This window comes from Helianthus annuus, chromosome 10 (genome assembly GCF_002127325.2).
Source record: "Helianthus annuus cultivar XRQ/B chromosome 10, HanXRQr2.0-SUNRISE, whole genome shotgun sequence".
NCBI lineage: Eukaryota > Viridiplantae > Streptophyta > Magnoliopsida > Asterales > Asteraceae > Helianthus > Helianthus annuus.
Window position 1 is genome coordinate 167,694,149 of NC_035442.2, and position 72,089 is coordinate 167,766,237.

The following is a 72,089-nucleotide window of genomic DNA, read 5'->3' on the forward strand; positions in this document are numbered from 1 at the left end:
ACAAAAGATCCCCATCCTACAACCTAAACATGAAGAAGATGAGGAAAAACCTATAATCTCAGTCAAGAATTTTGGAAGGAAGTAGCAATCTAGCCAGCTCCTGCTATGATCATCATGTTTATGTTGTTTGTTTTAGTTTTCTAATGTTATCAATGCTGTTATGTATTATGATCATGTTTTTCTGAACCTTATGTAACAATGATGTTTTGAATTATAAAAATCATGGTTTATTATGTATTAAATGATCAAAATGGTACTGGTTATTGTTTTTTTAATATATAGTACACTTTATAACTTGTGTTGGTTACTATGTTTCTTCTGAAATTACTTGCAGGCTCATCAGACAGTGACTTCGAACAACCGGAAAAGAAACAAAAAACAGCACTAAAAGTTGTTGCCACAAACGTTGAACCTATACGATCAACACTTTTCAAGGAATTTGATAAGAAAAAAAGAATTAGAATCAGGAACAGCCCAAAAAACCTTGCTGAATTCATGCAAGTGTTATCTGACGAACAGAAAGCAGAAGTAGATAACATGGGATTTGAAAGCATGAAGAACTTTGATATAACAAAAATACCAACTGATCTGGGATACTGGCTCACTAACAATTATGAACCTACAATCAACACACTGAATCTAGGTACACATAATGTAGTGATAACACCTAACCTAGTACAAGAAGTTCTTGGCATACCAATGGGTAAAGTGAAGGTTAAGGAGTTGAGTAAACCATCAATGAGTGATCCAGTTGTTGCAGAGTTTAGAAATCAATTTGAAATTGATGATGAACTGCCAAAAATGCATCATATTATTCATGTTGTGAAAGAACAGAAGGAGAGTGGAAGGCTATTTCAACTGAACTTTCTTGTAATGTTCAACTCAATAATGGCAGAGCTCACACACGGTGGCAACGTCAACATGAAATTCCTTACAACATTGCAACCTGATGTAGATATTAAGGATGTTGACTGGTGCAGCTACGTGATCGACTGCTTGAACAGAAAGACAACAAGCTGGTTCCAATCTAAAGCAGCACATTACATCGGACCGATAACATTTCTAGTGGTATGTTGTAGTTATCTAAAAATGATTTATATTTATTGTTTTTTATCAAACATAATAACAAAAACTAACTTGTAAATCAATCAGTTGGTTTATGCGCATGATACATACCAAAGAACAAATCCAACACAGAAGATGATACCAGCTGTAATGTATCATAAAAATGATACAATTAAAAAGCTTGGTCCGGTGGTGAAAAGCAATAAAAGAAAGAGAAGTGAAAAAGATGGGAAACCAGCACAGAAACTCACCTTGACAACACAAACACCTACTCAAAAGGTGGTGAAGAGTAAGAAGAAAACAAGTTTGAAAGCAGCAACAACTGGTGAAAAACGAAAGAATTTGAAGGTAAAACTGAAGATAAAGAAAAAAGCACCAGCTGAACAACCTCTATCCACATATCAACAAATCTCAAAGGAAACTGATGAAGCTAGAAATCATTACTTTAGTGACTTCCCAGAATCTCTAGACATTACACAAAGTTTGGACATTCCACAATCCCAGGAAAAACTCTCACAAATTCCACCTACAAATCCAACAAGTGGAGTGGTAATTTCTATTTTATTGTGTTTATCTGTAGTATTACTGAAAAAAGTGCTGGTTTAGATGGTTATTGAAAAAATGTGCTACTTTTATGACATTTGTTAAAAAATGTGTTACTTTTATGACATTTAGTGTTTGGAATGTTAAATTGTGCTAGTTTATACCTAGTATATGTTAGTTTAATGTTAGAATTTGGAATGTGAAATTGTGCTGATTTATGTGCTAAAGTGTGCTGGTTTAAATGGATTATAAAACTGTGCTAGTTTGAAATGTGCTACTTTTATTGTAAACTTTTATCATGTGTATGTAAAAATAAAAATGGAAAATGTGCTACTTTTACAATTTGTGCTACTTTATAAAAAGAATGTGCTACTTTTACAATTTGTGCTACTTTATAAAAAGAATGTGCTGGTTATCTTTTTAGGAATGGATTTGTCTGATAAAATCCAAAACAAAAGAGCTGGACATGCATGTCAAAGAAACACACGAAATGATTGCAGAATGTTTAACAAAGTACAAAGGTGAGGAGGTTGTGGATGCTGTGGATGAGTGGAGAAAAAGATTGGTAGTATATGGTGAAAAGTACAATTTCGAGAAGCAAGAATCAGAAGCAGGGAATGAAGAAAAGAAAAAAGGAGGAAGTGGAGAGAAGACAGAAGGAGGGAATGAAAAGGAAGAAGGGAATGAAGTTAAACTTACCCAATCACAAAAAAAAATGGTGGTCTCACAATTTGATTCAACTCCTTTCAGAATCACCAGTTCAATGTGGCCAGAGATTATAAAAGAAATAGAAAAGGCAGAACACGTAGCAAGCAGCAAAAAAAATGGTGCTGATCATGGAGTTGGTGGTGAAGAAGAAAAGGATGCAGGTGGAGAAAAGGTTAAAGATGGTAAACCTGATGGGGAAACAACAAAGAAAGGAGGTGAAGATGCTAATGAACCACCAAAGGGAGAAAGTGACACTGCTGGTCAACCAGCAAAGAAAGAAGGAAATGAGGCTGCTGGTCAACCAGCACAGCAAGGAGAGGTTTTTAAAACACCAGAAAATGAAACCAAAAAAGACAGTGAAAAACAAGAATTCATAGGTGAAGAAGAAAAGGATGCAGGTGGAGAAAAGGTTAAAGATGGTAAACCTGATGGGGAAACAACAAAGAAAGGAGGTGAAGATGCTAATGAACCACCAAAGGGAGAAAGTGACACTGCTGGCCAACCAGCAAAGAAAGAAGGAAATGAGGCTGCTGGTCAACCAACACAGCAAGGAGAGGTTTTTAAAACACCAGAAAAGGAACCCAAAAAAGACAGTGAAAAACAAGAATTCATAGGTGAAGACCTAAACGCCGGAGACCAGAAGAAAAGCAAACGTACAACTCACCCTGCCGAACCTTTATGTTCACCATATATGCAGCGAGTTGTACAAATAAAAACAAAAACTGAAAAAATTGAAGTAAGGATAGCCGAATGGATGTTCTCGACAGTTGACGACCCCTGGTAAGTATAAAAACCAACAAAATCTTAATTGGATAAAAATAAGTATTTAAACTAATGTGTATTACAACAATGCAGGGTGTTTATATTTGAGACAACATTTAACACAAACCTTTCAAGGGTATGTCTGGAGTCGCTTCACCCGAACTTATACATACATGTCCAAGTCCTAACAGCTTGGTCATTGGTACTAAACAGTGAAGAGGTCTACAGAAGCAAAGGTTCGCCGGCAAGAGTTTTCTGCCCATGCAACATGCTGGTATGTTTTCTAATATGTGCTGGTTTTAATAACAGATTAGAAAAAGCACATTTAACAAAATGTGCTGGATTATTACACATTGTGCTGGTTTTGAAATATTAATGTTTTATTAATAGCTGGTTAGTCTAATATATGAAATGCTATTATTGTGCTGGTTCATAACACATTGTGCTGGTGCTGGTTTATAACACATTGTGCTGGTTTCTGTGCAGGGAGAAAACAACTTCAAACCAAAACTGAACAAAAAGACCTGCACACAAAATTTCAGAGAAAACATTGCCGCGACATTGATGACTACCGAGTTTGGAACTATTAGGAAAGTGGACATGTTGTTCATTCCAATACTACAACACAAGCACTACTACATTGTATGTTTTGATTTCAAGGGAGAAGCCATCAAGATTATAGACAACATGAAAGGGAAAGCAAAAGCACAAAAAATGGCACGTGCTAAAAGAGTGGTAATATATTGATGCCCATTAATTCTGTGCTGTTTATTTTAATTATATTTGTGATGCTTAGGGATTTTGATTTTGAAAATTTTCAAATTACAGAAAGAAATTGTATGTGATTACCTTGAAGTTGAATACCCAACAATGCACACAAAGATGTCGCCCTTGGAACCAGAAATAATGAAAATGTCGTGGCAAACGGAAAAGAACTTTGTAGATTGTGGTGTCTTTGCAATGAGACACATGGAGACATACACAGGGAATCATGTGAGCAAGAAGGAATGGGATAGTGGGCTGTCGAAAGAGTCACCGGAACAAGACAAAGAGTTGGTTGAACTGATATACAAGTATTTAAGCAAAATACTTTTATCCGACATCAACTTAGCGAAAGGTGAAATGATGGAACTGTTAGAGAAGTATGAGAAGATGGAGCCTGAAAAGAAAGAGGAATGCAAGAAAAATGCGGAAACGAAAATCAATGACAGATTGAACCAGAAATATTGATTGTGTTGGTTGAACAATATAACATTAGTTTGGTAGTTGTCTGTAATATTTTGTGCTGGTTTAACAATTAATATGGTGCTGGTTTAACAATTACATTGTACTGCTTTAACAGTTATATTAGGAAAGTTAATTTTATGCTGGTTTTACAATTAATATTGTGCTGGTTTCACTATGACAATATGTGATGGTTTCATAGAAGAAGTTTAAAATTGTGCTGGTTTTATAATTGTGCTGGTTTTAAAGAACAAAGTTTAAAATTGTGCTGGTTTTAAAGAACAAAGTTTAAAATTGTGCTGGTTTTAAACAGTATATTGAATGTTGAAAAATCAAATTCTTGACAATTGCATTTACAAAATCAACAAAAACTAATAATGTGCTGGTTGAATGTTGTAAACATAATAAGAATACAAGAAATCCAAACTGAAATGAAAAAATAACAAATCCAAATATCATGATTTCCAAGACACACGACTAACTGCTCTTCTGGGAATCAGCAACAGTAGTCTTCATCTTACAAGTCCGACTATTATGTCCATGACCTCCACATATCAAACAACCTCTAGTTTTAGTTTCTTTGATATTCTTGAAGATGATACCTCACGAAAAGACTTTAAGCGTTTGTTTGAACCACACCCCTTGTTTCTAATACCACTAGGTGGAAGAATGGTAGCAGAAGACGATGAACATGGCTGATCAGCATGAAGAATATTAGCTAATCTTGCATTCTTGTCAAGTGATTCTGCAGGAAGGTCAGCAGAATCAACCTTCAACTTCGACTCGATCACTTGGTCTCTATACAACGATAACAGGTCAATATTTGTAACAAGACGGTTAACAATATGTTCAGTTGCAGTCATTATCTCACGCACAATGCTGGAAGCACGTTCAACTTGATTACCAGCAGCATTTTGATCAAAACTCGAAACTTTTGTCTTTTTTGGAACAACATCTCTTGTCCAACGCCCCATAACATATTTTTTAGGGAACTCCTTTATACCACAAAGACGAAGAACACAAAAGGCATGCCTACATAGCAAACCATACTGCTCATATCGGTTGCAGCTGCATTTAATTACCATATCATTAGGAGTAAAAAGAACCTACACAAATAACAAATGCTTATATTGTGCTAGTTTATAACAAAAGTGTGCTGGTTTATAAATGTAAAATTCTAATTGTAAATATAAATCATTGTGCTACTTAAAATGTATTGTAAAAAGCAGAACATGTTTGTGCTACTAAAGGTATAAATAAATACCTCATGAAGGCCAGGAAGATTGACCTGTAGAATATAAAACTTAATTGAATCACCAACTTCTTCTTCACGCCTGCACATACAATTCTTGCAAGCAAGTCGAATTTCTTCTTGAACATCAAAAAATATCCCCCGAGTATAAATCTTTGCAGCTTCCAGTTCCAATTCATAATTGGTTTTCATGCGAGGTTGTGTGTATCTGGTATCATGATCACGTTTGCTGCGCTTAAACCTCTGAGATTCCATTGCAGTATCAAAATGGCTCAAAAACTCAACTAATGACAATTTTGTGTTGGTTAATTGACCAAAAAAATGATTTTCACTCTCAGACCTAGATGTTGTACGCATAAGACCGGACATATGTTCATGACGATAGTATGCAGGAATCCAATCTGATCTGAGGTTGTACATATCAGACAGCCAGCTGTTACTAGTAAGGTTGTACTTAATCATTAAATCACACCATTGTGTCTCAAACTGTGCTGGTTCAAGAGCATCAGTCCATACAACATCACATATATCTTCTTTAAAAACCTCATCTTGTGATAGCTCAGTACCAACCTATAACAAAAAAAAATAATTAGTATATTAAAACAGCAAACAAATCCTAAAATGTGCTGGTTTATATGTTAAAGTGTGCTAGTTGATGTATAAACTTAAACTATGATGCTTAAACTGTGATGGTTTAAAGAAAGTGTGCTGGTTTAAAAGTGTGCTGAGTTATATGCCAAAGTGTGCTGGTTTAAAAGTGTGCTGGTTTATATGCTAAAGTGTGCTGGTTTAAATGGATTGTTTAAAGTGTGCTGGTTTATATGCTAAAAGTGTGCTGGTTTAAGAAAGTTACCTTTTCAGAAACTTTGATCATTATATGCCACATACACAAACGATGTCTGGTATCTGGGAAAACATCTCGGATGGCAATTTTCATTGCAGCGTCCTGATCAGTCACAACCACCTTAGGTGCAACACCAAAAGCCTTCAAAAAACTTTGAAGAAGCCATTTATATGATTCAGCAGTTTCAGATGCTAACAAAGAACCAGCAAACTTGACATTGTGATGATGATTATCGATTCCAGTGAACGGAACAAATACCAAGTCATACCTAAAAATTGAATTGATTATATTACAACTGCTTGCTGAATTGTGCTAGTTTAATAAAAATATGAATAAATGATCTACAAAAAGTGAATAAAATACCTGTTCGTACGGAACGTAGCATCAAAAGACATAACATCCCCAAAGACCTCATAATTCAGTTTCATTTCTTCATCAGCCCAAAATAATCCAGCAAGAGCACCTTTTTCATCACAATAAAATTCACAAGAAAAATTCGGCCAATACAGCTTCTTCTTCATAAGACGTTGGACAGCCATATCCACATCAAACTCTCCAATGAACAAATTAATATCTCTTTTAAAATTTTTACAATCAGTAGACGTCACTCCAACCTTATCAAATCCACCACGAATCTTTCTCATAAGGTTGAATGCCCTAACTGGACCAATATTCATCTCAGAAAAATCAGAAAGCAGTTGCTCTTCAGTGAATGTCAACTTTCTAGACGAAGCTAAAAGATGATAATCCTCTTCATCAACAAAAGAATGATTATGCTCCTCAAATACATGAGAAATTCTATAAGTATTTTTTGGAGTTAAAGACAAACGGATGTGTGCCTTACATCCGGTACGTTTAGAAGGTCTCCTCCTTCGGTCATTTAACTTTTTATCAGCACCAACACTATCATTTACCGTGTCAACAGCACAGGATGTCGCTGAACCCTCTTTCGCACAAACAAAGTACTTTCTAATCACAACACCATTTTTTGAAGATTGAGTATGCTTTCGACCCTCAAACCCAGATAACTTAGCATACTTCTTATAGAAATTAAAGGCAGAATCAATTGACTGGAAATGCATACCAACTACAGGTTTGGAAGAATCTGGAACAATAGGAGTATAATACTGATTACCAGTAGTTGGACAGATACGAACTCCTGAACAAATCAAAAAACCAGAACAAATAAAAGATATCAGCACAAACTTTACAATAAACCAGCACAAAAAACAAGCACAACTTTACCAGACAAACTAGCACAAAATAAAGATATCAGCACAACTTTACAAACCTACACTTTAAAATATGATGTAATATAAAAAAACCAGCACAACTTCAGAACTACACTTTTAAATAAAAACCAGCACAACTTAGATCAAAACTAAAAACCTAAAAAGTAGATGAAATTAAAACTAGAAGGTATTTTACCATCGACAGTAGTAGACATCATTAAAATAGAGGAGGATAAATCAGCAAATCAATGAATGAACAGAGGAGCTAGGGTTCCAGCAAATCGATGAAAACGATGAACGATTCAGCAGGATTGAGATTGAGATTTGCGATTGATTTAGATGAAAACGATCTCGATGAAATTGGTAAGCTCAATGAATGAATGAATGAAAAATATGAAAGAAGGAATGAAAATCGTGTGATTAAAACTAAGTACAGATCTGTTTGAAATTTGCATTTTCCAATATTACCCTTTCATCTAAATTAATGAGATTGCCACATGTAAGCTCAAGATTGCTTCTTAGGAAACTTAGGGAAGATTAAATTCTTAGTTGAACCTCTACCGTCTTTCTAGTAATATATAAAGAGGTAAGAAGCTCACATCATCTAAACATATGTGGGATAATCTATTAAAACAAAACAAAAAATGTTAAGACGACAATTGAAAATAATAGGATAAATCATTTCTTCTGTTACGAAACATAATTTAGTCACACAGTATTTAACTAAAAGTAATTGAGTATATGTGAGGAATTCAATTAAAAATATAATCCATTCGTATTGTAATATCTAACTAAAAATAATTGAATATATGTTAGAAATTCAATTACATGGCATCTGTTTATAATAGGGTAGTAATCATGCCTCGACTTTAAACAAGGAATCTTCGGCTAAACTTGTGTATTTTATTAAGCTAAAAAGTCAAGCGTGAGTTCAGCTCATAAAATAATCGAGCCAACTCATGGCTTGTTGAGCGGCTTGCAAAAAAAAAAAAAAAAAAAAAAAAAACTCTAATTATGATCTTTGGGTCTATGTGAGACTTGGGAGTGTGGGGCATTAGAAGAACCTTACTAAGGGTGGGCGGGGTACCCACCGAAATCCATTCGGGTACCCCTCTTGCCGCATAGGTAAGGTGCCGCCATCATGTTCGGTGAAGAGAGAGAGGCAATAAAACGGTGGGGAGCTGCCGAAGAGGGGGGAGGAGAGAGGGAGGAGAGAGGGAGAGCTTGACCAATCAAAAGTTTCCTTTTAAAAAAAAAAAAAAAAAAAAAAAAAAAAAAAAAAAAACCAATTCACCTAAGAGGGGAGTGCCGCCATCAAAAAGGGGTATTAGGGGAGTGTTAGAGGGGAGTTGACGAGGCACTTTCTGGTTGTGTAAGAGGGGGGACTCACCTAAGAGGTAAGCACCCCTTACACCCTAATAGACCTGATGGTAGATACCATTTGGAGATGAGTATATTAGTTGAGGGAATTCATTATTCACATCTTTGGATTTATTTTGTTCTTGAAGATTCAAATCAAATATGTGTTTTTTTACATGCCTATTACGTAGTCAGTTTGCTAGCACCTTGCTAAGGTATGATTGAGCTCTGACAATCAATGCAAATAATAAATCTACAAGATCATATATGTGATTAAGGTTGAAAGAGTGCGAAGGAATGTGTAGGATCGATAGGATTAGGTCTAATATAGGTCTAATATTTTTAAAATTAATATGTGTGTGTATATATATATAACCGAATCGGCTTACGAGCTGATCTAGGCCTAGCATTGGTTCAACTCGTTTACAACCGAGACGATTTCGATTCGACTTTTTTTCAAGCGAGCCACGAACATTTTGAACACCCTAGTTTTCAAAATAACAGACGCTACTTGAAATCCTTAAAATCAATGAATCATATTTTGTTGTTTGAACCCACTTCGTCTTTTGATGCAACAAATTTCAATTAGATGCAATGGAATTTTGATGGTACCCCACTTCCATTTAAGAACAATTAATTGTATATGGTTTTGATAATCGGTTTTGAGGGTATGAAATTGTTTTCTGCAAATCGATTCATGAACCTGATTATTTACTATAAAATATGTTTCTTCAAATCAATTCACAATCTTTTGTGAGAACACTGATTACATAAATCATTACGATCATAGACTTTGTTTCCTTATTATGGATTAAGGAAATAACTCTAAAACTCAATCATAAACAATTTAGTTTTGCACCTAACCAATGGATGAGGCTCAAAACATTTCCACGCTGAAATGGATGAACTTTTTGGGAAGCAGGAGCCATTAGATTAAAAAGGCTATCTGGGAATGTGGTAGTAAAAAGGCGCCCGGCCCCGACGGCTTTACCTTCAAGTTCTTAAAATTCTTTTGGGATATTATCAAAGATGACTTCATCGCCTTTGTCAAGGACTCTGAAGACAAAGGTCTTCTTAGTCATGGATGTAATACCCAAAGTTAAAGACCCGATTTCGCTTAAAAATTATAGGCCCATAAACCTTATCGGGTGCATGTCCAAGCTTATCTCTAAGCTTCTTGCTATTAGAATCAAAACGGTCATTCACAAGCTTGTTGGTCTCGAGCAAACGGCATACATTGAAGGTCGAAACATTCTGGATGGACATCTTATTATGAATGAAACAATCGCTTGGGCAAAGAAGAACAAGTTGAAATGTATGTTATTCAAGGTTGACTTCGACAAAGCATTTGATTCGGTTAGTTGGTCATATCTTGACATGGTGTTGGGTCTCATGGGCTTTGGTGACAAATGGAGGATATGGGTGTCGAGTTGCCTTTGCTCTGGGAAAGCCTCTATTCTTGTTAACGGTTCGCCAACGCATGAATTTGAGTTTAAGTGAGGCGTTAAACAAGGGGATCCGCTTTCCTCGTATCTTTTTATCATTGCTATGGAAGGGTTAAATCAAATTATGAAAAAGACAACGGCGAACAACGTCTTTAAAGGTGTGCAACTTCCGAACCAAGGTCCTATCATTTATCATGTCTTTTACGCCGACGATGTCATCTTCATTGTTGAATGGTGCGAGAATAAATTGTTGAATCTTGCTAGGATTCTTCGTTGTTTTCATCTAGCTTTGGGTCTTAAAGTGAATTTTGTTAAGAGTAAGGTGTTGGGTATTCGTGTTGCGGAGCCGGAGGTTAATAGATTAGCGTCCATCCTCAGTTGTGAAGCCGTGTCCTTTCCCTTCATTTTCCTTGGCTTACCGGTGGGCGCAAATATGACGCTAACTAAAAAGTGGATTCCTATAGTAGAGCAGCTAAAGTCGAGATTGAGCTCATGGAAGGCTTCTTGCCTTTCTTTTGGTGAGAGGCTCACTTTGGTGAAAGCCGTGCTTGGTTCTGTCCCGGTATATTTTCTGTCTATGTTCAAGGCGCCTATTAAAACCATTGAGGCCTTAGAAAAGATTAGAAGAAGATTTTTGTGGGGAGGTGCAATTGACAAGAATAAGATTAGTTGGGTAGCTTGGCGTAAGATTACTATGCCACAATCTTATGGCGGGCTTAGTGTTGGAGGGCTTCGGATTATGAATTTAGCCCTCCCATGGAAGTGGTGGTGGAGGTGGAGAATTGATTCTGAAGCTCTGTGGCACACTTGTATATCCGCCATACATAAGGTCAATTCTATTGATGATGGTAGAATGGCCAGCAACTTAGTCTCAGGTACATGGCTCACTATCTCGAAGATTGGTAATGATTTGGTTGATGTGGGTGTGGACCCGAGGTGCATGATCGTTCGATCGGTGCGTAGGGGTAACCTCACTAGTTTTTGGTACGATTCCTGGGTGTGTAGGTTCCTGCTGAAATCTATCTTTCCTAGATTGTATGACTTGGAATCCAAGAAGAAGTGTCTCGTGAAAGACCAGGTGACTTGTGACTCGGATGGGACGTTTTTTCCGACTTGGAAGTGGAAGAAACTGAGGCTCTCTGAGGTAGAGTTAGAAGAGATTTCTGATCTGGAAGATTTGTTAAGTATATTCCCCTTTGGCCCAGATTCGGATACTTGGAAGTGGAGGGATGACAACATCAATGGCTTCTCGGTAAAATCTGCGAGAAAGGTGATCGAGCTCGCGCTTTATGGTTCAGAAAAAAAGATTTGTGAATGGGTGAATTGGGTTCCGCTTAAAATAAATTGTTTCGTTTGGAGGCTCCTCCAAAACAGAGTTCCTGTGGCGGAAAACCTTCAGGCGCGGGGTATTATGTCCATCTCAGTTTACTGCGCAGATTGCACAGGTGTTGGGGAATCTGTGATTCACGCCTTTCTTGACTGCACCTTCGCGAGAGGCGTTTGGAGGAGGGTATCCATGTGGACGTCTTGGGACTTCACAGGCTTTGACAACTTGGTTCAGATGCATGATCTGATTGTGAAGGAGGTCCATGGCAGGAAGAGAAACACTTTGCTGTGTATTATGTATTCCACTCTTTGGTTGATTTGGAAAGCACGAAACGCCAAGATTTTTAGAGGCATAAACAGATCAGTTGACAGACTGTATGACGAGTTGTTACCCTCCTTGTTCAATTGGGTCAAAAACAAATCGAAAATCACTTACTGGAACCGGAGCATTTGGGTCTCTGACCCTCTAAATGTATTGTAACTGTTTTTCTCTTTGTTTTGTACCTTTGTTGTCTTTTTTTCTTGTATCTCCAGCTCTTCTCTTCGCTGGTTTTTTCTTTGTTATAATATGTTGTTCCAAAAAAAAAGTTAATTTAGGTTTTGGTTAATCGGTTATCAGTTAATGCAATTTTTGGTTGATTTCAGTTTAGTTTCGTCTGTTTTAGTTCGGTTTCGGTTAACGATTTAGTAAAATTGCTAACGCCTAAACATTGCTAATCTATACTATAGTAATAGTATACTCAAAATTAAGAGAATAAAAAAATATTGATGTACGAAAAAGTTAGGAATGTTTAAAAATCGTGAAGATAATTAGTTTTTCATAATGGTATAAAATGTAACTAATAATAAATTCAATCATAATTTGGTTAAAAATGAGGGATTAAAATGTAAGTAGTGTTTAAAAAACTAAATTACCCTCATTTTAAGGTTGTTCATTATGCATTAATGGAAAAAAGCTCGGTGTCTTAAAATGTCTCACTCATGCATTATAATATATTAAATGTCATTTTTAATATATTAAAATATATATTAAAGAAGAGTTAAATGTCATTTTAGTCCCTGTGGTTTGGATCATTTTTCCAGTTTAGTCCAAAGGTTTCATTTTTTGCCTGTGGGTCCAAAAAGGTTTCACCGTTGTCATTTTAGTCCACTGGTTTAACTTCATCCATTTTTTCTGTTAACGAGAAGGGCAATTCGGTCATTTTATATGGTCGAATTGTCTTTCTAGTTAACAGAATTACATATAAAATGACCGAATTATCCTTCTCGGTAATTGAAAAAATGGATGAAGTTAACTCAGTGGACTAAGATGCAATAGTAAAACCTTTTTAGACCCACATGCGAAAAATGAAACCTTTGGACTAAACTGACAAAATAGACCAAACCACATGGACTAAAATGTCATTTTAACTCTTAAAAGAATTATGAATATTTTTAAAATTCAAATTTTCTTTTATGTCTTTTTTGTTATGTAATGTTTGATTTTTGTAATACGAACTAAAAATATAGTTTAGTATAAAACAAAATTGATTAGACCATGTGTAGGCTTGACGTTTTAACCCCTTATTTGGTCATTGTCCGACATGTGACATCCTAGTAAGCAAAGAGGAATTATGAGGCTTGAAGTTAAAAATGATTGTAGTGGTATAATGTCTCATAATGCCTTAACAATGATTACCCAATTATTAGAAAAATGAAACAATTAATATTTCATGAAATACTTGGAAATTTCCTATTGGCCAAAACAAAAGCTCTCCGGCGTTTTAAAGGAAACGCCCAACCAACTTTTTGAAGGAAAACATCCCGGGGGCCGGTGTACATGGGCTTGATGGGGCGTTTTGGGGCCTAAAAAGCCCAAATCCTCTACCACTAGGAATGGTCTTACTAGATATTGAAATGCAAGCATCGATGTCAAAGTTTTTTTTTATCAATAAAAGCTTCATGCATAGTAAATTACTCTTTAAAATCCATAAAACATCGTTGTTGCTGAGATAAAGAAGTAGAAGGGTGGTAAAGTAGTTGTATAAAAAACAAAACTGAATCTTCCTATATAATAAAGGAAAAGTTTAACTGGACACGTGTCAGCATTACAAGCCCCCCATTCCTTCTTCCCACGTGTCGTCTTCCCCTTTTTTTCTTTTTTCTTTAACCCCTAAATACTTATTTGACCGGAGATAATACGTCGCTTTCTCTCTTTCCTGCAGGTCAATACCTCACACGCGCTCATAACCTTCTTTCCCTTTTCTTCTCTTCTTCTTCTTCCTTCCATTCTTCAACCTTCTGTATGTATTCCACTTCCAGCTAGGTTTCAAAAAAACCCAAAAGATCCATTATGTATCATTTTATTATTGACATGTATAGATTCTTTACCGGTGTCTACAACCAAAATAAATGAACACAAGTTTAGAATCTCAAAGATAATATCTCCAAAATTAGAAATCATTGTTATTTTAATGTAAACGTTAATTACTAATATGATTCCTCTTGCTCAAAGTTAGGATATATAATTTTTAAATTAACTACTTTTTTATTATTTTCACAGATATGCATCATTATTCCAACATAAATACAACACCATTGTCAAATATTACTACAATGTCTATTAACACTCATCGTAAGTTATTTGTTTAATGATTTATAATATTATTTTTTCAAGTAATTTCCTATATCTTATAGTTATAATATTATCTTTTTGTATAGGTTTAAACACAGATACTACCAAGTCTGAGAGTCAGGACAGGAGAAAATTACGAAAACTGTATTTGGATTCAAGAAAGGCTAAAAACTGTTCTGTTGCAGATCATGTTTTTAATAACAAAGAGAATGTCATCAAAAATTCACTATCTTTTAGTAATTGTACCAATGGAAGTATGAGAAGCCCTTTCTCTGACATTACATCAGGTACTATATTAAAATTCTTTTCCCCATAGCACGTACAAATATATTCTTAACGTAATTTTATTTTCATTATCATAGATATGGCCGGTTTTTTTAATGATTTATAATATTATTTTTTCAAGTAATTTCCTATATCTTATAATTATAATATTATCTTTTGTATAGGTTTAAACACAGACACTACCAAGTCTGAGAGTCAGCAAAGGAGAAAGTTACGAAAATTGTATTTGGATTCAAGAAAGGCTAAAAACTGTTCTATTGCAGATCATGTTTTTAATAACAAAGAGAATGTCATCAAAAATTCACTATCTTTTAGTAATTGTACCAATGGAAGTATGAGAAGCCCTTTCTCTGACATTACATCAGGTACTATATTAAAATTCTTTCCCCACAGCACGTACAAATATATTCTTAACGTAATTTTATTTTCATTATCATAGATATGGCTGGTTACAGAAACAGAAATAATTCCATGGACATTTGTAACAGTCAACATAGGCAAAATTTAAGCAAGAGTATTTTTGATGAAAGAAATTTGAATGACTTTTCCATTGAACAAGTTCATGAATGTGATATTAAAAAAGACGAATTTGTCGGCATTTCAAAAGGTACATGTTACATTAATATATAGTGTACAATTAATATTAATTGTAATTTGCATCCAACTTTAAAAATTCTAATTACAAGTATTTTTAAAATAATTTTCAACAGATTACGTTGATCACTTTGATCAGAATGTCACTTGCGAAATATGCCAAGCAAAATTATGGGGTGACGAAGCTCGTAGAATGAGTACAAAAAGCCAATTAAATTCAAGTTATTCAATGTGTTGTGCATATGGTAAAGTTCAACTTCCTAACATGAAGGAACCACCTTCGAGTTATCAGTGTCTTTTTAATTCTTTAGATTCAAAAAGCAAGGCATTCCTGAAGAACATCCGTCGATACAATTCCATGTTCTCATTTACGTCCATTGGTGGAAAAGTTGATTCTACCATTAATAGAGGCAATGCTCCTTATATATTCAGATTAGGTGGTCAGAATTACCATAGAATGGGAAGTCTTCTACCAGAAGATGGATCTAAACCAAAATTCTCCCAGCTTTATATATACGACACTGACAATGAAGTTTCAAATAGACAAGCCATTTTTGGGTACGTATTCAATGTTACCATTACATTTGTTAAGAATGTGTTATATTTTGAAATAAACCTGAATGTGTTTATTTTTTTAGTGAATCTAGTAAAGCTTCTTCATCAACATCCCGGGATCTTGATCTTCAAGTTATACAACATATACAGAATATGTTAGACTCGGAGAATGTTTTGGTTAAAACATATCGGATTGTAAGAGATTTTTTTAAAGAAAACTTCCAGGCTAACCTAAAGTTGCGGCTCATTGGAAGAAGGCAACAAGATGGAAGAACATACAACTTACCAACCGCTTCTGAAGTGGCAGCTTTAATTGTTGGTGACATTGGCGATTCCTTAGAAAATAGAGATATTATTGTTGAAACGAAATCTTGTGGTCTACAACGTATTAGTGAGTTACATCCCTCGTATCTTGCTCTCCAGTATCCTCTTTTGTTTCCTTATGGTGATGATTGCTACAGAATTGACATTCCTCATAGAGGTGTTACTCCTTCGACATCAACCAAACGAACATATGTCACTATGAGAGAATTCTTTGCATACAGGATACAAGACAGGCAAGGTGTTTTTTCATTAATTCTAAATTCACGTCGCCTATTTCAACAATTCTTAGTTGATGCGTATACCATGATTGAAACTGAGAGACTAAATTACATACGTCATCAACAGAAGGTTCTAAGATGTGATACTTATGAGAACCTTTCCAATTTACGTAACCATGGTGATATAAATGTATCCACCACTGGAAAGCGTGTCATATTGCCTTCGTCATTTACTGGAGGTGCTCGGTATATGATGCAGAACTATTTAGATGCAATGTCTCTATGTAAGTGGTATGGATATCCAGATTTTTTTATAACAGTAACATGTAATCCGAAATGGCCTGAAATTAAAAGATTTCTTAAGGACAGCAATTTAAGTCCTGAAGACCGGCCTGATATCCTATCTAGATTGTTTAAAATCAAGCTCAATGCTTTGATTAAAGACTTGAAGGAGAAGTCATTACTTGGCAAAGTGTCAGCAGGTATTCACTATGAAGACTAATTTTTTATGGATATTTAAAATTTAAATACAAACATTTAATAGCTTATTTTCTTTCATTTTTGTAGTTGTTTATACTGTGGAGTTTCAGAAGCGTGGGTTGCCGCATGCGCATATATGTTTATTTATGCATCCCGATCACAAGTTTCCAACTGTTGAACACATTGATCCCCTCATTTCCGCTGAAATTCCTGACAAAAACGATGATCCAGAGTTGTATACTCTTGTCAGTGATTTCATGATTCATGGTCCTTGTGGTGATGACAACATCAACTGTCCATGCATGGTAGATAATAAGTGTTCGAAGGGCTTTCCAAAGAAATTTCGTGATCATACATCTATCGATAGGGATGGTTTTCCTCTCTATAGAAGAAGAGATTCAGGAACATTTGTTGAAAAATCTGGAGTTAAGTTAGATAACAGAAGTGTTGTTCCTTACAACAAAACACTTTTGAAGAGATATCAGTCCCACATCAATGTTGAATGGTGCAATCAGGCCGGATCTATAAAGTATTTGTTTAAATATATCAACAAAGGTCCTGATCGGGTTACCGTTTCCATTGTTGAAAGTAACACATCAAACGAACCTGACCCGCCGGTGGATGAAATCAAAAAATACTATGATTGTCGATATTTGTCTGCATGTGAGGCATCATGGCGTATATTCGCTTATGATGTTCACTATAGGTATCCTGCTGTTATTCGTCTCCCATTTCATCTTCCGAACCAACAAAATGTCGTATATGGTGAAGAAGATGATATTGATCAAGTCCTCAACAGGCCGTCAATGAATTCTTCAATGTTTTCATCTTGGATGGATTGTAATCAAAGTGATGACGTGGCCCGAGAGCTTACTTACGTTGAATTCCCTACAAAGTTTGTGTGGAAAAAGGATGAACGGTGTTGGAAACGAAGGAAAACTACTGGTTTTTCAATTGGAAGAATTCATGCTGTTTCTCCTACTCTTGGCGAGGCTTATTTTTTGAGGATTCTTTTAAACAAAGTTAAAGGTCCCCGATCCTTTGATGATATCCTCACTGTAAATGGTCGTAAATTTAATACCTTTAGAGAAGCATGTTATGCTCACGGTCTATTAGATGATGATATGGAATATATAGAAGCTATCCAAGAAGCAAGTCATTCAGGCTCTGGTTTTTATCTTCGCACATTGTTTGCTACGATGTTGACGTGTCACACTCTGTCTTTGCCGGAACGTGTATGGCAAAAAACATGGGAATTATTATCAGATGGCATCCTTTATAAACAACGACTTATTTTAAAGGCTCCAGGTATAAGTACTTTATAATAATTATTATTTTTTAGGTTTATTTATAATCTTTATGTTTATAATTCCCATTCACATATATTTATATATATAATAATATATATACTTCTTTGAATAAAATTTAAATCACGTTAAAATGTTATATTTTATCCAATCACTTCTTTTAGATTATAACAAATATTTGTTTCTTATACATTGGACTATGTTAATCTAAAAATATATCTTTAATGTGTTATTTCAGATTTATGCCTTACTGATGATCAAGTTAAAAATCTCACATTGTACGAGATTGAGAAGATTTTAATTCGTAATAATTCCAGCTTACGAAATTTTAATACAATGCCTTACCCTGATCATGAGTTGATTTCTACTTCAAATAATCGTTTGATTACTGAAGAGCTGGATTATGACAGAATTGATCTTCAAGAGGAGTTTGAGAACCTTTTAGTTTCATTAACCGATGAACAAAGATTTATTTATAATGATATCATGAACGCCGTTGAAGACAACAAAGGTGGTGTTTTTTTTGTTTACGGTTATGGAGGCACCGGTAAAACATTTCTTTGGAAAACTTTATCTGCATCTCTAAGATCGAAAGGGGAAATTGTTTTAAATGTTGCCTCAAGTGGGATTGCATCTTTGCTTCTTACAGGAGGTAGGACAGCTCACTCTCGATTTCTCATTCCGATTAATCTGACCGAAGACTCAATTTGTCCTATAATCCCTAACAGTGATGTTGCAAATCTATTAAAGAAAACATCATTGATTATATGGGACGAAGCACCAATGATACACAGACATGGTTTTGAAGCTTTGGATAGAACTTTAAAAGATATATTGAAATGTGATGGTTCTCATAATTCCGAAAGTCCATTTGGAGGTAAAACAATCGTATTTGGTGGAGATTTCCGACAAACTCTTCCTGTCATTCAAGGTGGTACTAGACAAGACATTGTTAATGCTTCGTTGACTTCTTCGTACATATGGGACCATTGCAAAGTACTCACTTTAACCAAGAACATGAGATTGAGTGCAGGAAATGGAATGCATGATGTCGAGCAAACACAAATCTTTGCTCAGTGGTTGTTGGATTTGGGTGAAGGGAAACTAGGCGGATCTAACGATGGTGATGCGATTATAGACATACCCGATGATCTTTTAATCATGGATTCCGCTGATCCAATTTCAAGTCTTATAGATTTTGTTTATCCTTCTCTTCTTGAAAATTACCAAAATTCCGGCTTTTACCAAGAAAGAGCCATTCTTGCACCGACGAATGAAGTTGTTGATGAAATTAATTCTCAGTTGTTGTTGATGTTCCCAGGAGATTCCAAGGAATACCTAAGTTCGGATAGTATTTGTGAGACAGAAAATCTACAGGATGGTTTTGATCAAAGTTTATACTCTCCTGACGTACTAAATGGTCTTAAGATCTCAGGTGTTCCAAATCACAAATTAGTACTAAAGGTCGGTGTTCCCATCATGCTCCTCCGAAATATTGATCAAAAAAATGGATTGTGCAACGGAACTCGCTTAAAGGTAATATCACTTGGAAATCGTGTTATTGAAGCAGAAGTGATATCTGGAAGCAACATTGGTGCTCGAATTTTTGTTCCTAGAATTGGTATAATACCGTCGGATAAGAAGGTTCCTTTTAGATTCCAAAGAAGACAGTTTCCTGTTGCTTTATGCTTCGCTATGACAATTAATAAAAGTCAAGGGCAGTCATTATCCAGAGTTGGTTTGTTTTTGAAAAATCCAGTATTTTCTCATGGTCAACTTTACGTGGCTTTGTCGAGAGTCAAGAGCAGAGACGGACTCAAATTATCAATTCTTGATAATGATGGTAACCTTACTAATAGGACATCTAATGTTGTATACAAAGAAGTTTTTACTTACTTGTAATTTGTATTGGTATTTCTATATGTATTTTGTTTTGTTATCAAAAGCATAGTTTTGATATATTATTGTTTCATAGCATAACACATATTACTACAATCGATTAGTGACATAAACGATTACAAGCTAAACATATGTATAATAATTAGACAAAAATGAAGTGGTACCAAAATTCGTCATATATTATAGGCAACACCATGATAAAACTAAATTAATTCATTTTATAGATATAAATTTTTTTTAACACAACTCATACCCCGTCAAACATGTGTCAGTAAGGTCTGTCAAACATGTGACTTACTATGTGAAGTTATTATTTTATAGATATAGATTTTTTTAACACAACCCATAACCCGTGAAACTCACGGGTATATAACCTAGTATTAAAATAAATGCAAAACGTAATGTTAGATATTCAAATGCAAGCATTACAATAGCAAAAAAAAAAAAAAAAAAAAAAATCAATAAAAGCTACTTGCATAATAAATTACTCTTTAAAATAATAAAACATCGTTATAGCTGAATAAAGAAATAAAAGGGTGGTTAACTATTAACAATTAAAAATCTGAAAAAAGAAACTTTTTATGATCAAAATGAGTTCTAGTTGAAGCTTACTGTTTTAGAAAGAAAAAAAAGAATATCAAATGGTTTACCCGATATTTGTTTTTATGGCTGTTAGTGGCGACAGTGGGTGAAGTTAGGGGTTGCACGGTTCGGTTTTTAAAAACTATTCGGTTTTGTTTTTCGGTTTTAACAATGGTTTGGTTTGGTTTTTCAGTTTTTGAAACAAATTACGTAAGATTCAAAGATAAAAAAAAAGTATAATTTAAAGTTTAATAATTTTTCTTAGATGTTTACATTTAAGTTAATATATTTAGTCTTTCTAAATAATATTTCACATAAACCTAAACTTCTAATCTATTTTAATGCTTCTCCAAAGTTTTATTAAAATGTTTTTATATAAATACTTTAAAAATCGCTTAATTTTTATGTTAAATTTTGTTATTTCTTATAGACAATGGATATAAATCATTTAATGATACATAAACATGTTAATGTTCTTATTATAAATATTTAACGATCATTAATAAAATTAATAATTCTTAGTAACATGGGTTAAACACTTAAACAACTTAAACTTAAACATAAAAATATATGGATTGGGACTATTGTTACTTATCGGTTCAATTATTTTCGGCTATTGAAAATGGTTATCCGAAAACCGAACCGAAATTTCCGGTTATTAAAAATCCGAAAACCGAACCGTTCGGTTTTTGTTTCGGTTTGGTTATTTTGGTTCGGATTTTTCAGTTATTTCGGTTTTATGCTCACTCCTAGGTGAAGTTTTCGACTGTGATAATAGGGGTGTTGCAGACAATGGTTATGCGTGATAGTCACTCAATTCCACTCGTTCAAGTCAAGATTCTTTTTGTTAAAATAACTTACTTTGAACCATTGCATGACAAATAGGTCCAAATCAACCCACTTGACACACATAATTAATCTTAGTCAAGTTATTTCTCAAAAAAATGAATTATTATCATCATGTATAAATGTATTAATAAACTATAAACAAAGCCCAAAATAAATATGTAATTACATCTTAGATTACAATCATCATATAGCAACTTTAACTTATATACCCACACTGGTCATCTCCCACATATAAATGAATATTTAACCATCAACATATTTTCCTACTTTTTAAAAAAATATAATTTTTTTTTTCAATACACTAAATCCCTTCTTGTGTCACTAGTATTAGCTTTTAGGCCAGAGAGTGTGGAGGCGTCACCCATGCTACCTCACATTCTATAGCGCCACCACCCCACACCCTCTAATTTACGGTGGGGAGCCATTGATGAGGCTCCAGCATGATAACGAGCGTTTTTGGCTTGATTGAGGTAAGTTGGTCAAGATAAGGGGGCGCTATAGGCATTGAGGGGGCTTTATTCCACACCCTGCAAGTTAAGGGAGGGCGTGATAAATCCCCCTGACTGACGTGGATCCTACGTGGCGCTGACGTGTCCTGATAAAGCCCCTAGGAGCTTTATCCCACACCTCATAGCCTTATTGCGTGAATAAACCCGGGAACCAATACCAGGCCTATAGCCCTATATGGCTATATGTATATCTCATATTAAATGGGCTAAGATTTTGCTTCGCTTGTTAATATTTGGGCTCTGTGAGCTTGAGCAGCCCACAAAGAACCAGGCCCGGCTATGCAACTAACAAATATATGCTACAACATTAACATTTACATTACCCTACTATACAAAACCAAGTTTGGGGGAATAGTGCCACACAGCTATACAAAACCAAGTTTGGGGGAATAGTGCCACACAGCTGTGTGGCACTTCCCCATTGGACCAACTTTTTTTTATTTTATTTTCCCTCCAGTTTAAAATTACGCTTTCCTCCTTTATTTAAAATTATGTTTTTGCCCCCAGCTCAAAATAAAATTATAATTTTGTCCCTAGCTCAAAATTACGCTTTTGCCCTCCGTTCAAAAACTCACTTTTAATTTTGTTCCCAGTTTCAAATTATGGTTTCGCCCTCCGTTTAATATTACGTTTTTGCACCCACTTCAAAATAAATTGTTCCCCTTTTCTCTAGCTCAAAATTACGATTCTGCCCTCAGCTCAAAATTACGTTTTTGCCCACAGTTCAAAATAAAATTATATTTTTCCCTTAGCTCAAAATTATGATTTTGCTCTCAGTTTAAATTTATGATTTCGCCTCCAGTTTAAATATAATTTTTGAGCTGCGGGCAAAAACGTAATTTTATTTTGAGCTGGGACAAAATCGTAAATTATAAAAAATGTAATTTTATTTTGCCCCAAACTAAAAATGACGATTTTGCATTTTCGCCCCGTTTCAAAAATTATGATTTCGCCTTCGGTTTAAAATTATGTTTTTGCCCAGTTCAAAATAAAACTATGCTTTTGCCCCCTATTCAAAATTACGATTTTGCCCTCAGTTCAAAATTTTGATTTTGCTCCAGTTCAAATTAAAAATATAGTTTTGTCCCCAGCTTAAAATTACGATTTTGTGCTTAGTGCAAAGTTATATTACAATTTTGTCTCCGGTTCAAATTTATAGTATTGCCATCACTTTAATTTTTGCCAAATTACGATTTTACCCAAGTCAACAAATACAACTTTGCCCTTAGTTCAAATTACAGTATTGCTATCGTTTTACTTTTTTTTAGCAAAAGTATAAAAGTGTTTTTTTATTAGTTGACTGGATTTAATTTTTTTCCATGTCAAGGAGCTTCCTAAAACTCGCTCATTAATCCTTACAAACTACATTTTTGCCCTGAGCTCAAAACTACGGTCTTGTCATCGTTTTTATTTTTTTTCCTTAACAAAACTATAATAGTGTTTTTTCAATTGATTGAGAATTATTCGGCCATCGTCCCGCAACGCGGGCGGTGGCATTAACTAGTACGTATACAAACACAAGTTGAGGGAATAGTGCTAGGCACGTTGCCTGGCACCTCTCTATTAGTCCACCCATATTTAATTTAATTTTATTTCTAGCTTAAAATTACGGTTTCGTCTTTTGTTTAAAATTACGTTTTCGCCCCTAATTCAAAAATAAATTTATATTTTTGCCCTGGCTAAAAATTTACGCTTTTACCCTTAATTCAAAAACCCATTTCTAATTCTATTCCCAGTTTAAATTTACGGTTACGCCCTTCGTCTAAAATTACGCTCCCTCCCCCTTCAAAATAAAAATATGTTTTTGCCCCTAGCTAAAAATTACGATTTTGCCCACATCTCAAATTCACGTTTTTACCCACAGTTCAAAACAAAATTATATTTTCCCCCATAGCTCAAAATTATGATTTTGCCCTCAGTTTAAAATTATGATTTCGCCCCCAGTTCAAAATATTTTTATGATTTTGTCCTCTATTCAAAATTATGATTTTGCTCCCATTTCAAAAATTACGATTTCTCCCCCAGTTAAAAATTATGATCTTGCCATCGTTTTACTTTTTTTTTTTTTGCAAAACTATAATATTGTTTTATTTTGCTTGGTTGACTCAATGTAACTTTTATCGTTTCAATCAGTTGTCTAACACTCGCTTATTGGTCCTGACAAATTAGTATTTTACCCCCAGCTAAAAATTACAGACCTGTTATTGTTTTAAATTTTTTTAACAAAACTATGGTAGTGTTTTCGTTTAATTGGTTGTCTCAATGTATTTTTTTTAGATCGTGTTATAAGTAATATGTATAAGTAACCTAAAAAATGCATACATGTTATGAAACTAAGAAATATTTGATTTAACGCCCTGCAACGCGGGCGGGCATAGGTGTAATTTTTATTCGTCCAGGCATGCCTGGTACATGCTCATTTGTCCTGAAAATTTACAATTTTGCTCCCAGTTTAAAATTATAGTCTTTTCATCGTTTTAGTTTTTTTTAGTAAAAGTATGGTAGTGTTTTTGTTTTAATTGGTTGACTCGATGTATTTTTTATAGATCATGTTATGAGTAGTATGTACAAGTAACCGAAACACAGACATACATGTTATGAGAGAGAAATATTCGGCTTATTGCCCCGCAACGCGGATGGGGCAAAAACTAGTTTACATACACACCAATTTAAGGTAAACAGTAATTAAAAATAATATTTTCACCGAAACACTTTAAATAATGAACACAGATGAGCACAAACTAATGTTCATGAACACAAATGGTAACAAACAAACACAAACAAACGTTCATCAACAATATATATAATACATTGACACTTATTAAATATTTTATTTGTCGGAATTTTGAAGTATTTAAATAAAATAAGGAAAGCTAAAAATACTAATGAATTATCGAACACAAACAAACATGTTATCGAACGTTCACGAACATAAATGAACGAACGCGCCCTCTGTTCATGTTTGTTCATTTAATTAAACGAACAAAATTTCTTGTTTGTGTTCGTTTGTTTAATAAACGAACGAACACAAACGAACTTCCCGCCGAACAGTTCACGAACTGTTCGCCAAACGTTTGGTTTGTTTGCAGCCCTACACGTCAGCACATGTCAGAAAAATGGCGTGGTGCAAAAAGGGCGGAGTAGGACGAGACGTAAAAATGTGGCGTTATTCGACACGTGGCACACACTTTTTATTAATATTAATATTATTATTATTATATATTTAAAAAATATTTAAATTCTATTAAATTTAACTAAATAAAAACATTAATACTAATTAAAGAAATAACGTTAATAAAAAAACATTACATAATTTAAAAAATAAAAACATTAGATAAGTTAAAAAGAAACAAAACTAAAAAAAACACAAAATAAACTAAAAAACATTAATATTAATACTTATAAGTAAACATTAAACCTAAACATAATTAAACAAAGAATCAAATACGTCATGCCGAAATGTGTTTGAGGTCACGCTTTGTAAGTGTGCATGTAGTTGATGAGTGTGAGTTGTATGATGTCGTCATCCGAAAGGTCACCACCATCATTTTGCACTGCGTTCTGCACCGTCTCAAATCTTTCACTATCCAAACAAATAGTCCTGAAACGCGAAGAAAGTGCATCCACAATTCGGGTGGTGCCACCCCTATGAACACAAAATTGTTGGAAAATCCCAAAACGGACCTGAGCGATTACGAGGCATATAGTGGGCAAGCGCTTTAACCCAAGATTCATACAACGCAATGTCCTCTTCTTCGGTCCATGGAATCGTTGCCATTTTTTAAATTTTTAAGAGAATATGTGAAGAAAGTTGAGAAAAATGAGAGTTGGTAGTAAGGTAAAAATGGTAGAATTTGCTTCATTATTTAGAGGTTATTTTTTTTAAGTTTTTTTTTTAATTTAATCGTTGGGGGGCAATGGCTATAACCCACACCTAACGAAGTGCTGCCACGTCGCCACGTAAAACTCCTCCATGCTGGTGGAATTTCCCCCGCCTCTAACCCCACACCACCGCCGGCTGGTGTGCGTTGTGGAGAGACCACCACGCCAGAATCGCACACCCACTCTTTGTCGTCTTATGCCCTTCCACTATTTTCTTTTCTTTATAACCAATTTCAACCTTTCAAATCAAAAGTCAATGGACTAAAATCCTTCATACACTTGTTTATTTTATACTTTGTATTTGATCCTAATCCATGTTTATATTACTAGTGGGGTGCTCGCGCGATGCGACGGGATACACAAATCTTTTTGTTTGCTGGGTTTTGAGTCTCCATCACCATCGAAACAAAAATTATGTTTAATGGGATTCTAAAACCATTGGCTTTTTCAGTTATACATCAAACCAAAACCTTTGGCATGGCCTAAAATTTTTGCTAAGAAACTAAAATCAAACCTAGGTAAATATATTGCAACTAAATGGAATAAATATTATACCCATTTAATGAAACTAATAAGATTTAACCTCAAATAAGAATATTAAGTCTTTGTAGTAATATACTAGGTTATAACCCCGTGTATTATACGGGTTAAATAAATAAATTTTATATACTAAATAATAAAACAATATATCTTTAAAAACCTCATTTAACGGTTTGAATAAATGTAATTTTATTTATTAAATAATAACAAGTTATATCTATAAGAACAATATTCTACGGGTTGAATAAATGTAATACCAAATAAAAAAGTTATATCTTTAAAACCAGGTGTATTATACGGGTTAAATAAATAAATTTTATATACTAAATAATAAAGCAATATATCTTTAAAAACCTCATTTATTGCACGGGTTGAATAAATGTAATTTTATATACCAAATAATAAAAAAAATTACATCTTTAAAAATATGTGTATTACACGGTTTGAATAAATGTAATTTTCTGTACTAAATAACAAAAAAATATATATCCTTAAAAAACCACGTGTATTGTACGAATTGAATAAATCTAATTTTATACATCAAATAATAAAAAAGTTATATCTTAAAAAACCTCATGTATTACATGGGTCGAGTAAATGTAATTTTGTATAGTGAAAGTAAAAATATTTAATATATTGACACAAAGTTTGGTTTTCGTGATAAAAATAGATTATTCTGTTGTTGCAAAATTTGTTAATGAAGTCTCAATAAATTTAACCATTTATTTAAAACTCCGTAAATGTATAAATGATAAATAATATTAGTCAATTTTATTATAAGTTTCGTAAAATCTATTTGATACCAAACTAAACAAAATGTTCAAATATATAGTTAAGATCAAATTAGATAATTAAGTTTGAATTTGAAGTAAATAGATAAATATAAAAGTAATAACTAATGCAAATAAATAGTATTATAAATGAGAAGAAGATTAAACTAAATAATAATTATTCATAAGATATTAAAATAAATAATATTTAGTAGGAGGGTTATCTATAATTAACTAGAAGAGATTAAACTAAAATAATAATTATCTATAAGAGATGTCCTAATATGATGAAAAGTGTCCCCAAAGTGGTTTCTTTTATTACTAGGTTAGAACCCCGTGTAATACACGGGTTGAATAAATGTAATTTTATATATCAAATAATAAAAAAAATTAAACCTCGTTTATTACACGGGTTGAATAAATGTAATTTTACATACCAAATAATCAGAGCCGTCTCCGAAAACTCTTAAAAAAATCGGGCGACGAAAAGAACTGGGCCCAAAATTATGGTTAAGGGTAAATGAATTACAAAAATAAAACTTAGTGATGGAGCAAAGACTCGAACTTGAGACCTTTACAATATTTTGAGATGGTTTTTGCCGCTACACTGCATAATTAACGGACAAATGTACTAAATATATAATTTAATAAATATATACAAGCTTATAAAGACTTTTCGGGCCCTTTGAAATTTTGGGCCTCGGGCGTCGGCACGGGTTTTCCGGGCCCAAAGCCGGCCCTGCAAATAATAAAAAATTATATCTTTAAAAATATTTTTTATTACATGGGTTGAATAAATGTAATTTTATATATTAAATAATAAAAAGTTATATCTTTAAGAACTCTGTGTATTGTACGGGTTGAGTAAATTTTATTTTATATATTAATAATGAAAAAAGTTACATTTTTAAGAACCTCATTATTGTATGGGTTAAGCACATGTAATTTTATATACCATTCAATAAAAAGTTATATTTTTTTTATCTTTATAAACCCTGTGTATTATAAAACTTTTGGACTAAACTGACAAAATGGCCCAAACCATAGGGACTAAAATGACGTTTAACTCTTTACATTATATTAATTTATATTTAGTGTAGGTTTTTTGTTAATGTCAAGATAAATAATTTTGAAATCTAATAAATATTTCAAAAGATTATATTATCTCCTATACGAATTGTTTAAAGTTAATTTTATAATTATCTTTTAATTAATATTAATTATTTATAATTAAGTAAGAGATAAATATGAAAAAACTAAAAAATAGATGGCTCCAATGAATGACATTTGTCCAAAGTTGTTTTCTTTTATTATATAGTATAGATAGATATAGTAAAGATAAAGATGTGGATAAATATTATACTCATTTAATGAAAATAATATGATTTAACCTCAACTAAAAGTATTAAGTCTTTCTAGGGGGGCGGTTCCCCTAAGAAGCCTATTTTGCCTAAGTTGCCTAAGAAGCAATCTACACCATGTTTTTAAACAACCAATGGACCAGATTAAATCCCTAATATTAAACTAGATAAGTAAACAATTAAAACGCGCGGGGGTATTTTCGCCATAAACAAAAAAATAGTACTGGACAAAAAGGAAAGCAGTTATTGACGATTCAAAACAGTTCTTCTTCACTCTCTCTTAAAACTTCCCAATGGCTAAGAAACGTCCCCTAAAATCGACAATAAGAGAGACGAAAATCGAACAAACAACAACAAAAACAGCATCAACGATGGATTCAGAGAGTACGTTCCATTTTTTTTTTTTTTGCATTTTGGTGTATTCGTTTCAATTTTGTACGGTTTTTCTAAGTTTCTTCGAAATCAAATCGATTACACAGGTTCTAAGAGATCTACAAGAAGCCAGAAGCATAAAGAAACAAAACCTGATGACGATTTCGAAGGTTTGTTAAGGATCTGTAAACGAACAGATTTCTAGGGTTTTAATATGTCTAAACTGATTCATGTTCTGCATTTTATAAAACAGATCCATCGTTGTGTTTTAATGAAATAGTGCTGGTTTATTTTTTGTGCTGGTTTATTTTATGTGCTGGTTTAACCTATGTGCTAGTTTAGTGTTTTAGAAATATCTAGCACAAAGTTGTGGTTGGTTTTCTGGTTTTGAAATCGGTGCTGGTTTAACTTCCGTGCTAGTTTAGTGTTTTTTAAGAAACTAGCACAAAGTTCTAGTTGGTTTTTTGGGTTCCAAATATGTGCTGGTTTACTATCTGTGCTAGTTTACTATCTGTGCTAGTTTATTGCTTTAGAAGAAACTAGCACAAAGGGTTTAGTGTTTTCTAGTAAACTAGCACAAATTCTAGTTGGTTTACCGTCTGTGCTACTTTAGTGTTTTAGAAGAAACTAGCACAAGTGGTTTTTTTGGGTTCCAAATCTGTGCTGGTTTACCGACTGTGCTACTTTTAAATTCAGGAGATATTTTTTGTGTGTGAAAACAGAGTTGTACAATCCCAAACCACTACAAATTGTACAACCAGGAGAACCAATCCCTACTTTTGATAATGAACCTTTGCATCCCATTCCACTAAAAGTTGTAAGACCAACAAAAAAGGAATATTATATGAGTCCGAAATTTTGGAATGAAGTAGCAATCTGGGGGCCAAACTATACCAATCATCCTACTTCTGGTGGTGAACCTTCAGATCCCATAAAAGAAGAGATTGATGAGAAACCTGAAATCTCAGTTGTACAACCCAAAAAAGAAGAAGATGATGAAAAACAAAAGATCCCCATCCTACAACCTAAACATGAAGAAGATGAGGAAAAACCTATAATCTCAGTCAAGAATTTTGGAAGGAAGTAGCAATCTAGCCAGCTCCTGCTATGATCATCATGTTTATGTTGTTTGTTTTAGTTTTCTAATGTTATCAATGCTGTTATGTATTATGATCATGTTTTTCTGAACCTTATGTAACAATGATGTTTTGAATTATAAAAATCATGGTTTATTATGTATTAAATGATCAAAATGGTACTGGTTATTGTTTTTTTAATATATAGTACACTTTATAACTTGTGTTGGTTACTATGTTTCTTCTGAAATTACTTGCAGGCTCATCAGACAGTGACTTCGAACAACCGGAAAAGAAACAAAAAACAGCACTAAAAGTTGTTGCCACAAACGTTGAACCTATACGATCAACACTTTTCAAGGAATTTGATAAGAAAAAAAGAATTAGAATCAGGAACAGCCCAAAAAACCTTGCTGAATTCATGCAAGTGTTATCTGACGAACAGAAAGCAGAAGTAGATAACATGGGATTTGAAAGCATGAAGAACTTTGATATAACAAAAATACCAACTGATCTGGGATACTGGCTCACTAACAATTATGAACCTACAATCAACACACTGAATCTAGGTACACATAATGTAGTGATAACACCTAACCTAGTACAAGAAGTTCTTGGCATACCAATGGGTAAAGTGAAGGTTAAGGAGTTGAGTAAACCATCAATGAGTGATCCAGTTGTTGCAGAGTTTAGAAATCAATTTGAAATTGATGATGAACTGCCAAAAATGCATCATATTATTCATGTTGTGAAAGAACAGAAGGAGAGTGGAAGGCTATTTCAACTGAACTTTCTTGTAATGTTCAACTCAATAATGGCAGAGCTCACACACGGTGGCAACGTCAACATGAAATTCCTTACAACATTGCAACCTGATGTAGATATTAAGGATGTTGACTGGTGCAGCTACGTGATCGACTGCTTGAACAGAAAGACAACAAGCTGGTTCCAATCTAAAGCAGCACCATTACATCGGACCGATAACATTTCTAGTGGTATGTTGTAGTTATCTAAAAATGATTTATATTTATTGTTTTTTATCAAACATAATAACAAAAACTAACTTGTAAATCAATCAGTTGGTTTATGCGCATGATACATACCAAAGAACAAATCCAACACAGAAGATGATACCAGCTGTAATGTATCATAAAAATGATACAATTAAAAAGCTTGGTCCGGTGGTGAAAAGCAATAAAAGAAAGAGAAGTGAAAAAGATGGGAAACCAGCACAGAAACTCACCTTGACAACACAAACACCTACTCAAAAGGTGGTGAAGAGTAAGAAGAAAACAAGTTTGAAAGCAGCAACAACTGGTGAAAAACGAAAGAATTTGAAGGTAAAACTGAAGATAAAGAAAAAAGCACCAGCTGAACAACCTCTATCCACATATCAACAAATCTCAAAGGAAACTGATGAAGCTAGAAATCATTACTTTAGTGACTTCCCAGAATCTCTAGACATTACACAAAGTTTGGACATTCCACAATCCCAGGAAAAACTCTCACAAATTCCACCTACAAATCCAACAAGTGGAGTGGTAATTTCTATTTTATTGTGTTTATCTGTAGTATTACTGAAAAAAGTGCCGGTTTAGATGGTTATTGAAAAAATGTGCTACTTTTATGACATTTGTTAAAAAATGTGTTACTTTTATGACATTTAGTGTTTGGAATGTTAAATTGTGCTAGTTTATACCTAGTATATGTTAGTTTAATGTTAGAATTTGGAATGTGAAATTGTGCTGATTTATGTGCTAAAGTGTGCTGGTTTAAATGGATTATAAAACTGTGCTAGTTTGAAATGTGCTACTTTTATTGTAAACTTTTATCATGTGTATGTAAAAATAAAAATGGAAAATGTGCTACTTTTACAATTTGTGCTACTTTATAAAAAGAATGTGCTACTTTTACAATTTGTGCTACTTTATAAAAAGAATGTGCTGGTTATCTTTTTAGGAATGGATTTGTCTGATAAAATCCAGAACAAAAGAACTGGACATGCATGTCAAAGAAACACACGAAATGATTGCAGAATGTTTAACAAAGTACAAAGGTGAGGAGGTTGTGGATGCTGTGGATGAGTGGAGAAAAAGATTGGTAGTATATGGTGAAAAGTACAATTTCGAGAAGCAAGAATCAGAAGCAGGGAATGAAGAAAAGAAAAAAGGAGGAAGTGGAGAGAAGACAGAAGGAGGGAATGAAAAGGAAGAAGGGAATGAAGTTAAACTTACCCAATCACAAAAAAAAAAAATGGTGGTCTCACAATTTGATTCAACTCCTTTCAGAATCACCAGTTCAATGTGGCCAGAGATTATAAAAGAAATAGAAAAGGCAGAACAGGTAGCAAGCAGCAAAAAAGATGGTGCTGATCATGGAGTTGGTGGTGAAGAAGAAAAGGATGCAGGTGGAGAAAAGGTTAAAGATGGTAAACCTGATGGGGAAACAACAAAGAAAGGAGGTGAAGATGCTAATGAACCACCAAAGGGAGAAAGTGACACTGCTGGTCAACCAGCAAAGAAAGAAGGAAATGAGGCTGCTGGTCAACCAGCACAGCAAGGAGAGGTTTTTAAAACACCAGAAAATGAAACCAAAAAAGACAGTGAAAAACAAGAATTCATAGGTGAAGAAGAAAAGGATACAGGTGGAGAAAAGGTTAAAGATGGTAAACCTGATGGGGAAACAACAAAGAAAGGAGGTGAAGATGCTAATGAACCACCAAAGGGAGAAAGTGACACTGCTGGCCAACCAGCAAAGAAAGAAGGAAATGAGGCTGCTGGTCAACCAACACAGCAAGGAGAGGTTTTTAAAACACCAGAAAAGGAACCCAAAAAAGACAGTGAAAAACAAGAATTCATAGGTGAAGACCTAAACGCCGGAGACCAGAAGAAAAGCAAACGTACAACTCACCCTGCCGAACCTTTATGTTCACCATATATGCAGCGAGTTGTACAAATAAAAACAAAAACTGAAAAAATTGAAGTAAGGATAGCCGAATGGATGTTCTCGACAGTTGACGACCCCTGGTAAGTATAAAAACCAACAAAATCTTAATTGGATAAAAATAAGTATTTAAACTAATGTGTATTACAACAATGCAGGGTGTTTATATTTGAGACAACATTTAACACAAACCTTTCAAGGGTATGTCTGGAGTCGCTTCACCCGAACTTATACATACATGTCCAAGGCCTAACAGCTTGGTCATTGGTACTAAACAGTGAAGAGGTCTACAGAAGCAGAGGTTCGCCGGCAAGAGTTTTCTGCCCATGCAACATGCTGGTATGTTTTCTAATATGTGCTGGTTTTAATAACAGATTAGAAAAAGCACATTTAACAAAATGTGCTGGATTATTACACATTGTGCTGGTTTTGAAATATTAATGTTTTATTAATAGCTGGTTAGTCTAATATATGAAATGCTATTATTGTGTTGGTTCATAACACATTGTGCTGGTGCTGGTTTATAACACATTATGCTGGTTTCTGTGCAGGGAGAAAACAACTTCAAACCAAAACTGAACAAAAAGACCTGCACACAAAATTTCAGAGAAAACATTGCCGCGACATTGATGACTACCGAGTTTGGAACTATTAGGAAAGTGGACATGTTGTTCATTCCAATACTACAACACAAGCACTACTACATTGTATGTTTTGATTTCAAGGGAGAAGCCATCAAGATTATAGACAACATGAAAGGGAAAGCAAAAGCACAAAAAATGGCACGTGCTAAAAGAGTGGTAATATATTGATGCCCATTAATTCTGTGCTGTTTATTTTAATTATATTTGTGATGCTTAGGGATTTTGATTTTGAAAATTTTCAAATTACAGAAAGAAATTGTATGTGATTACCTTGAAGTTGAATACCCAACAATGCACACAAAGATGTCGCCCTTGGAACCAGAAATAATGAAAATGTCGTGGCAAACGGAAAAGAACTTTGTAGATTGTGGTGTCTTTGCAATGAGACACATGGAGACATACACAGGGAATCATGTGAGCAAGAAGGAATGGGATAGTGGGCTGTCGAAAGAGTCACCGGAACAAGACAAAGAGTTGGTTGAACTGAGATACAAGTATTTAAGCAAAATACTTTTATCCGACATCAACTTAGCGAAAGGTGAAATGATGGAACTGTTAGAGAAGTATGAGAAGATGGAGCCTGAAAAGAAAGAGGAATGCAAGAAAAATGCGGAAACGAAAATCAATGACAGATTGAACCAGAAATATTGATTGTGTTGGTTGAACAATATAACATTAGTTTGGTAGTTGTCTGTAATATTTTGTGCTGGTTTAACAATTAATATGGTGCTGGTTTAACAATTACATTGTACTGCTTTAACAGTTATATTAGGAAAGTTAATTTTATGCTGGTTTTACAATTAATATTGTGCTGGTTTCACTATGACAATATGTGATGGTTTCATAGAAGAAGTTTAAAATTGTGCTGGTTTTATAATTGTGCTGGTTTTAAAGAACAAAGTTTAAAATTGTGCTGGTTTTAAACAGTATATTGAATGTTGAAAAATCAAATTCTTGACAATTACATTTACAAAATCAACAAAAACTAATAATGTGCTGGTTGAATGTTGTAAACATAATAAGAATACAAGAAATCCAAACTGAAATGAAAAAAATAACAAATCCAAATATCATGATTTCCAAGACACACGACTAACTGCTCTTCTGGGAATCAGCAACAGTAGTCTTCATCTTACAAGTCCGACTATTATGTCCATGACCTCCACATATCAAACAACCTCTAGTTTTAGTTTTCTTTGATATTCTTGAAGATGATACCTCACGAAAAGACTTTAAGCGTTTGTTTGAACCACACCCCTTGTTTCTAATACCACTAGGTGGAAGAATGGTAGCAGAAGACGATGAACATGGCTGATCAGCATGAAGAATATTAGCTAATCTTGCATTCTTGTCAAGTGATTCTGCAGGAAGGTCAGCAGAATCAACCTTCAACTTCGACTCGATCACTTGGTCTCTATACAACGATAACAGGTCAATATTTGTAACAAGACGGTTAACAATATGTTCAGTTGCAGTCATTATCTCACGCACAATGCTGGAAGCACGTTCAACTTGATTACCAGCAGCATTTTGATCAAAACTCGAAACTTTTGTCTTTTTTGGAACAACATCTCTTGTCCAACGCCCCATAACATATTTTTTAGGGAACTCCTTTATACCACAAAGACGAAGAACACAAAAGGCATGCCTACATAGCAAACCATACTGCTCATATCGGTTGCAGCTGCATTTAATTACCATATCCTTAGGAGTAAAAAGAACCTACACAAATAACAAATGCTTATATTGTGCTAGTTTATAACAAAAGTGTGCTGGTTTATATATGTAAAATTCTAATTGTAAATATAAATCACTGTGCTACTTAAAATGTATTGTAAAAAGCAGAACATGTTTGTGCTACTAAAGGTATAAATAAATACCTCATGAAGGCCAGGAAGATTGACCTGTAGAATATAAAACTTAATTGAATCACCAACTTCTTCTTCACGCCTGCACATACAATTCTTGCAAGCAAGTCGAATTTCTTCTTGAACATCAAAAAATATCCCCCGAGTATAAATCTTTGCAGCTTCCAGTTCCAATTCATAATTGGTTTTCATGCGAGGTTGTGTGTATCTGGTATCATGATCACGTTTGCTGCGCTTAAACCTCTGAGATTCCATTGCAGTATCAAAATGGCTCAAAAACTCAACTAATGACAATTTTGTGTTGGTTAATTGACCAAAAAAATGATTTTCACTCTCAGACCTAGATGTTGTACGCATAAGACCGGTCATATGTTCATGACGATAGTATGCAGGAATCCAATCTGATCTGATGTTGTACATATCAGACAGCCAGCTGTTACTAGTAAGGTTGTACTTAATCATTAAATCACACCATTGTGTCTCAAACTGTGCTGGTTCAAGAGCATCAGTCCATACAACATCACATATATCTTCTTTAAAAACCTCATCTTGTGATAGCTCAGTACCAACCTATAACAAAAAAAATAATTAGTATATTAAAACAGCAAACAAATCCTAAAATGTGCTGGTTTATATGTTAAAGTGTGCTAGTTGATGTATAAACTTAAACTATGATGCTTAAACTGTGATGGTTTAAAGAAAGTGTGCTGGTTTAAAAGTGTGCTGAGTTATATGCCAAAGTGTGCTGGTTTAAAAGTGTGCTGGTTTATATGCTAAAGTGTGCTGGTTTAAATGGATTGTTTAAAGTGTGCTGGTTTATATGCTAAAAGTGTGCTGGTTTAAGAAAGTTACCTTTTCAGAAACTTTGATCATTATATGCCACATACACAAACGATGTCTGGTATCTGGGAAAACATCTCGGATGGCAATTTTCATTGCAGCGTCCTGATCAGTCACAACCACCTTAGGTGCAACACCAAAAGCCTTCAAAAAACTTTGAAGAAGCCATTTATATGATTCAGCAGTTTCAGATGCTAACAAAGAACCAGCAAACTTGACATTGTGATGATGATTATCGATTCCAGTGAACGGAACAAATACCAAGTCATACCTAAAAATTGAATTGATTATATTACAACTGCTTGCTGAATTGTGCTAGTTTAATAAAAATATGAATAAATGATCTACAAAAAGTGAATAAAATACCTGTTCGTACGGAACGTAGCATCAAAAGACATAACATCCCCAAAGACCTCATAATTCAGTTTCATTTCTTCATCAGCCCAAAATAATCCAGCAAGAGCACCTTTTTCATCACAATAAAATTCACAAGAAAAATTCGGCAAATACAGCTTCTTCTTCATAAGACGTTGGACAACCATATCCACATCAAACTCTCCAATGAACAAATTAATATCTCTTTTAAAATTTTTACAATCAGTAGACGTCACTCCAACCTTATCAAATCCACCACGAATCTTTCTCATAAGGTTGAATGCCCTAACTGGACCAATATTCATCTCAGAAAAATCAGAAAGCAGTTGCTCTTCAGTGAATGTCAACTTTCTAGACGAAGCTAAAAGATGATAATCCTCTTCATCAACAAAAGAATGATTATGCTCCTCAAATACATGAGAAATTCTATAAGTATTTTTTGGAGTTAAAGACAAACGGATGTGTGCCTTACATCCGGTACGTTTAGAAGGTCTCCTCCTTCGGTCATTTAACTTTTTATCAGCACCAACACTATCATTTACCGTGTCAACAGCACAGGATGTCGCTGAACCCTCTTTCGCACAAACAAAGTACTTTCTAATCACAACACCATTTTTTGAAGATTGAGTATGCTTTCGACCCTCAAACCCAGATAACTTAGCATACTTCTTATAGAAATTAAAGGCAGAATCAATTGACTGGAAATGCATACCAACTACAGGTTTGGAAGAATCTGGAACAATAGGAGTATAATACTGATTACCAGTAGTTGGACAGATACGAACTCCTGAACAAATCAAAAAACCAGAACAAATAAAAGATATCAGCACAAACTTTACAATAAACCAGCACAAAAAACAAGCACAACTTTACCAGACAAACTAGCACAAAATAAAGATATCAGCACAACTTTACAAACCTACACTTTAAAATATGATGTAATATAAAAAAACCAGCACAACTTCAGAACTACACTTTTAAATAAAAACCAGCACAACTTAGATCAAAACTAAAAACCTAAAAAGTAGATGAAATTAAAACTAGAAGGTATTTTACCATCGACAGTAGTAGACATCATTAAAATAGAGGAGGATAAATCAGCAAATCAATGAATGAACAGAGGAGCTAGGGTTCCAGCAAATCGATGAAAACGATGAACGATTCAGCAGGATTGATCTCAATCTCGCAGGTACCGGCAAATCGATGAAAACGATCAACGATTCAGCAGGATTGAGATTGAGATTTGCGATTGATTTAGATGAAAACGATCTCGATGAAATTGGTAAGCTCAATGAATGAATGAATGAAAAATATGAAAGAAGGAATGAAAATCGTGTGATTAAAACTAAGTACAGATCTGTTTGAAATTTGCATTTTCCAATATTACCCTTTCATCTAAATTAATGAGATTGCCACATGTAAGCTCAAGATTGCTTCTTAGGAAACTTAGGGAAGATTAAATTCTTAGTTGAACCTCTACCGTCTTTCTAGTAATATATAAAGAGGTAAGAAGCTCACATCATCTAAACATATGTGGGATAATCTATTAAAACAAAACAAAAAATGTTAAGACGACAATTGAAAATAATAGGATAAATCATTTCTTCTGTTACGAAACATAATTTAGTCACACAGTATTTAACTAAAAGTAATTGAGTATATGTGAGGAATTCAATTAAAAATATAATCCATTCGTATTGTAATATCTAACTAAAAATAATTGAATATATGTTAGAAATTCAATTACATGGCATCTGTTTATAATAGGGTAGTAATCATGCCTCGACTTTAAACAAGGAATCTTCGGCTAAACTTGTGTATTTTATTAAGCTAAAAAGTCAAGCGTGAGTTCAGCTCATAAAATAATCGAGCCAACTCATGGCTTGTTGAGCGGCTTGCAAAAAAAAAAAAAAAAAAAAAAAAAAAAAAACTCTAATTATGATCTTTGGGTCTATGTGAGACTTGGGAGTGTGGGGCATTAGAAGAACCTTACTAAGGGTGGGCGGGGTACCCACCGAAATCCATTCGGGTACCCCTCTTGCCGCATAGGTAAGGTGCCGCCATCATGTTCGGTGAAGAGAGAGAGGCAATAAAACGGTGGGGAGCTGCCGAAGAGGGGGGAGGAGAGAGGGAGGAGAGAGGGAGAGCCTGACCAATCAAAAGTTTCCTTTAAAAAAAAAAAAAAAAAAAAAAAAAAAAAAAAAAACCAATTCACCTAAGAGGGGAGTGCCGCCATCAAAAAGGGGTATTAGGGGAGTGTTAGAGGGGAGTTGACGAGGCACTTTCTGGTTGTGTAAGAGGGGGGACTCACCTAAGAGGTAAGCACCCCTTACACCCTAATAGACCTGATGGTAGATACCATTTGGAGATGAGTATATTAGTTGAGGGAATTCATTATTCACATCTTTGGATTTATTTTGTTCTTGAAGATTCAAATCAAATATGTGTTTTTTTACATGCCTATTACGTAGTCAGTTTGCTAGCACCTTGCTAAGGTATGATTGAGCTCTGACAATCAATGCAAATAATAAATCTACAAGATCATATATGTGATTAAGGTTGAAAGAGTGCGAAGGAATGTGTAGGATCGATAGGATTAGGTCTAATATAGGTCTAATATTTTTAAAATTAATATGTGTGTGTATATATATATAACCGAATCGGCTTACGAGCTGATCTAGGCCTAGCATTGGTTCAACTCGTTTACAACCGAGACGATTTCGATTCGACTTTTTTTCAAGCGAGCCACGAACATTTTGAACACCCTAGTTTTCAAAATAACAGACGCTACTTGAAATCCTTAAAATCAATGAATCATATTTTGTTGTTTGAACCCACTTCGTCTTTTGATGCAACAAATTTCAATTAGATGCAATGGAATTTTGATGGTACCCCACTTCCATTTAAGAACAATTAATTGTATATGGTTTTGATAATCGGTTTTGAGGGTATGAAATTGTTTTCTGCAAATCGATTCATGAACCTGATTATTTACTATAAAATATGTTTCTTCAAATCAATTCACAATCTTTTGTGAGAACACTGATTACATAAATCATTACGATCATAGACTTTGTTTCCTTATTATGGATTAAGGAAATAACTCTAAAACTCAATCATAAACAATTTAGTTTTGCACCTAACCAATGGACGAGGCTCAAAACATTTCCACGCTGAAATGGATGAACTTTTTGGGAAGCAGGAGCCATTAGATTAAAAAGGCTATCTGGGAATGTGGTAGTAAAAAGGCGCCCGGCCCCGACGGCTTTACCTTCAAGTTCTTAAAATTTTTTTGGGATATTATCAAAGATGACTTCATCGCCTTTGTCAAGGACTTTGAAGACAAAGGTCTTCTTAGTCATGGATGTAATACCCAAAGTTAAAGACCCGATTTCGCTTAAAGATTATAGGCCCATAAACCTTATCGGGTGCATGTCCAAGCTTATCTCTAAGCTTCTTGCTATTAGAATCAAAACGGTCATTCACAAGCTTGTTGGTGTCGAGCAAACGGCATACATTGAAGGTCGAAACATTCTGGATGGACATCTTATTATGAATGAAACAATCGCTTGGGCAAAGAAGAACAAGTTGAAATGTATGTTATTCAAGGTTGACTTCGACAAAGCATTTGATTCGGTTAGTTGGTCATATCTTGACATGGTGTTGGGTCTCATGGGCTTTGGTGACAAATGGAGGATGTGGGTGTCGAGTTGCCTTTGCTCTGGGAAAGCCTCTATTCTTGTTAACGGTTCGCCAACGCATGAATTTGAGTTTAAGCGAGGCGTTAAACAAGGGGATCCGCTTTCCTCATATCTTTTTATCATTGCTATGGAAGGGTTAAATCAAATTATGAAAAGACGACGGCGAACAACGTCTTTAAAGGTGTGCAACTTCCCAACCAAGGTCCTATCATTTCTCATGTCTTTTACGCCGACGATGCCATGTTCATTGGTGAATGGTGCAAGAATAACTTGTTGAATCTTGCTAGGATTCTTCGTTGTTTTCATCTAGCTTCGGGTCTTAAAGTGAATTTTGTTAAGAGTAAGGTGTTTGGTATTCGTGTTGCGGAGGGGAGGTTAATAGATTAGCGTCCATCCTCAGTTGTGAAGCCGTGTCCTTTCCCTTCATTTTCCTTGGCTTACCGGTGGGCGCAAATATGACGCTAACTAAAAACTGGATTCCTATAGTAGAGCGGCTGAAGTCGAGATTGAGCTCATGGAAGGTTTCTTGCCTTTCTTTTGGTGGGAGGCTCATTTTGGTGAAACCCGTGCTTGGTTCTCTCTCGGTATATTTTATGTCTATGTTCAAGGCGCCTATTAAAACCATTGAGGCCTTAGAAAAGATTAGAAGAAGATTTTTGTGGGGAGGTGCAATTGACAAGAATAAGATTAGTTGGGTAGCTTGGCGTAAGATTACTATGCCAAAATCTTATGGCGGGCTTAGTGTTGGAGGGCTTCGGATTATGAATTTAGCCCTCCTATGGAAGTGGTGGTGGAGGTGGAGAATTGATTCTGAAGCTCTGTGGCACACTTGTATATCCGCCATACATAAGGTCAATTCTATTGATGATGGTAGAATGGCCAGCAACTCAGTCTCAGGTACATGGCTCACTATCTCGAAGATTGGTAATGATTTGGTTGATGTGGGTGTGGACCCGAGGTGCATGATCGTTCGATCGGTGCGTAGGGGTAACCTCACTAGTTTTTGGTACGATTCCTGGGCGTGTAGGTTCCTGCTGAAATCTATCTTTCCTAGTTTGTATGACTTGGAATCCAAGAAGAAGTGTCTCGTGAAAGACCAGGTGACTTGTGACTCGGATGGGACGTTTTTTTCCGACTTGGAAGTGGAAGAAACTGAGGCTCTCTGAGGTAGAGTTAGAAGAGATTTCTGATCTGGAAGATTTGTTAAGTATATTCCCCTTTGGCCCAGATTCGGATACTTGGAAGTGGAGGGATGACAACATCAATGGCTTCTCGGTAAAATCTGCGAGAAAGGTGATCGAGCTCGCGCTTTATGGTTCAGAAAAAGAGATTTGTGAATGGGTGAATTGGATTCCGCTTAAAATAAATTGTTTCGTTTGGAGGCTCCTCCAAAACAGAGTTCCTGTGGCGGAAAACCTTCAGGCGCGGGGTATTATGTCCATCTCAGTTTACTGCGCAGATTGCACAGGTGTTGGGGAATCTGTGATTCACGCCTTTCTTGACTGCACCTTCGCGAGAGGCGTTTGGAGGAGGGTATCCATGTGGACGTCTTGGGACTTCACAGGCTTTGACAACTTGGTTCAGATGCATGATCTGATTGTGGAGGAGGTCCATGGCAGGAAGAGAAACACTTTGCTGTGTATTATGTATTCCACTCTTTGGTTGATTTGGAAAGCACGAAACACCAAGATTTTTAGAGGCATAAACAGATCAGTTGACAGACTGTATGACGATTTGTTACCCTCCTTGTTCAATTGGGTCAAAAACAAATCGAAAATCACTTACTGGAACCGGAGCATTTGGGTCTCTGACCCTCTAAATGTATTGTAACTGTTTTTCTCTTTGTTTTGTACCTTTGTTGTCTTTTTTTCTTGTATCTCCAGCTCTTCGCTAGTTTTTTCTTTGTTATAATATGTTGTTCCAAAAAAAAAAGTTAATTTAGGTTTTGGTTAATCGGTTATCAGTTAATGCAATTTTTAGTTGATTTCAGTTTAGTTTCGTCTGTTTTAGTTCGGTTTCGGTTAACGATTTAGTAATTGCTAACGCTTAAACATTGCTAATCACGTAACATACCAATTTTTTAATTAAAAATATACTATAGTAATAGTATACTCAAAATTAAGAGAATAAAATACTTGTTTTTAAGGTGTAATTTATAATAAAAAATATTGATGTACGAAAAAGTTAGGAATGTTTAAAAATCATGAAGATAATTAGTTTTTCATAATGGTATAAAATGTAACTAATAATAAGTTCAATCGTAATTTGGTTAAAAATGAGGTATTAAAATGTTAGTAGTGTTTAAAAAACTAAATTACCCTCATTTTAAGGTTGTTCATTATGCATTAATGGAAAAAAGCTCGGTATCTTAAAATGTCTCACTCATGCATTATAATATATTAAATGTCATTTTTAATATGTTAAAATATATATTAAAGAAGAGTTAAATGTCATTTTAGTCCCTGTGGTTTGGGTCATTTTTCCAGTTTAGTCCAAAGGTTTCATTTTTCGCCTGCGGGTCCAAAAAGGTTTCACCGTTGTCATTTTAGTCCACTGGTTTAACTTCATCCATTTTTTCTGTTAACGAGAAGGGCAATTCGGTCATTTTATATGGCCGAATTGTCTTTCTAGTTAACAGAATTACATATAAAAAGACCGAATTACCCTTCTCGGTAATTGAAAAAATGGATGAAGTTAACCCAGTGGACTAAGATGCAATAATAAAACCTTTTTTGACCCACATGCGAAAAATGAAACATTTGGACTAAACTGACAAAATAGACCAAACCACAGGGACTAAAATTTCATTTTAACTCTTAAAAGAATTATGAATATTTTTAAAATTCAAATTTTCTTTTATGTCTTTTTTGTTATGTAATGTTTGATTTTTGTAATACGAACTAAAAAAATAGTTTAGTATAAAACAAAATTGATTAGACCATGTGTAGTGGGCTTGATGTTTTAACCCCTTATTTGGTCATTGTCCGACATGTGGCATCCTAGTAAGCAAAGAGGAATTATGAGGCTTGAAGTTAAAAATGAGTGGTATAATGTCTCATAATGCCTTAACAATGATTACCCAATTATTAATTTTTTAGAAAAATAAAACAATTAATATTTCATGAAATACTTGGAAATTTCCTATTGGCCAAAACAAAAGCTCTTCGGCGTTTTAAAGGAAACGCCCAACCAACTTTTTGAAGGAAAACGTCCCGGGGGCCGGTGTACTTGGGCGTGATGGGGCGTTTTGAGGCCTAAAAAGCCCAAATCCTCTAACACTACGAATGGTCTTACTAGATATTAAAATGCAAGCATCGATGTCAAAGTTTTTTTTTTTTTTTTTTTATCAATAAAAGCTTCATGCATAGTAAATTACTCTTTAAAATCCATAAAACATCGTTGTAGCTGAGATAAAGAAATAGAAGGGTGGTAAAGTAGTTGTATAAAAAACAAAACTGATTATTAAAATAAATGTAAAACGTAATGTGTTAGATATTCAAATGCAAGCATTACAATAGCAAAAAAAAAAAAAAAAAAAATCAATGAAAGCTACTTGCATAATAAAATACTCTTTAAAATAATAAACATCGTTATAGCTGAAAATAAAGAAATAAAAGGGTGGTTAACTATTAACAATTAAAAATCTGAAAAAAGAAACTTTTTATGATCAAAATGAGTTCTAGTTGAAATTTACTGTTTTAGAAAGAAAAAAAAGAATATCAAATGGTTTACCCGATATTTGTTTTTATGAATGTTAGTGGCGACAGTGGGTGAAGTTAGGGGTTGCACGATTCGGTTTTCGAAAACTATTTGGTTTTGTTTTTCGGTTTTAGCAATGGTTTGGTTTGGTTTTTTGGTTTTTGAAACAAATTACGTAAGATTCAATGATAAAAAAGTATAATTTAAAATTTAATAATTTTTCTTAGATGTTTACATTTAAGTTAATATATTTAGTCTTTTTAAATAATATGGTTCACATAAACCTAACCTTCTAATCTATTTTAATGCTTCTCCAAAGTTTTATTAAAATGTTTTTATATAATACTTTAAAAATCGCTTAATTTTTATGTTAAATTTTGTTATTTCTTGTAGACAATGGATATAAATCATTTAATGATACATAAACATGTTAATGTTCTTATTATAAATATTTAACAATCATGAATAAAATTAATAATTCTTAGTAACATGGGTTAAACACTTAAACTACTTAAACTTAAACATAAAAATATATGGATTGGGACTATTGTTACTTATCGGTTCGGTTATTTTCGGCTATTGAAAATGGTTATCCGAAAACCGAACCGAAATTTCCGGTTATTAAAAATCCGAAAACCGAACCGTTCGGTTTGGTCATTCTCGTTCGGATTTTCTGTTATTTCGGTTTTATGCTCACCCCTAGGTGAAGTTGTCGACAGTGATTATAGGGGTGTCACAGACAATGGTTATAGGTGATAGTCACTCAATTCGACTCGTTTAAGTCAAGATTCTTTTTGTTAAAATAACTTACTTTGAACCATTGCATGACAAATAGGTCCAAATCAAACCCACTTGACACACATAATTAATCTTAATCAACTTATTTCTCAAAAAAAAAATGAATTATTATCATGATGTATAAATGTATTAATGACTATAAACAAAGCCCAAAACAAATACGTAATTACATGGTAGATTATAATCATCATATAGCAACTTTAACTTCTATACCCACACTGGTCATCTCCCACATAAATGAATATATAAGCATCAACATATTTTCCTACTTTTATTGCGTGAATAAACCCAGGAACCAAAACCAGGCCTATATGGCTATATGCCTGTATGGGTCGTATGACTATATCTCATATTAAATGGGCTAAGAATTTTGCTTCTCTTGTTAATCTTTGGATCTGTGAGCTTGAGCAGCCCACAAAGAACCAGGCCCGGCTATGCAACTAACAAATATATGCTACAACATTAACATTTACATTTACATACACACCAATTTAAAGTAAACAGTAATTAAAAAAATTTATTTTCACCCCAACACTTTAAATAATATATGCTTTTAACCATCGGTCTTTCTCGTTTGTTAGTTTTTCTAAAAGAAAACTAAGTACGCAACTATGTTTAATTGTTTTTCTCGGCGTTCCAAATAGATTTTGTTGATAATGGAATTGTATTCAAAGTAAAGTAATTTTTGGCATCGTAAGCTATATGAGCGCCGGTAACGTGACTAATGAACCAATTATGACCGATCAACATCAGTACTACTGTACGAGTATGAGTATTATCGAAACTGGTACCGCTATTTGTTTTTATTGTCTTCGATCGATGTAAACCACATGTTGATGTCCCTTTGGGCATGTCACAAATTTATTTTTTGGGTTTTCTCTTTCGGTTCATATTGTAAGTGCCAATACCTTAATGAACCAAACGAATACCACCAAATTTCCGTCGTGTAGCACGGAGGGATCCCACTAGTTATGTTATAAACAAGTATATGAGAGTATGAGACGATACATCCATTATTAATTGAACAAATATCTTGATTTGATATAAGTTTAAACTTGGTTTAATACTTTAATTAGTTTCTAAATGCCTACGCTAGCTTGACATCAAGGTTGAAATAGCTAGAAGATGTTCATCAAACGCTGAATAAAAATCTCAAGTAGCTCAAAGATCTTTATCACGGAAAATGTATGATTATACAAACCTGATTTCAAGCTACAACAAAGGCAACCTTCATATTGAAGTCAATGAACTTTAATTAGGATTCTGAAGGAAACAACCTCTCGCATTGAGATACAGGAATCTCACATTTTCAACAATGAGATAATTGAATAACATAATACAATTCGACGAATCATGTTATGTATCTTAGAATTTAAAATAAGATATGTTCAATTTATTTATTACATGAGTACATCTGAAACCTTCGATGTTAGAAATCTGGTTGGTGAAGCTAGGAACATGACACATGAGTATGTACCAAAAGGGCACATAATCTTAATCTAAATTGCAGGATTCCTCAAGGCGTGAAGAAATGATAATCGAGTCAAGAGACATATCAACTTATAAGTTTGGTAGCTTGCGTTCTGTATTATTATGATAAGTCCCCTTCAAACTTTATTTTAATTTCAACTTACACACCTAATAATTATAATTAATTAAGGGTCAAGTTATTTTATAAAGGCTTCTAATTGGAAGAAGTGTAAGAAGGATTTATAGAGTGACAAGTGTCCAATAACCTAAAACTAAACCAACTACATCACCACCCAAAACCTAAACACCCACCCCACCCCCACACAAAAACCTAACCCCCCCCCCCCCAAAAAAAAAAAAAAAGAAAAGAAAAGAAAAAAAAAAACAAACCAATTAACACCCACCCCCACCCAAAAACCCAAAAACCTAAACCCCCAACCCCCCCCCCCCCCCCCCCCCCCAAAAAAAAAAAAAAAAAAAAAAGAAGAAGAAGCAGCAAACCAATTAATATTATATAGAAAATGTTTTCATAATAAGGGTGTTACAATGAAAAATGTTAAACCACCCCTCCTCGGCTCCTCAACCCTATAATTGGTCGATAATCCATACAACTGTCAGAAAATGAAGATCAATACAAGCTCGACAAAAGCCGTATGTTATTAACCCATTAAATCGTCTAACAAACTGTTTTAGAAACACTTTTAAGAACTACAAACAACAATAAGAATCATCAAAAATGAAGACCATTATCAAACTATCAAGAACGCGAATTAGAAGTGGGATCTTGTGAACAACACACAAAGTAAGCCCTAGAAACTTATGTGTTTGACCGGCTTCTTTTTTTTTAATCTCTTTTACTGAACAATGAGTTACAACAAGCTTTATACACACACCCAACGATCTGCATAACGCCTTGACCCACGGACAACTTTACACCAACTTTGGCCCAGCTACAAGCCCATATGCCTTCATTTAATTCCAGCCCACTTACTCAGCCCATCAAATGATATGCAATTCCTCACAAAATAAACAAAAACAAGGAATAAGAATAAAAACTAACATATAAAAGATATTAAAACTGAAAAAGACATGTTTAATTTTAACAACCATTGTTTCTAATTGTATTGTAGCCACTAAGAACCACTAACCATGTTGTTACCGCCATCTTTTTGTTATATCTATGCCCCTTCCACCGCCTCTACAATCAACGATTTTGTATTTACACAAGTTGATCTGGTTTAGGTTGCGATGGATATGAAACACACATACGTAACAAAAGGGTCGTTTTTAATCCTTCATCTTCCATCTTTATGTGTGTCAAATTAATAATCCACCACTTGATGCACCCGATTGATGATCCACGAATAACATGGGAGCACTTGATCAAAACAACAAAGCGATATGCAAAACTAGAAAACCATTAACTTCGTCATAGTGAGAAAACCACAATTAACTTCGTCCCCCTATGACCAAGCACCAACGTGAACATGAGTATTTGTTCATTGTAAGAGTAAAAATGTAGAGTAGATAACCTAGCCCTCTTATATATGCAAGAGTAGATATTTATACTTATATGTGAAGGCGAGTGGCCATCTAGGCATTTATGGTGTAACCGCCAAGCCATGTCATTAGTGAGACCCTCTTGGCCTGGGTCAAATCTTACACCATTAAGTGGTTAGCATGAACCATTTAAGCACATCATGGGCGATAAATGAGAGCCGTGGGAACCTAGAGTTAAGGTTGGCCCACATCCTATTCCCACCTCCTCGTTGATTTCCAATCTGTAAATAGATTGTTAAGAGTCCTAAATATGGAAGTCGAACAAGTATTATACCGAAGTCGTAGGCAAAGTGACAATTATAACAAATGTAATGGTCCGGAGTCATAGCCGTATAAGTACTTATGTATGTAAGGTTTTAGGGCCTCAACACCATGATGAGCGTTAAATAGGGAGTTGGGGCTGAAGACCCCTATTGAATCCATCAGTTATCTCGAGCCATAAGTTAGAATATTTGTGTAGTGATTTGGGCTTGTTGTATGTCGGTTCAGATATATGTGATATGATATGGGCCTGTAATCCGTCGGATTAAATATTGTGGCTCCATGTAACTAAAAATTATGATATTACCTCCTCAATGTGAACTTTGATAGGGTAGTGCACTAGTGTGTATGGTTTGGTGATGCCAAGTTGCATGTATACAACTACTTACTTTATCCGGTTTGTCTCTTTTTTAGATACATGGTTTAAATGGTCAATGTGTTAGTATGCGTTGTAATGGGTGATTGTGGCTACTAGTAGTTTGTGTTGAAATGAGGTCTAAGGTTTTAACGAGGTCTGATCAACAGTTTTTTTTTTTCCTTTTTTCCGGACTCATTCACACACCCTCTAATATTTACCCCTAAAGATAGTCGATGACAGATTGACAATCAACGGTGGTCAACAACAATGGCTAACAGGACCGTTAACAATGGTCTGCTAGTGGTCAGTATTGTGACAGTTAAAGAAATTCCTAAGCATCTCAAAAAAATATATTAAAACAATTTCAAATTCTTATGTGAGAACTACATAAAGTAAACCATTTAATTTTAATTCATTGACTAGTTTTCTTTTATCGAAAATGAATTTTTATAAGAAAAAGATATACCACTATGTCTAAAAATTTAATATTAGTTTTAATGTCAATTAACCTTTTTTTTAATGTATCAAACAATTAAATACGTAGGACCGTCATCTATCATTAAATGCAATTAAATGCATAGGACCGTGATCTATCAATGCATACGATGTGAAAATTTAAGGAGAAAAACAGAAACAAAAAGAAACGACGCCTGAGAGATTCGAACTCTCGCGGGGAAACCCCATGTACTTAGCAGGCACACGCCTTAACCACTCGGCCAAAGCGTCGTTTTTGTTGATAAGTAGAAACCATCAATAAATATATTTTGTCTTTTCTATATATTAATAAATGTCCTCTTAGTGCGCCTTCACTCTGGTTCAAATAAAAATCTCAAAATCTGTTCAAAAGCAAAAACAATGTCTACCATTAGACCACAACTATCGCAAATTAGTTTCTTAATACCATTAAGTTTTTAAATAAGCGATACTGCTTGGTTAACAGTTATTAATGTCACATTATAAAAGCTCTTGTACGTTGTTGCGAATAATAGAAAATTTTGCTTGTCGAATGGTCGGTGGACCAGAAAATCCTCCCATCGCTCACCAGATGAATATCACATACCTTTGAGAGTTTACCATTCAGTTGAATAGTCGGTGTAACACATTAATTAAGTGATTCCCCCATTGTTCTGTCATGTAGACACAAAAAAGATTGTGTCTCATGAAATAATGAAATCCTGCCTAAATGGCTAAATATAACAACGCAAACGCGTTTTAGGCACAATGACTGGTTTTTTTATTAAGACCAATCCATGATGCATGACTTTCCAGAAAGTCTCCAACCAAAAACAAATCCGAGAACTTTATAAGAAAAATAAACAGTTTTTGTCGGTACAAGGCCATAACATTACACACGGTTTGTACATTCTTGAAATATTAAGAAAACAAACCGTAAACTGACATTCTTCTTGAACTTGTGCTACTATTTTTACAACAAGAGAGAAATTGATACAATATTATTATGATCATAACCCAACTTAAACTAAAAGAAAAACACCAACATGAGTTTATCCCTCGTGTGAGCCAGATGCCAGCTTTTAATCAACACAATGCCTAAATTGGTAAATTACATGGTCATATCCCATGGATTCGAACTCCATACAACCGCGATAGGGCTTCTTACACTATGCACCTTATCACTCCACTCAATTGCACCAAACGCCTGCGAACCGCCACCACTGGAGGTGAAAGTAATCTCATACTCAGCCTCTGTCTTCTCTTCACTAAACTCAAGCTTCTCTGGCGACACAACCACCTCCACACCGGGCGGAGAACTCACACTCACCTCATAAACACAATCCACATCACCCACATTCTTCACCACCCTCTTATACTTCACAACGCCGCTGTTTTTAGAATCAAACACCACTGAAAAAGACGGGTAGTTTAGATCCCCAGGACTACTCAACTTCCCTACACTGCAATCCACTGGATCTTTCACAAAAGTAGCAATTTTACTCGAATCATATCCAATGGCACAAAGGAATGCCACGTAATCATCCACCCCAACATCATACACCAACCCTGGGTTAAGCGCTCGGTTCGGGTCCACGTGTCCGGATCCATGAACAAACGGTGTGGATTCAACCCCAGTGGCAAGATCCGTAATATTCTCTCCGATATTGTCCAAATACTTAGCGGTTGTCATTAACGCAGATTTTATTGCAGCTGGGGACCACGTGGGATGGGCCTTACGTAACAAAGCGCATAACCCACTCACGTGAGGACACGACATTGAAGTTCCGGATATGATATTGAAATCGACCCGTCTTGAGTCCGAATCCAAACTGGTCGGGCTAGTGTACCCGGTCCAACCGGCTAAGATATTTACACCAGGAGCAATGACGTCAGGTTTTAGAATCTCCGCCGTACGGTAGTTAGGTCCACGGCTGGAGAACGACGCCACACGTGGCGCCGACGGTGAAGTTCCAATAACCGTTCCTCTAAACACAATCGTGGCCGTTGGTGACGGATCTGATTTCAAATACTCTTTGACTTTATCTCCGGCAGCTGCACCGAGCATAGTTGCTGGACAGAGATGAGCATCAGCTAGTAATTCTTCACCGTTTTCGTCTAAATTCGTGTGGATCATTCCGACGCCTCCGGCTTCTCTCACGGCGGCTCCTTTTTCAACCCTAGCGTTACCTCCACGGTCGCAGATCACGATTTTTCCGGCGACAAGTGAGGCGTTTAGTCTGCCGGAATAACAGTACCGATCACCGCAATCCGCTGCGTAAACTAACGGATACTGAACTTCTCCGAGTCCGTCACCGGAGTACAACGATACGCCGCCGTAAACTCTACCGTCGCCAAGAACAACATCCGCCGGAAACTCTCTGTCAATAGTAGAAGCTCCGATTGTGAAAATCCACGGAGCGATGTTGACAGCTGTATAAGCACCTGGACCGGAGTTTCCTGCCGAACATGACGTCAGAATACCGTGTTGCATCGCTCCAAAAGCTCCAATAGCAATCGAATCACGATAATACTGAGGAGCGTAACCGCTAGATCCAACTGATAACGAGATGATGTGTACACCGTCATCAATCGCTTGATCCATAGCAGCAAGTATATCGGAATCGTAACAACCTGCACTCCAACAGATCTTGTAAACAGCAATTCTAGCCTTAATCGCCATACCTCTAGCTTCACCGGTAGCAAAGTCAAAAAATCCGGCATCCTTCACCACCGCACCAGCAGCCGTAGAAGCCGTATGAGTTCCATGACCTTCAGTATCCCTAGGAGATAGACTACCGTTAGTTTCATTCAACCGTCCGTTTAAACTAGCCGTATATCCTCTGTAATACGCCTTAGCACCGATAATCTTACGGTTACACGCCGTTGCCGGAAAATCCGGAGTGACTTCACAACTGCCTTTCCAGGTTGATGGAACCGGTGGAAGACCTTCATCGGAGAAACTAGGTCGTTCCGGCCAGATTCCGGTGTCAAGTACTCCAACAATAACATCATCTCCGTACTCAGCGTTAGGCCAGAGGCCGAAAGTATCAGCTAAACCTAAAAAGTTAGGTGTGTGAGTTGTGTGAAGCGTTCTCCGGCGATCTGGAATTACAGAGAGTATGCTGGGAAGACGACGGAGTTGAGAGGCTTGTGATCGGGTCAACCTAGCGGAGAAACCGTTGACCGAGCGTTCGTACGTGTAGATGATGTCAGATTGTTGGTTTGATGATGAAACTGACTGGAGAACGGATGAATACCAGTGGTGATGAGTGGAAAACGTGTTAGGTTTGTGAGATTTGGAAGCGTGGATGATATACGTCTTCGTTTGATCATCGATAGATTGTGTTAAAGATATAAAAGAGAGGATGAACAGAGAACAGAGAAGAAGATAAGATGAGAGTGAAGTAGCCATTTTTGGGTTCCCTACTTTTCTGGATATTCTTGGGGAAGAAGAAGATATGATCATAAAAAGGCGATTGAAAAGATTAAAAAAATTAAAAGGTTGGAAATATTGGTACGTGGCAGAGTTTGATTGGGCGATGGTAATGGGCCACTTGTAAGCACTACCTACCACTATGCTACTTGTAAAATAACAGGATTGGCGTATCAAAAATGCCCATGCCATTATTATTTTTCTTTTTTTGTTTTTAACTTGTAAAATAACATGATTGGCCTATCAAAAATGTCCATGCCATAATTATTTTTCTTTTTTGTTTTTATAATATCCTTTGTGTTGATTTTTTGGGATATATTATTTCTTTCTAGAGTTAATTACGTTTTTCGTTCTTATTATCTGTCCAAAATTATTATTTCAGTCCACTAATTTAAAAATTGCCAAAACGGAGGTGAACTGTAATAGTTACGAAAGTGAAACCACACGATTTTGGCAACTTTTAAACTAATGGACTGAAATAGTGATTTTTGACAAATCAAATGGACGAAAAACGTAATTAACTCTTTTTTCTATTTTACCAAAAGTTAAATTATTGCTTGGAAAGATCCACAAATAAAATCTTTGGTCACGATTAGTCACTTTGGACGAATGCGTATGTGTAAACTGTAAAGTATGTTCGTATTATGTTATCAACTTGCCAGTCGTCCATAAACATGTGTTAAAGACATAAATCATTGATTTTATGTTATCATTAAATTAAAATATTCAACAAAGGATCTGTTGAACGATAGCTACACTGATTTGATGTTTTATATTCTTTGTGAAAAATGGATTTATATTAATGGTGATTCATAATTCATATTTACTATGGTTTTTGATTAAATGATATGTTTATATTTCATAATGATTGCTTAAACAAGTAGTAAATTCTTCATAATAAATTGTGGAATAAACATAATATGGTTTGAATAATGAAGTAATTTCAAAATAGTAAATTCTTCATAATAAATTGGAATAAACATATGGTTGAATAATGAAGTAATATCATGAAAATGAAATTGAGCTTTAAACGTTTGAATCTCTTTATTTGAAGTTGCAATGTGTTGAAGAATTTTTAAGTAATAAAGTTAATTACGAGTTAATTGTAGGACCGGTTTTAGACTCCGAAACGATTGCGAACCAAACGTATGACGTGCTGAATCCGTACACGAACGTGACCGAACACAAGATCGTAATATAAACGTGATTATATTGAAAAATATGACGAGTACAATCACTATGAATCACTTTTCTCTCTCCAGACTTTCTTCTCTAACACTAGAGCTCTCCAAGTCACAAATGGCCAAAAGTTCTAAAACTAAAGCCTAAAGCTCCTATTTATAGATGTTGCCAGTTCACATGGACTGGCTTTGCCACTTCATATGAAGTGGTCACTTCATATGAACTGGCTATTCTAGTTCATGTGGACTGGTCAACCAACACTAAAACCCAATTTTCTTGACTACTGAACTCTGGTTTATCCTATCTAATTACAATATAAAGCACTTGAATTCTTCAGTATCTGCTACGGACTGGTATTGACGAAGGCGATAGACATTACTGCACCAACAGACTCCCCTTGGATATTGCCGCAGTCAATCTCGTAGCATCTTGTCTTTCTTTCTCTCTTTGAGTCCTTTTGAAAATTTGATATTATCAGCAACCGCAGACTCCCTCTTTCTTGAACAGAATCCCCGTGGATTTGTCTTCAGGCTTCCGTTGCACTCTCTTTCGATCAGACTCATTTTCTTCAGGCTCCCCCTTTTGTTAAGCTTTCGTGCTTTTGGGATCGACACCTGGCTTTCCGGATACAAGCTCTCTCTTGCGTCAAGCTTGTCTTCAGACTCCCCCTTAGACTCAGTTGTCGGGATCGTAATCTGGAATACCATCTGCAAATCTCATACATTCATAAGTAAAAACATTTTGAATCTTCAGGATTGATGACCTGGCTCTCTCAACATATACTAAAATATTTTTATAGTGAAAGCATTTTTAGTTGTCCAGGAATCGTAACCTGGCACTTTTAAAACATTTCCACTTCCCTTATCAACAAACTTCATAAATTTGATGATTTAAGCAACCAAATAGAAAACTATCTCTATATATCAGATTTTAACAGATTAAGCATCCAAATCCTTCACAGGTAATCATCCAAGTCCAAATTAATGACCTTGGAGATACCACAAACTGTTTTTGATTTTAAAAATTTCAAGTTTCAACTTAATGAACTTGTTTATTTTCAGAAACACGATTAGCATACTTAGATTTTGAAACTCAGCATTCAGACATCGGTTATCGAAAATAAAGCAGAAATCAAAATCTTTTTGTATTTTTCTGAAATATAAAGCAATAAAGAAATATTTACAGACAATATTTTTGTTTTGAGTTTGTGTTAGAGGATCATATCAGTTTATGACAAATCACTAGTACCGTTGAGCTTTAAACACTTTAAGTTCTAAACGATTCACTTAGATTGTCAGTATACTAATCCACTTAAATTTTCACACAAACTTCAATTGATTCAAGATACAATTTAGTGTTTTAAGGACTTAACTTATTCGCGTGTCCCACCTCAGAATATACTCCTGTATCAAAATACCCTAGATTCAGTCTTGCAGGTGAGTATACCAATCTGATATCTGTTCTCTGTGTTAGTGCGAGACCTTGAGAGCTCAGGTATGAACTTCCGTTCAGTCAAAGAGATGAAGGCTCGACTTTAGGTGTGTTCCCTTTAGGGAATCTTTTCTTCAACTGCAATTGATTCATATCTTTCGATATTTTTCAATTTTTGTGCAGAGAGTAAGCTTTTAAAGCGCATAAAGTATTATACGAGGTCTAGGCCATTGCTTCCGCAAAATCAGAAGACCAGGTATAATACCCCAGATATCAAACAGTATAAAGACCTATTATCTCAGAATCAGGCAATCTCTCAAACAAGATTTCGGGGGTTACCCATATATCCGAGAGATGTTCCCCACGAAATAAGCAAGTATTTGATATTTAGGTTTATATCTCGAATACAATCTACTAAGCGTGTAAAAACCTACTGGCATATCATCGGTGAGACCGTTTATCACATTTAAACATTCCATTTCTTTAGCGTACTGTGATTGTCTACTGATATACTATCATTTCCTCTTTTTACACAAAAACTCAATTTTTGAATTTTATCATGTTTTTGGCTTTTTCAAATTTTCTAATGTTTTTGTATTTTCTGACAATTTCTTACTCCCTCTAAAATTCAAAATCACTAAAAGAAAATTTTGACAAACCGATATTGATAGCTTTGTCTCGCCATCCATTTTCTGCTTTTCGTGCTCTGTTTTGTAACACATTATATTTTCTGCAAATGTACCCCCATGATTTACAACACACTGATTTTTTACAGTTTGAAAACCGTTTTTCAATCTTGTGAAATTAATTATGTTTGTTCCGCCGTGAGGGTTTCGGCATATTCACTTAACAAATTTTTTAATTTTAGAATTTTTGACAAATTTAAAAGCAAACATATTTTTGGTTTTTAAAATTTTCAATTTTTAGGGTTTTTGAAATATTTTTATTTATGTACAGAAATTAAACCAACTCCCTGTTTCAACTAACTCAGGGATCAGCAGCCTCCTCTTCTTGTGCCAGGCTGCTCCGACACTCCTCTTCTTGACTTTCTATTATCTTCGGAAGCACCTGCACATTTACACTTACTCAATTACTTGAACAAATTAGCCCAGGTCTGTTGGACCTTAGGCATTTCTACACAATATGCATCATTTAACTTCGGAAAATCTTTGTCATTCTGAACAAAGACTTTTTCAATTTTCACTTCAACTTTTTCATCATTTGCCGAAGTCATTTGTTTCTTAACAGACCATGTTTGACCTTTTGGAGTCCCTCTTTTATAAAAATGTGAATCTTTTTGAACATTTTGATTTTGAACAATATTTGATTTCCAAAACTGTTGGGGTTTTGTCATATCAACTGATGTTTGCCAACTTTGTGTTGTTCTTAATCTGGGTGTGTGAGAATTCCAGGTTTGTCTTGAATCGAACCTCTTTGGGTTTGATTTCCAAGTTTAATTTGAAGCAAACTTGTTTGTATTGTACCTCCAAGTTTGTTTCGAATCAAATCTGGTTGACCTTTGTTTCACATCCTCGGATTTCTGTTTTTCAACATCATCAGACTTCTTTATTGTTTCAACATCAACATGTTTCAGATTCGGGCACTTGCGAGCAAGATGTCCTGTTTGATCACATTTAAAACATGTTCTTTTGGACACATCTTTGACCTGTGGTTGTTGCTTTTTCTTTTGAGCATAGAACTCTTCATTAGACTGTCGTCTAAATTGGAGTTCTTTCTCTTCTTCGGAACTTGTTCCATGAAAAAAATTCATTTTTGTCTGATAATTTGGCGTTTCATTTTTATTCCAACTTTGTTTCTTCTTATAACCCAAACCAGCCTTCATGTTTTTCTTTTTGAAACCAGGTTTGTTATAAAAAGTTTTGTGACCTTTTCCAACAAACTTTGGAATTTCAGACTTTTCAATCTAAACCATTTTGAAAACTTTGTCAATCTTTTCTGAAATCACATTCTGAATCGGGAATACAATATCTAAGTATAATTTGTCTGATCCAATCATGGTATAAACCAATCCTTTTGAATCATCATTCAAATTTTTCTTAGATTTTGAGTTTTTCAGATACTCTTCATGAAAACTACCTTCATTTTCATCATGTGATTCAGCTTAACCTGTATCAACCGACTCTTCTTTCAACACACTTTCAACGACTTTACCTACCACCTCTGAATCACTAGAATCATCAGATTTGGAATAGGTTACGTCAATGTTATCTGGCAATTGATCTACCATGTTGAAAGCTTTTTTGACCTTTTCATCATCATAAAATGCAAACTTTTCCGGTGGAGGAACTTGATGATACTCAGAACCAATGCCCTTTTGTTTTTCTCAGAATCATCATCACCCGGTTTTATGTTGAAAATTCTTTCAAGCACATATGATGACGCATGATAACTATGTAACTTGTTGTTATCCTGTTCTAAATCAGCTATTTGACGCTTTAGCTTAGCAACATCCTCAATGTAAGAATTGACAACTTGTTGCTTTATCGAATACTGTCTCTTAAGCGTATCAGTTGTTTCAGAACAGTATTTCAATCTCGATTGAACAAGTTTCATTTGACCTTTCACATCTTTATATGACTCTTTTGTAATGTGATAGGCCAATTTTATTGAATCGTATTCCTTTTTCATTTCTTGAAAAGCATTTTCTTTCTATAAACACTCTTCTGTCATTTTCGAAACATTTTCTTTCAAAACTTCATTTTCTTTTTCTAATTTTTTACATTTTTCTGAAAGCTTTTCGTCATTATCTTTCAAAATCTTTTCGTTTTCAAACATTTCTTTGCATTTTTCTTTGAAAACTTCTTCGATTTTATTAAATTCTAGATCTCTTGTTCTGAATTTTTCGTCTTTTTCAGTACAAGCACTGCACGTTTCCATGCATTTATTGCACTGTTCAGCAGTTTTGATTAAGACTTCAGAATCAGATTTTACCACCAACATCAGCTGAACTTTCCATATTCACTTCTTCTACTTCTTCTTTCTTCTCAACCTTCTTTTCCTCAGCAACTTTCTTCAAATCATCAACTAAATTCTCAACATTTTTCTTCATTCTCTCTTCATCCCTCTTTCTTAGACTTGATGTCATAGCATGTCTGATGATTTTATTCAGCCTTTTCTCATATGTTTTATCTTTTGCAACATTCGAGTAATATTCACCGGACAGAGGAATTACTAGAAGAACATCATCATGAACTATATCTCTCCTGGGAACAGCAGGTTCACCATCTCTGTTGGCATAACATTCTTGCTTCTTGTCCCATCTTTTATTTCTTACGGCATTTTCATACTCTTCCTACATTTTCTCCATTCTGCACCCAACAATGAATCTTTCTCTTTCGGTTTTCTCTCTTAGAATCTCTTTTCGAGTTTTCTCCTTTATTTCAGCAACAAAAACATGATGATCATGTTTTTTGTGAAGAGTTTCTGCATCTTCCTTTGTTCTAATTTTGAATCGATAATCAATACGATCTTCTTCTGGAAGAATTTCACTCCAGTCATATCCTTCATCATCATGGAAAACTGCACAAGCTCTTGACTTTTCTTTTGTATTGTTTTCAATCAATTTTGGCTCTTCTTTGCTTCGGTGGTAGATCGCCTTTCGATAATAATCATCTCTGAAAGGATGTTCATTTCCATCAACTGCAGAGTTGTTGCATTCTCTCTTGAATTGACCTTTTTGCTTACATTTGAAGCAGGTCACTTTGGACTTATCAAATCCAAGCTTTGTTGATGGTCCACCGATGGTCTGTTTACCAGTAATCTCCATGTATCTCTGAGCTCTGCGGATGCAACTTGCTAGACACCAGCGAATATCAATGAGTTCCATCTCTTCTGGATCAATCTGGTCATAGTCTTCTTTGGTTAATTCAGAGTTTCCAATTTTGCCTGCAACTAGACCTTCATATGATTCCAGGACAGATGCAAGGAAACTCATTTGCTGCTTAGCAGAGTTGATGCTCATAGCCGGAGAATTCTTCAATTTGAGAGCAATGTTGCACAGTATTTCCTCTGGCTCTTCAGGAGTAGCTTTTGAAGAAGATGAATGATATCCCGGATTGTAGCTTGATGAGCTGTTCTGTGGTTCCTTTGTCTTCTCACCACTAAATGTTGTCTTTGGTGATTCACCAGCTTTCATCGAAGGTATGTTACCTTGTAATAAAGACCAACATTCTGTTGATGTGAAGAACTGCTCATCTTGCTTTGTTTCTGCAATTCAAGCTCATGAGTTTCAATCTTTTCAATCAACGCATTGAGAGAAATTGTATCATATAAAACATCATTTTTCAAGATAAACACAAACGTTTGCCACTGATCAGCTCGTGGTAATGCTTCTATGATTTTGTCAATTATTTCCTCTCTCGTTTTCACAATTTCAAACCTTTCAAGTTCAATTTTTAGATGACAAAAGCGTTCAATCGTTTGTCGAACTGATTCACCTTTCAAGCTATCAAACAAATCAAATTCTTTCTTTAATAAAGCAATTTTATTTTTCTTGATTTGTTTACCCCCCTCAGCTTTAACCCTCAACGCTTCCCAAACCGATTTTGATGACCCATCATGATTTAACAAATAAAATATATCATCTTGGATTGATTGTTGAATCAAAGCGATCATCTTCTGTTCATATGAGAATTTTCTTTTATCGTCATCGGAAAAATCATTGAGAGGGATCTCTTCATTCTTGTCATTGATCGGTCGACCGTATCCAAACTCTAAGCAGAACCAACTCTCGTGAGCGTATGCTTTGGCCCAGTTCAGGAATCTTTCTTTCCACCAAGTGTAATCCTCTATCTTCTCAAGCTTAGGTGGTTTCGAATAAGTTCCATAGAAATTATCATGTTTTATGTTATCATTGATCGTTTTTGTTATTGATTTCGGTGTGACAGTTGATGTTTCAGACGATTCGGATGTAAACGCGTTGTAGAACGTGTTATAGAACTCTTCAGCCATGACGTTTCTTGTTTACAACTTCGAATATCACCTGAATCACGTGTTTGAATCACCTGAATCAAACAAACAAACAAACACTTATCAGTTTAAACACTATCAAAAAACTGAAAAACAGACGGGTACTCGAACTGGTGAATATTTTGTGTGAACTGAAATTCAAGTTGTCAAACCGTGTGAGCTGCTATGACCCGGATCAAATTCAAACAACCTGACCCACTACGTGCGAACTGAGTTCACTCTCAAACGACCTGGTTCACAAAGACACGACCAGGACCACTTCTAACTCACTTTGTACGAAATGAATATAAGTTCAAACAACTTGGCCGACTTCCAAACGGACTGGTTCACTTCGTATGGACTGATGAACCTTCCAAACGGACTGAATTACTTTCAAATGACCTTTACCAATTTCAAACGACCTGACCTTATTTCCACGTGAACTGAATAAAGTACCATTGAGTGAATGTCACTGAGTGATTTAGCCGATAATCACAGTCACATGCAATCAGAAATAAGTATTGGGCCGATAACTTTGACTAAAATGAATAAAGTGCCGCAAATTTCAAGAATTCACAAGTTTCTCTAATTCAAGCACATGGATTGAATCAAAATGGCAGACAACCTTTTAAACGTATTCACATGATTGGGCCGCTAATATTTGTAATAAATGGGATTCAATTGGACCGACAATCTATTGTTATCTTTAAATGTTTATTTCAAATGGCCGACAAAATCTCATACGACCTGAATTATACTTTCAAGCGAATTGATCCTTTTAAACGAACTGGCTATAAACTTTCAAACGAATTGACTTCACTTCGTGTGAACTGGACCAAACAAACACTTAAAAGATCTGGCACTTCGTGTGAAGTGGAAGATTTGGTGCGACCTGTTGGTTTATGCGAACTGATGATCTAGATGCGAACTGGGAACACTCAGTTCGTGCAAACTCAACAAACTGATGTGAAGTGAGATCACTTCGTGCGAAGTGGGGTTTTTGGCGCAAACTGAGGTACCAAACTCACTCCACGCGACTTGGAATCAACTTTGATGCGAACTGAACACCAAACCTCAAACGAACTGAGCCTGAATGCGTTCAAATTCCTATTTTTTGATGAAAATGAAACCCTAGGCTTGATCTAAATCAAATTCCGATCATAATGAGGTGATTTCCGTTCAATATTGTCCACTAAATCGTCGTAGATCTGAGATCAAAGTTCCACTTCATGCGATTTGGATCAGAAACGAACTGGTCGATCGGTTTTTTATAAAATTGATCAAGTTTTAATTTGTTTTATGATCTAAAACTTTCACGGATTATTTAAAACACACTTTCGCACTTTATACTTCAAAATCAAGCCATTTTATTCAGAAAATCTCGTTCAATTTTGAAAAAAAAAAACGTGAAGAAGAATGAGAAAGATGAAGAAATAGATCAAATCTGGACGAATTCGGATCTGAATCTGATGAAATCACGAGCGGAATTGTGTGTTTGATCTGTGCAATTGAGCTCCTGCTCTGATACCACTTGTAGGACCGGTTTTAGACTCCGAAACGATTGCGAACCGAACGTGTGACGTGCGGAATCCGTACATGAACGTGACCGAACACAAGATCGTAATATAAACGTGATTCTATTGAAAAATATGACGAGTACAATCACCGTGAATCACCTTTCTCTCTCTAGACTTTCCTCTCTAACACCAGAGCTCTCCAAGTCACAAATGGCCAAAAGTTCTAAAACCAAAGACTAAAGCTCCTATTTATAGATGTTGCCAGTTCACATGGACTGGCTTTGCCACTTCATATGAAGTGGTCACTTCATATGAACTGACTTTTCCAGTTCATGTGGACTAGTCAACCAACACTAAAACCCAATTTTCTTGACTACTGAACTCTGGTTTATCCTATCTAATTACAATATAAAGCACTTGAATTCTTCAGTGTCTGGTATTGACGAAGGCGATAGACATTACTGCACCAACATTAATTTTTTGTCATTTTTCTCTTATTAACACAGAATTTGACCACTTTACTATTAGTAAGAAAAATTGTGAGAGTTTAGGACCTATTTGTTTATAGCTAACAATAGAATGTGTTCAAAAACAAAAAATACAAAACAACCAATGAACACAAATTTAATGTGTCACAAGCACGAAATAGATCTTTTGTTCTATTGGTTTGGCTTAAAGGTTATAAAAGATTTGGCCTCTAAAAATGAATTGATTAAATTGTGGGGTAGACCACACATGTCGTGGAACCAACAAACCTTCTTTTCCGAGCTTTCTCAATACATTTAGTGCGCGTTTGGTTCACAAAAGATTTTTTTTGGAGGCATTCAATTCTATAAAGATAAACTAGGATTCAAATAAATTGTATTCAGAATTGAAATTTATTTGAGAAACTGAAATATATGATGTATTTGGTTGACAAATTAAGGCAATCGTGTTTCGATCTATAAAGAAGTTGCAAGGTGGTGGTGGTGATGTTTGTAGCAAGGAAGTGGGAGATTCCTTTTTAGTTGGTTCAATTGCTTTGCAATTTGGAAAAATGTTGTATTCCTTTTAGTTAAAGAAATTTGATAGAAATCTAGAATTCATGATTTTATTCCCATATCATTTCAAAGCCTTTAATTATCCAACCAAAAAATGTTATTTTAGATACAAGATCGGACCTCATGTCCGGTCGCCAGAGGACTGAAATGCTCCTTCGACTAGGTAAATGATGGCAACAATTCGGCCTCTATATTGGACGCAAATCAAACAAGTGAGGTGAGGTCAGATGATGTCATCTAATGCGCAAGTATAAATACTTCTCTTCAAGTACGTTATCTCTATACCATCATCCTAATGTTATCTCTCTACTCTCTCTCTCTCTTTAAAACCAATACTTATCCTCATGCTTGAGGGTGACTCTTCCATCTCTGTGACGAGCCTAACGTTTTGTTGTTTTTGCAGGGTCAAATCCTCGCAGGTTTTAGATCTAGTTAACAAGGCCGAACTTTGGTCTAATTTTGGATCTTCAGTTATCAAATTCAATTCCAACGAAATTTACTCCAAGGCCGCACGTAAGATATTTTACGTAACAAATCACCATGCTCGCATGTCATGCACGTAACTATGCACATCATGTGCATCCACATCATATTCACCCGTAACTCGCACTACAATAGACATATTTGCAGGTCTTGCATCGTTCACAATATATTTCTCGTTTCCGGATCATTACTCCAAATACAAGTTTTTCAATAGTAAGGTTAACAATAAATTAATAATAAACTGATCTTCAATATATACTCTCCATGTGCCACGTTATCCATAGGCATATAACAAAGATAAGACCCGCAAGTTGTTTATTAATAAACTAGCCTAAGATCCCGCGAGCTTCGCGGGTGGCTTAACACAAACATATAATATATACTGGCAATGAGATGAACTTTGTAATGAAAGAACTTTTCAATATAAACGTATAAAAATATGATTTTTCTCACTTAGGTAAATATGTTTTGATTCATTTTTTTATAGGTATTAAGATGTTATTGTACAAATGATTTTATAGCAATTTTTAGAACCCGGATATATTTCATTTTTTTTAATTATTTTTTTATAACTTTGGTTATTTGATATACATTTTCTTAAATAAAGCATTATTAACCAGTTTTGACCTTAACGTATATTGAGCAGAACACATATTGACATGAACCTATTTTGAGCAAAACCCGTTTTGACTGACCCGAACCTATTTTGACCTTAACATATATTGAGCAGAACACATATAATCAATGAAATAAATCATAGTAAAGCTATTTATGGTTAACACATAACTGAATCATACAAAAAGTAATTTATTCGGTACACATGCTAATTGACAAATACTCTTTGCTACAAAGTAATCACCGGTAGGATTGAGTGGTGAAGTTCTTTGCTCCCATACACATATCGGAGCTTGCAGTTCTGGCATCGTCACGCATGCAATTTATACCAAATACATATTCTCGTGCCTCATTTAAGCCTTGGATTTATCTACACAAATTAAACAAACGGTTGAGATGCCTTTTATAAGCAACGATGGCACTAAAGTTGGTACTATAGATAATAGTAAAACCTATATTATATTTCATTCATAATTACAACTTGAGTTGTCAAGCATAATGATGATAATGTCATGAATAAGATCATCACTTCCAGATCTAATAAAAGAAGAAAATAAGTTATATTCACTTTTTTGCGATCCACATCTTATCCAAATTGTCACAATCACAAAAACATACAACAGGTAATCAATCACCACATACTTAGCACTTTCTCCAATCTCCACATTAGATGATGTTAAAACCACAGTGAGCCATTTTTAGCAAGTCCAATTGAATTACACCAAAATACATAATTCTTAGTTACTTTATAAAGGATATGGATTCACATGCGGAATGGACTAAACAAACAGGTAAAAAGAGATTGAGTTATTGAAAAGTTGGAAAATATAGTGAAGCTTACTTGTACTACTACCGCAGCTATCGATTTCCACCACCACTGTCATTAACCAAGAACGATCTACCCCTTTCCGATGGCCAAATGTCGCGAAACCATAGCCGGCGACTAAACTCATCACTGCTGGCACTGATGTCAGTCCTGTTCTGGCTCCAGCCTTTATCTGTCTCTCGCTTACTTTGTTACACATCTACGTATGCATACAAAGTGTGCAATAAGGAGAAGCAAGAGTACAGCTTAGCAGGAGAAGACGGCCTCTACCGATTTCGTAAAAAGATAATAACCGATGAAAGTTTTTGGTTAAGAAGGATGGGGCTTAACCTGGTCAGCGAAACAGTACGTGTCAAGGGTCTTTTTGTTGAAGGACCACACGTGTAAAAACGATGGAAGTGATGTTGCCATTCTGAAAAACACTAAAACTCAACTGGTGCTTTCATCTTGTTGTTTAATATAAGCTAGTTGGTCTCTAACTCGTGCATTACAGCGGGGGATCCAGTGTACCGATAACAGTGTAGATTCGGCCGACAACCTAATTCAAAAAAGTGTCAACCATATATTTCAAAACATATATGATCATAAAAATCAAAATCACCATATGATATCAACCAAATAGAAAATATGATGGCAAAAAAGATCTACGCAACTTCAATGTATTGCACACTTCTTGTTGAACAGATCTAAGGAGCCAAAAAACACAGCTCTTGCGTTATTTCTATCATGCAATATAAATAATAGGAATATCAGACGATTACCTTTACAGAATTCACATCTTACTGACTGATGTAATTAAGCAATATTAGGCACAGAAAATCGAATATGAAGCATTCAATTGCTTATAGATAAATTATTATATGAAAATCACAAATAACTAATACTTCTTTACAAACTACATTTGTCGTTTTATTAGTAGGTTTGCCGTCGTTCTCCAAAATCAAAAGTTTAACTCCTTGTCTGGTTTTTACTCTGGATAAAGCAACATACAGCTGACTGTGGGTGAAAAAATATGTATGCTTTCATAAGTTTTTCACACCCAGACTTCCCATGTGCAATACCTTTGGCTTCACATTCAGCTTTACACTGCCAACAATATGTAAATGGGTAGACTCATATTTTCACACAAAATTTTCAGGATACTGTAATTCTTATGCACATCAGCACATACATATCCTACGCTAACAAAAAAAAAGAAACATTGATTCATATGACACGTATTAAGCTCACTTACAGCTACATTCATGGATTTCCACTTCTCTCTACCAGCTTTCCCCAACCTATTAGAGTAACAAATACATCAAATATAACTAAATTTTATGATAAAATGCAAAAGAGAATCTTAACCACACACAAGTACTTACATCCGACACAACATTGATGTTAGCATTTTCTTTCTTGCATGTTACCCTAAACTCCTTACTGAAAAAGAAGATGACCAGAATCAACAACAATATATATCAAACAATCAACATAACTTACATTTTTTAGTTTTAGTAAATACATAAAGGACAACAAAAAGTGCACTTGGAGGTCTCTTTGGCTTGTGGGGATCTTTAGCCGCCTTAGTCTTGCCTTTGCTCGCTACCGTCTTTTTCCTCCCTAATTTTATAAAAGATTAATACTTTCATCATTTAAAAAACACAAAGCATAGCATTAATATAATAAACAGATTTACGGCTTCTGAAATTTTTTCCTTATTATAGTCATTACAAAATTAGACGTGTACTTTGGTCTTAGTATGCAACTCAAAAGAGAGGACATTTTTGGCTCGCCAAACCAAAACAACAAACCATGGTAATCACAAATGCAGTTACAGTCTCCCAAATCCAAGTATTGTGGTGCGAAAGGCGCCGGACGTGTCATCTCATGTGGCATGGTGGCAGTACATGCCTCCAAGCCAGCCATATTGCGGTCACATCTCGACATCTGAAGCATAGACGAAAGCGTTAAAAAATTGAAATAAGAGTAAGAACTAAACATCATTTATACCAAACATATTACTAATACATAAAGTTGAATTTATCATCAAAAAAGAGGATGTTTTTTCATCTAACTTTAAAACTTGTACCTATATCATCAGCCCAACCTAGAGATTGCAAAGCAGCCGACATTTCAGGGTTGTCCATATCTTCTTCGGTCACTTCAAAGTTGCCATCGACATAGGGCCCATCGTCCATGCGAAGAAGATGATCAAAGTCAAAGTTATGATTCTGATCATTCCCATGTGATAGAATACCTTGTTTATCCATATCATGCTACGAATCAATGAAGCGAACTCAGCATCTTAATCTTCATCGTCACCTAACAATTCTTGCTCTTCAATTTGCTTTTCAAGTATTTTAGCTCTCTTTAACTCTTCTTTAGCTTCGGTAAGCTTCCCTTCACGTTTAAGAGCGAGTGTGTTTTTCTTAATAGCAACCACTTCAGATCGGTCAATAACAGCAATACCCTTTTCAGGTTTATTAGTCTTTTGAGAAACTTCTTTGAGTAGAGATGTAACGCCCGGCTCTTTTGTACTTTCCATTTATAGAAGGTTTTGTTTGTATTTCTAATTTTGGAAACTTTGCATTCTTGTAATCGTTCCCTTCTATGTAATCATTGTCAAACCAAGACTTGGATCATTAATGAAGCTTATATTTTGTATATCTATGTTAAACGCATTCTATGTATACTCGTATGTTCGATTTGGTGAATCAATTTATGTTTAATCGTGATTCTTGGAAACTATGTGCGAAACTTGTAATTAATCTAAACTTATGCATGGAACGTATTTTGAACGAGAACGACACTTGAATGGATACTTATATGCTTGTTTATACTTGGTTTATACTTCTCATACTTAATCGTATCTTAAACAATGCCTTTATGACAAATATGGCCCTTAAAATACCTTAATCGCATCAAACACACAACTTCAGGGGCCAAATTGTAACTTTTGAAACTTATATCCGGAACATTAAAGGCGCGCGGCCCGCGTGGACTTACCCTGTCCCCTTACGCAGCCCGCATGGGCTTCAGATTCGCAGAAAACACATTCAGCTGCGTTTTGACGCGATTTTGCACGAAATCCTAAGTTCTAACACTCCCCAATCACCTCTAATCCACCTCTAAACACCTCCAATCATGCTCAAACTCTTCCATTATAAATATACACCTTCTCCAAGCATTTCTACACTTTCAACACTCACAAATCACTCCAAATTCACTCTCAATTCAGCTGTAAATCTGCATTTTCGGACAGATTCATACTCTTGCACAAAAGTGAGTATAACTTGCTCATTTCTTAAAGAAATCACTCGATTCTTCTTCCTACTTGCTTGGATAATCATGGGGTTTGATTCCTTGACTTCTCCTTGGAGAAATCAGACCTGGAATTGCTCCGAAATTGTCCACAAACTTTCTGTTTTGTTTCAAGTTCTTCAAAAGTTTGTTTAAACTCATCCAACTTGTGTCTAACACATCTCAAGCCTATGTCCTAATGCTTACAACCTCTCTTATGGTTGGTAAAGCTTAAAAACAAGGTTGAGACACTATAAATCAGAGGTTAAAACCTCAAATACTTTCTTTTTTATTAGGGTATTTCACCCACAAGTCATGTTCAAGCTTGGTTCTTGATGAGAAGTGATTATGGAACAACTTGGGTTGTTCCAACATAAAATCCTCACATGATTTGATGATTTCTCTTTAGTTAGATTGTTTGTATTATTGTACTAAACCTAGTTCGTGACCCTCCTTGGTTGTCTTTACATCAAGTGAAGTGGTGAACATTCAAGGGGTCCCTAAATGGGAGCATGTTCTTCCTACCCCATACATGACATTTATGAATGACTCGAGGTACCTAAACGAAGATCCTAATCTTCTACCTCCTACTTGAAATATTGAACTTAATAATATGTAATACTTAAATATATATACACACACATTCGAACCTTTAATATTAAACTTGTGTTTATATGTTAAAGTAGTAGAATGACATCTAAGACTTAACACTCCAAGTATGATTCTAATGGGCTTACTACCCATGAAATACAATATAACCCTAGTGGTTACGTAGTGTCATATAAGAGTATAAGTCAAGGATGATTATTTTGATATCCTACTTTATGCTATGTTAAACTCCAAATTATAATCTTCCGTTATACGCCAAACTCACACACCTACGTTTCCTCGTGTAGAAGGACAAGGTGCTCCAAACTAATTCATCCACCAAACTTGCTCTCGGAACTTCAAGTCAAGACTTGTAAACCGTGAGTATACTCGAACCCATTTTACTTTTAAACACTTTGGGTGCAACATGTATTCTATATTAAACGCATGTGACACTTGAAACTTATTTGAAACATGCTCTATCCTTTTAAACATGAAACATGAAACTTGTGATACTTGAGACTATTTTGTGCTATGTGAACGTTTAATCCTTGTGTGTAGTTCCGCCTTAACAATGGTAGCGCTATAGGGGTAATGCACCTCCCCGTTAGTCTTTGGGGTATTGTTAGGAGGAGACATATTAACCTCCCGTGAAACTTTGGGTTAGGTACTTTAACGCATTGGAAACTTGGGCTATCACTTGGACTGCGTAAACTAGCATGGTTGAAACTATTTTAATATGTTCATGTTGGATATGAGTTTTTATTCTATTATGCTATGTAGACAAACTTGTATACTCGCTCTTTGCTTTTGCATTGAAACTCTATTTTAATACATGTTGCAGGTTGATTATTGAAGTATGGATGATTGATGAAACAAGTTTAGGGTGGACTAGATACACACCTAAATTTATCTATCTTTTGTTGTTATGATTTTTGTTGAAACAATGTTGTTATCTCCTTTTGAATTTGTATGACATTTAGTATTGCAATGAAATTTGAATTAAATTAAATATTGTCACATAGTGTTATGACGTCTCTAGCAATCTATACACACTTCGTCTCATCCCGATGTTTCCGCCATCGGTTGGGGTGTGACAGATTGGTATCAGAGCCATAACTATAGGGAATTAGGAAAATTGCCATGCTTTTGCCCTAATCTATAGTTCTAGGAATTTTGCCTCTTATTTGTTGTTTAAAACTTTTGTGCTCTACCATGCATGCTTCCTAGCTATACTTTCTATTAAAAATTATGTGCCTTTCCTAAGGCTAACACTAATACACTTATGCTATTTTTATGCTCTTGTGACACTAACGAGAAGAATTTACCAAAATAGGCGTGAAACCCACAATTTGGTAAACGACTCTCATTCTACCTTTAATCTATTTTTGCACGAAATTCCACCATTAAGCTAGGAGTGACATCCACAACTTAATGGTAATTTCCATTTCAACTCTAGTGGACCCTCGTCAAGGTGTCAAAATTTTATTTTGATCGACGAGTACCAACCACATTTAGGGTACGAAATCGTCAAGTTAGGGGTGAAACCCGCATCTCGTCGATTAAGTCCCATTCCTCGATTTTTATTCTCGCCAAAGTCCCGAATGCTTCAATCATTTAGAGATGTGTAGTAACCGGAAGGGTAAGATACCGTTAATCGCTTCTCGACGAGAGTATCTTACTTATAGGCCAAAGCACAATATCTCTAAATCGAAAGAACTTTCGACCCACTTTGGAATAGTCGACGTTTCTCTACCCGAAACAATCCAATGTTTTATTGAGCCTCTCTTTTATGTATCTCAATTTACATGTGATTTTATACTTGAACGTTCATTCATTTCTAACTGTCGTTTTAATCAATTCGCACGTTATCGCAATCACAAACAATAATAATCCCTCGTGAACAAACTAAATTTACAATGCTCTCGTTTATTCATGTTATGCTATGTGGAATTCATGACTATGCTATATGAAACGTTTAAACTTTTATGAATCAAATTGAAACTTTCATGCTATGTGAATCAACTTGAACCTTTTATGCTATGTGAATCTTTATGCTATGTGATCAAATTCGTTTTCTTAAACAAACATTATGACCAAGTCTCACCTATTCGCTCTTTTGAATCTTAGATGTCTTCTCGTCACTCCAACGCGTCTAAGAAGTCAAAGTCTCGCTCTACAAAGAAGATGATGGCTTTTATGGCCGATCAATTTGCTCGCGTTGTCCCAAAGGTCATTTCCGAGATTCGAGCCTCTGAAACTCCTCACTCTTCCGTCGACTCTAAGGTTGAAGCACGCAAGCCCGTCTCGTTCAACTTCAAGCACTTTTCATCGTGCAATCCAAAGCCATTCACTGGCAATGATGGGGTGACCGCCATGCTTGAGTGGTTTGACAGCATAGAGGTCACATTTATCAATAGCGAGTGCCCCGATGAGCTCAAGATGCGCAGCGCGACTGGGGTATTCCAAGCCCGAGCTCTCGAGTGGTGGACGAATGAAAGAAACATACGTTCGAACGAGCTGGCATATGCTTTGACATGGGAAGAGACTAAGGCCCTAATGATGGATGAGCTTTGTCCTCCGCATGAGCAACGAAAGTTGGAGGAAGAATTTTGGGTGTTAAAGAAGATTGGTGATGACAACCTAGCCTACACCACCCGTTTCAAACAACTCTGTTTCATTGTCCCTCACCTTGTTTCGACCCCTGATCGCAAGAAAAGCAAGTATATCAATGGTTTACCCCCTAATATGCGTGACACAATCGAGGCAGCTAAACTCGATAGCATCGAAGACATTTACCGTTTGGCTGCGTCCTTGAACAACAACCGTATTCGCGATAAGCAAGCCGCAAACCTCGTTCCTTCGAAGCCAGCCAATCAAATCACCCAACAATCGAATAACAATAGGGGAAAGAAGCGAAAGCAATCCAACCCCGTTTGTAACGCGATTGTGCCGCCTATTAACCCGGACCCTGTTGCTCCTGATAACACCCAAAGGCCGTACACTGGGATTCACCCCAAGTGTGCCACTTGTAATTTCCATCATCCCGTCAATGCTAGGTGCCGTCGTTGTGGCAATTGCAACCATTATGGTCATACTATCAATTTTTGTCGCCAACAACCACAACAAGCACCACCAGCTCAGCAAGCCCAGCAAGCGCAACAAGCCCTACCTGCTCCTCAAAACGCAAGACCCGCTAGAGCTTGTTTCAAATGTGGGGATGTTAATCATCTTCGTCCTCAATGCCCACAATGGAATCAAGAGCAGCAACAACCTCCTCGTGGTTGCGCCTTCAACCTAAACGCGAATCAAGCGCGCAACGACAATGATGTCGTTAACGGTACGTTCCTTGTTAACCATCTTTATGCTTCGATACTAGTTGATACTGGTGCGGAAAAAAGCTTTGTGTCCTTAGAATTCGAATCATTGTTAAATTGCACACGCTCTAAGCTACCTAAGTCGTTTTCCATTGAAGTCGCCAATGGCAAGTCTATCTTAGTCGATTCCATTCTCCTCAATTGTCGTCTTACTCTTAACGAGCATGCTTTCTCTATTGATCTCATACCCATGCAATTGGGTAGTTTCGACGTCATCATAGGCATGGATTGGCTTCAAAAGAATCATGCTGAAATCGCTTGTCACGAGAAATTCGTTCGCTTACCTCTTCCATCTGGTGACGTTCTGCACGTTTATGGAGACCGACCTTCAAGGGGACTAAAGTTGATGTCCTGCACACAAGCGAACAAGTACTTACGCAAACAGTACTTTGCCTTT

General features: G+C 35.3%; 4 protein-coding genes and 1 non-coding gene across 5 annotated transcripts; 1 reads left to right on the plus strand and 4 right to left on the minus strand.

Moving 5' to 3' along the window:
* Positions 1 to 4,744: 4,744 nt before the first annotated feature.
* LOC110886490 (protein FAR1-RELATED SEQUENCE 5-like) lies at positions 4,745 to 7,939 on the minus strand. The gene is made up of 5 exons (XM_022134303.1): positions 7,827 to 7,939; positions 6,762 to 7,557; positions 6,408 to 6,666; positions 5,567 to 6,124; positions 4,745 to 5,408 (listed from the first exon to the last, which is right to left on the minus strand). The coding sequence occupies exons 1-5, from the start codon at positions 7,846 to 7,848 to the stop codon at positions 4,857 to 4,859; spliced, it is 2,187 nt and encodes a 728-aa protein (XP_021989995.1). The 5' UTR covers positions 7,849 to 7,939; the 3' UTR covers positions 4,745 to 4,856.
* A 2,598-nt stretch (positions 7,940 to 10,537) lies between these two features.
* On the plus strand, positions 10,538 to 20,039 carry LOC110883260. Its single transcript, XM_022131063.1, has 9 exons — positions 10,538 to 12,050; positions 14,303 to 14,374; positions 14,461 to 14,661; positions 14,824 to 15,024; positions 15,099 to 15,266; positions 15,370 to 15,811; positions 15,892 to 16,832; positions 16,918 to 18,138; positions 18,376 to 20,039. Exons 1-9 carry the CDS (start codon positions 10,538 to 10,540, stop codon positions 20,037 to 20,039), a joined length of 6,423 nt encoding a protein of 2,140 aa, XP_021986755.1.
* A 14,498-nt stretch (positions 20,040 to 34,537) lies between these two features.
* Positions 34,538 to 37,836, minus strand: LOC110886487 (protein FAR1-RELATED SEQUENCE 5-like). Its single transcript, XM_035978777.1, has 5 exons — positions 37,704 to 37,836; positions 36,639 to 37,434; positions 36,285 to 36,543; positions 35,445 to 36,002; positions 34,538 to 35,286 (listed from the first exon to the last, which is right to left on the minus strand). Exons 1-5 carry the CDS (start codon positions 37,723 to 37,725, stop codon positions 34,657 to 34,659), a joined length of 2,265 nt encoding a protein of 754 aa, XP_035834670.1. The 5' UTR covers positions 37,726 to 37,836; the 3' UTR covers positions 34,538 to 34,656.
* An 11,302-nt stretch (positions 37,837 to 49,138) lies between these two features.
* On the minus strand, positions 49,139 to 49,220 carry TRNAS-GCU. The gene has a single exon. It is a non-coding gene; the product is annotated as a tRNA-Ser (tRNA).
* Positions 49,221 to 49,775: 555 nt separating this feature from the next.
* On the minus strand, positions 49,776 to 52,508 carry LOC110886486 (subtilisin-like protease SBT1.4). The gene has a single exon (XM_022134293.2). The coding sequence runs from the start codon at positions 52,414 to 52,416 to the stop codon at positions 50,059 to 50,061; it is 2,358 nt and encodes a 785-aa protein (XP_021989985.2). The 5' UTR covers positions 52,417 to 52,508; the 3' UTR covers positions 49,776 to 50,058.
* Positions 52,509 to 72,089: the final 19,581 nt, after the last annotated feature.

What these genes read in the sequence shown, in the direction of transcription:
- LOC110883260 (XM_022131063.1), top strand. Translation starts at nt 10,538, where the DNA reads ATGGAAGGGTTAAATCAAATTATGAAAAAGACAACGGCGAACAACGTC. An exon ending in ATTTGTCGGCATTTCAAAAG is followed by an intron (nt 15,267 to 15,369) that starts GTACATGTTACA and finishes AATTTTCAACAG; the next exon opens with ATTACGTTGATCACTTTGAT. An exon ending in ACTTGGCAAAGTGTCAGCAG is followed by an intron (nt 16,833 to 16,917) that starts GTATTCACTATG and finishes TCATTTTTGTAG; the next exon opens with TTGTTTATACTGTGGAGTTT.
- LOC110886490 (XM_022134303.1), bottom strand. Translation starts at nt 7,848, where the DNA reads ATGATGTCTACTACTGTCGATG. An exon ending in GATGTCTACTACTGTCGATG is followed by an intron (nt 7,558 to 7,826) that starts GTAAAATACCTT and finishes TGATTTGTTCAG; the next exon opens with GAGTTCGTATCTGTCCAACT. An exon ending in GCTACGTTCCGTACGAACAG is followed by an intron (nt 6,667 to 6,761) that starts GTATTTTATTCA and finishes TTCAATTTTTAG; the next exon opens with GTATGACTTGGTATTTGTTC.
- LOC110886487 (XM_035978777.1), bottom strand. Translation starts at nt 37,725, where the DNA reads ATGATGTCTACTACTGTCGATG. An exon ending in GATGTCTACTACTGTCGATG is followed by an intron (nt 37,435 to 37,703) that starts GTAAAATACCTT and finishes TGATTTGTTCAG; the next exon opens with GAGTTCGTATCTGTCCAACT. An exon ending in ATCTTCCTGGCCTTCATGAG is followed by an intron (nt 35,287 to 35,444) that starts GTATTTATTTAT and finishes TTATTTGTGTAG; the next exon opens with GTTCTTTTTACTCCTAAGGA.
- LOC110886486 (XM_022134293.2), bottom strand. Translation starts at nt 52,416, where the DNA reads ATGATCATATCTTCTTCTTCCCCAAGAATATCCAGAAAAGTAGGGAAC.